General features: G+C 38.7%; 1 pseudogene; it reads left to right on the top strand.

The window, feature by feature from the left end:
* Window positions 1-37,015: 37,015 nt before the first annotated feature.
* On the top strand, window positions 37,016-37,848 carry LOC149173986 (5-methyltetrahydropteroyltriglutamate--homocysteine methyltransferase 2 pseudogene; annotated as a pseudogene).
* Window positions 37,849-72,089: the final 34,241 nt, after the last annotated feature.

The following is a 72,089-nucleotide window of genomic DNA, read 5'->3' as shown; positions in this document are numbered from 1 at the left end:
AGATGCGTGCAAGGGTGTGAGTCATCCATGGGTTTTGATTAGTGTCATTCCACTTGTTACAATTGGTTCCATTTGGAGATTTCTTAGATCCCTTATTCATCCTTGGGCAAATTCAGAGAGGCAAGTGGCACATGGGAAGTTTCTAGAAGATTCCATGAGCAACCACCTAGAAAACTGTCTCAGAAATTTGTCCATCCTCGCCCATTACACCCTATAGAAGGCCTAATCAATATGCATCACACCCTGGTGTTGGTCGCTCTAATTGTTTTCACAATTCGAGCTCCACATAAATTGTCAACCCGAGAAGGTCTTTTTATTTCAAAGATAATAGCGCACTGGATATGCTCAATTTCAAAAGCGGGATCGATGTTGTAGTGAAAGAAAGACACACACCTGTTGAATTCATTAATCTACTAATTCACACTCTACTTAATTAAAGCTGAAGTCAATAGCAGAAACGATTTCTCAGTTATAGCAAAGGAAAATCAATCTATAAGGAAAAAAATCATTCAACCATAGCAAGAACAGGACCCTATTCCCTGGTGAGGAACTTCAGCACCTGCTGCCTGGCACTTAATCACACTGTAAGAAAAGTAACTTCAAGAGATCAAGACCCTATTCCCAGGAACAGGAACCTTCAACACTTGTCCTCTTGTTTCTAATCACACTGCAGGCAAAGGAAAGCAATCAATGGGAGCAAGACCCTATCCCTTTATGCAGGGATCTTCAGCACATGCTCTCAACATCATTCACTCGTGCATTCAATACGTGTAGCGCTAAGAAACAGAGTATTGTAAACCATGTAACTAGTGTTTCAACAACAGAATTAAGGGAAGTGCAAACACATAAAGAGATAAACAAACTACAGGAACCAAAAGGGTGAATCTTGTGAGGAAGGCGGGCCCTTTCCTTCTCACAAGATTCCCCAGGAGAAAGAATTAAATTGGAACGCTCAAAAGAAGTTTTTATTCATCTGTCAAAGTAACTGATACATTACAGAAGGAGACTAGCTCCAGTTCTCCACAATACTGTCCTGTAACTTACAATTCAATCCCCCTCTAATGATGATGTCTCCTCTTTTTAAAGAGGAGACATCATTTACAATTTACATGAGAGCGAATATCTCGATTCTGTTTTCTTCTCCAAAACAGGACTATTCTGTTCTTTTAAAAAGAGATACTGTTACAACCGAGACAACAGAGGTGCTATCTTCAGGATAATCCAGGTAACCGTATCTTCGGGCTGCTGCTACTATTCCACAAAAAGTTCTTCCAGAATCGCAAATTACGCATAACGGGATTTGCGTGCTTGACGGCTGTTTCAGCAACTGAGTTAGCTGTTTCAGCAACGGGGTCAGCTGTTTCAGCAACGGAGTCAGCTGTTTCAGCAACGGCCGCTTGTTCCCAACAAGGCATATAACTTATCTGCGATCTTTGACTTGTGTTAGCAACAATGCACTTCAATTAATGATGAAATATAAGAGTATTGCGGAATTAAATGTAAGACAGATTAATCATATAATAAAGAAGAGGTTTCTATATACCTTGGGATAAAGTGGATGAAAAAGACATTGAAGTTCATAGTTTAAGAGTAGAGTGGTGTCAAAATATATAGCAAAAATGGTACATAGTGGAGTCCTAACATCCCCCCCAGCTAAAAATGTTGCATGTCCTCAGGCAACCCCTAGTCTGAATCAGAGTCTGAGTACTGGGACTGAGCATGCAAATTACTCAAGCAGTAGCTGGAGAAGGTGGCATCTGTAGGAGCTCGGAATCCGCTGTTGGTCTGCAAATGTTGCCATGCCAAGGATTCCTCTCTGTCAGTCAACTGGTAATGACATTGATATTCGTCTGAAGGCAGCCATAAAATTGGAAAACGGAAATGATACCCGATCCAGTTTACTCCACAATGTTGAATGCAATCAATGTACTTAGGGACCCTGGATAATGCAGCTTGAAGATTGAGAGGGTTAAAAGGATGATAATCCTGTCTTTCCTTACATGACTGCTGCCAAAAGATATCATTGGCCTTCAATGCAGCAGTACCCTTCATTCTAATGTGCTCTTGACACTTAAAAAGTATTGAAGCCTGTAATTGCTATATGTGCTCCTTCATTCCTGGCTTCTGCAAGAATTCATAATATTGTGCTATAAACGTGGCTGGGCCTACAGGCTCTGGTCTAATCCACAGGAGTTTATTCTCCTCATTATGACTGCTTGCAGTGAACGCAGTCTGCCAAGTGAGCTGGTTAGACAAAAATGAAGCAAATGCCCTGATTTGTATGTCGCCTGCAATTGGAATAAGATTAACTCTCCTATCTTCGGGAATGGCCTCATTATGAAGGTAGAGTTCGCACAGCAGATGCTGGTCACTTTCAGGGGCCTCCTTAAAGGTCTCAACAAATTTCTCTGAAGTCATTAATTCATATGGTCTGCCATTTGCTATTGCTTTTAATTGAAAATAAACTAATCGTTCAGAAAGAAAGAGAGAGTAATTTACAGAGGGTTTACGTGTAACCATCAATTTCCGCACTAATGAGAACATCAAGGCTATCCGTGCCTTAGACTGTCTGGCTTCCTTCTTATACTCCCTGTGCTCTTGCAGTATTTTGTCCCAGCTATCCCAGTTAGCATATATATGGTTCTGCCATTCCAACTTATGCTGTCGTAATATTATATCTTGTTCTTCAGCATATTGCTTCTTCCATCTGTTCATCTGTTCCAATGGATTCCATGGCAGAGTCTGTGTCTTTTTGACAGAAGTAGTGGGTTGGGACACTGTTTCCTCTGTCTGGATGGCTGCCTCAGAGGTAATGCGTTGGGGCATTGTTTCCTCTGTCGAAATGGTTGCATCCGCCTGCAAAGGATGGGATATCTGTGGTTTGATTTCTTCTTCTTCTTGCTTTATAGAGAGTCCTACTGGTTCTTGTGGAGCAGTAGGGCATTCCTCTTTTATTCCACCTGTCGTAGATGTTTCAGGGAGCTGAATCTTAACTAATTTGTAGCCTGCATCCTGGTAAATGCTGCCACACTCCTTGCACATATATTCCATACATGGCTCCTTATTTTGCATTGAGGCTACGTGTGCTAATGTATGGAGATTCAGTTCTCTTTCAAAAGCCTCTCGAGCCATGGTTAGTTCAGTTTTGTAAGCTTCTAATTCAGACTTCAGGAACTCATTTTCCTCCAGTAGAGATGTCATAGTATGTGAACCCTGTGTGCTGATTGGCTCTGTTGGAATATTTTGTTGATGCACAGTCGTAGCTGGTTCTTGTACCACAATGGGTGGTTCTTGTGTTTCATCCACTGGGCGGGAAATGGATTCTTGTGCTCCAGTGGCTGGTTCTTGTGTTTCAGTCACTGGTGATTTCCCACTATCGTCCTGCTTGGTGTATTTTTGTGCCTCAGTGACTGGTTCTTGTGTTTCAGTCACTGGGAAAGTGACTGGTTCTTGTGGAGCAGTCACTTCTTGGCCCATAAACAATGTCATATTATCCCGGGGCGCTGGTTCTTGTGTGGCAGTGCCTTCGGACGAGCCGGGTTGGGAAGTTTGGAATGGGGATAAAGATTTTAATAGAATAGTGGCAAAGTCAGGGAAAATGGAGGTGGATTTTGTCTCAACAGTTGTTTTCCTTTTTCTTTTTGGTAGGAAGGTAGCAAAATTGCTGCCCTTCCTTTTCTTTGAAAGGGAGGGCTTTTTTCTGGGGACAGGGTTTTCCGGAGGGGTAAGAATTTGAGATGTGGACCTTGTCCGTGGTCTGGAGCCTGCGACTGCTGAGGTTTTCTTCTTTTTCTTAACGGGTGAAGAAGGGGGTGTTAGAGAATCGTCACTAGGGACTGGAATAGTGGGGGCAGTTGGCTCTGCTAGATGAGGCGAGTTCGGGGTTGGGCCAACTGGAGAATGCGGAATTTCTTCCTGTTGTTCTTCATGAGGAATCTCTGGAATGTCATGAGGACTTTCAGATGGTTGAGGCATTTGGTCCTGCTGAGGAATTTCCGGAATATCCTGAGAATTTTCGGGTGGTTGGGATATTGGGGTTTGTTGAGGGATTTCGGGCGGCTGGGGAATTTCAGGTACTTGTTGAGGAATTTCGGGTGGCTGGGGAATTTCAGGTGGGGCGTGCAGAGGGGGATTTTGCTGAGCAAAACCCCTCTGTATCAGCAACTGGCATAAACGGTGATGGGTAAGGGATGACATTGGAGATTTGGCTCGTTTACAATAATAAGACATGTTTTTAATACAACCAAGCAGATAATAGGGGATATTAATCAGTCGTCCATTCCTCAAGTGATTCATCAAAACAAAATCATGATTGTACACTACCTGATAACGCCCCTCACATGTTAAGTAGTGTTTGATGAACTCTGCCACTGATGGCCATGGTTGAGGAAGTGAGTGCAGACTAACCCCGCGGCCTCTGGGTTCCACTTGCTCGTCCGGGTGCAGAAATTCTTGTTGTGCGTTAAGAACGACCTGCTTCCTGCTAAACCAGCGAGTGCCCTCAGCTGGCAACCCTGATACTTGCACTATGTCATCCTCTGTTACTGAAATGCGAACCCCTTGGACCACTGAAAAATTGTCTTCAAGGTTTTGTGCAAATTCTAAGACTTGTTCCTCGTTAAATTCCCCCAACCTTTCGAAATATACTGTCCATCCCGCTTGTTGGAAGATCTGATAGACTTCAGGAAACAATTGAAGAAGACTTATGGAGCCGGGCTCATGTCTAACGGCCGACCCTCCCATGGCTGTAGCTTTGAGTTTTCCGCAGAGGCACAGACACAGTAAACACAGACCCTGATCGCGCTAGTTGTTGCAACAGAGGCTGCATAGTCTAAATGACGGCAGAAATAGATATGACAACGGGCGGCTGCTTGGTTCATGCGAAATGATTATTCTATTTTCGGAATTCCCCCCCCTACGTATGGTGTAATAATGATTGGACGTGTAAAGATATGCAATCATTATGAAATGAAATCCTCTCTTTAATATGATTTAACCGAATTACATTAAAACCTTATACCTTACATTTTACCTTTGATTTAATAATTCGAAGTGTCGGTTGCTTCAAAATAGCTTTAATGTACATGGAAGAATTTGTAGATTTTTAGAACGGAGGTGTAATTGAATCTGGTACATGCTGAATAGTTTTCACCAAAAGGATCTGAAGTATAATCGTGGAGAACCAGAAAGCTCATATGACAGCAAAGAGAGATACTGCTTTGATGATAACAAGTTGCTGAGACTGGTGTTTGAGCAACTGAAAAATGAACGATACGTTGCTGAAACAGGTGTTTCAGCAACGGGAGAAATCGATAATACATTGCTGAAACAGGTGTTTCGGCAACGGGGGAAATCAATGATACGTTGCTGAAACAGGTGTTTCAGCAACGGGAAAAATCAATGATACGTTGCTGAAACAGGTGTTTCAGCAACGGGAAAATCAGATAAATGGGATAACTGACTTAGGTCCGTGAATGATAAGGGATTATTTCGGCAGTAAGGGGTGGGAAATACTGACTGAAGGAGGATATTTCAAGGGTGGTGGGAGTGGGAATAATAGAAGTAATGTGGGTATGGAGGGATATTGCTTTAGGAAAGAGGGTAAACTGATGGGAAGAAGCTTCTTGATTTAAAGCTTCAGATCTTCTCATGATGAATCTGTCCTCCTTATTGCTTTTTCCATAATCTGCAAAATTCAATTGTAATATGCCAATCCTTGACAGGGATTATTAGTGCTAAATCTAATCTAATACTAAGAATATAGTGCAGAAAATTAAGTACTGTGAGGAGCAGAAGACTCCCCTAGAAAAAGATAATGAATATCAGTCATGCAAGCAGTCTTGAAATCCTCTTTAGAAACAGGGCGCTTATATAGACGGAGCCTATGGCCATTGACTAGTAGAGGTGTTTTAGCATCATCAATTGTTACAAGCCTTACCGTTCCGTTTGGAAAGACATCATCTACTTCATATGGTCCAAGCCAACGTGTACGTAGCTTTCCCTGAAAATTTTCAAACCGAGAGTCATACAACAAGGCCCAATTACCTTTTTGGAACTGCTTGTGTTTGATAATTTTGTCATGCCACCTCATCCTTTGTTGCTGAATCATGTTTGTTTGATGAATGGCATCTAATCTCTTTTCATCCAACTCCAAAAGCTACTGCAATCTAGTTGTCTGCACATCATTCAAATCAAGATTAATAGCTAAAGCAGTCCTTAAAGTTTTAATTTCAAATTCCACAGGAAAAACAACATTTTTACCATAAACCAATTCATAGGGGGAAAAACCTGTAGTGTTTCTCCAAGTAGTCCTGTAAGCCCATAATGCCTCAGGGAGCCTTTGGGACCAATCCTTTCGGTTGTCCTTCACTGTTTTAGTTAGAATGGCCTCTAAAACTTTGTTTGTGCTTTCCACCTGCCCATTGGCCTGGGGGTGGTATGGTGTAGTCATTCTATGTTGAATATGATATTTGTGAAGGGTAGATTTAAAACCATGAGAATTGAATGGAGGATCAGTAACTAGCTCTCTGGGAATTCCAAATCTAGTGAAAATTTCTTCAAACAAGAAGGCTAGAACAGCCTCTTCATTGGCTCTAATAAGTGCTTTGGCCTCCACCCACTTAGTCATATAGTCTGTGCAGACTAATATATAGGTTCTTTGATTGGATGGAGTATTAATGGGTCCTATGAAGTCCAAGGGCCATCTTTCAAATGGTTCAGAAACTACCTGGGGATTTAATGGCATTTGGTCTCTATGATTGGGTTGACCCATTCTCTGGTAGTTGTCACAAGCCCTTACATACTTCTTTGCATCCTTAAATAATGAGGGCCAATAGTAACCCATCCTCAGAATTTTATGCGCTGTTCTTTTATCAGCAAAATGGCCTCCACAAGGGCCATCATGACAAGCTTTCAATATGTCATACACTTCATCTTCTCTAATGCATCTTCGGATCTCCTGATCAAGCCCAGTATAGAAGAGACACCCTCTTATCCAGCTGTACCTGGCACTTTGTTGAACAATTCTTCTCTTTTCTCTATATGACAGGTGTGCTGGTAGTTTTCCTGCAACCAAGTAATTAGCAATATCTGCATACCATGGAGAATGAGCAGAGACTGCAAACAAATATTCGTCAGGAAAACTATCATCTACTGGAATATCATTGTCAGTTTTTAACCGTGAAAGAAAATCAGCCACCACATTTTCTTTACCAGGCCGATCTACAATTGTAATATCAAATTCCTACAATAGTAATAGCCATCTGGTAACTCTAGCATTTGTGACAGATTTGTTCATTAAGTATTTAATAGCTGAATGATCAGTGTGCACAAAAGTAGGATAACCAGTAATATAGTGTCGGAATTTATTAATGGCGTAGATTACTGCAAGGAACTCTTTCTCGGTAACTATATAGTTAAGCTCAGCAGAGGTCATATTCTTACTGATAAAGTATATAGCATAAGGAAGATGATTTTCCTCTTGTCCCAAAACCGCTCCAATAGCAATGTCTGAAGCATCAGAAGATACGTGAAACGGAAGATTCCAGTTGGGCCCCCTCAAAATAGGAGCAGTAGACAACTGATGCTTCAGTTCTTCAAAAGCTTTCTGACAAGAATTAGTCCACTTGAATTCAGCATTTTTCATAAGCAATACAAATAATGGAGAAGCTATTTTAGAGAAATCTTTAATAAATCTCCTGTAATAACCAGCATGTCCTAGAAAACTTCTCACATCAGTTTGAGTTTTAGGAACAGAAAGATTCTGAATGACCAATATTTTAGATGGATCTACCTGAATACCTTGAGATGAAATGAAATGTCCAAGCACTATTCCCTCACTCATCATCATATGGCATTTTTCGGTACTTAGGGAGAGGTGAGCTTGAATACATCTTTTAAGTACTTTCTCAAGGTTTTGTAATGCCTCTTCAAAAGACACACCATAGGGGGTAAAATCATCCATAAATATTTCCATACAATCATTCAGCATATCGGAAAAAATTCCTATAACAGCTCTTTGAAAAGTTGCTGGTGCATTGCACAACCCAAATGGAAGAACTCTATAGGCGAAAGTTCCCCAGGGGCTGGTGAAAGTGGTCTTGTCTTGATCTTGGGGTGCAATTCTTATCTGATTATACCCACTGAATCCATCTAGAAAAGAAAAGAATTTCTTCCCTGCAAGACTGTCCAACACCTGATCAATGAAAGGTAAGGGAAAGTGATCCTTTTGAGTAGCTTTGTTTAAAGCTCTATAGTCGACACATACCCTCCATTTCCTGTTTTTCTTAGGAACAATTACTAATGGGGAAACCCATTCACTGTCAGATAAGGGGTATATAAATCCTGCGTTAAGCAGTTTTTGAAGTTCTTCTTTAACAATTTCTCGTAAATTAGGATTCATTCGTCTTTGGGGTTGACAAACAGGTCGGCATCCCTCTGTAATGTAGATTCTGTGAGTACATAATTCAGAAGAAATGCCTTTCATGTCCGTGTAATCCCAGGCAAATGCCTCCTTATATTCGTGTAATAACTTCATTAGCTGCTGTGTTTCAGCATCTGTTAGATCAGGATTTATGTTTAATGTCTTACCGGGTTCAATTTCAACTGTTATGCTTTTAGATGAGATCGTGGTCAAAGTTTGAGATGAATCTTCAGGTTCAATCTTTTCTTGTGCATCAGTTTCAAAAATTGCAGTTAACTGATTGTGTGTTTCAGCAATGACAGAATAAGGCTCATAAATAAAATTATTGATTATCTCATCTTCTGTATTGTCTTTAAGAGTTAAAGCTTGTCCTATAGTTAGAATCGGCTGAACAGCAGTATCATCATAATCCATCCATATAGAATCTTCATTGTTGACTACTGGCGTAGCGTGAGGATAAAGAGTTAATTGTTTTGTTTCATAACCATTAGAAATTGTCATTGAACCAGATCTGCAACTAATAAATGCATCAGCTGTGGCCAACCATGGCCTTCCTAGAATTAAGGGATGTCCCCCCAGCTTTGTTTTAGTTTGCAATACAACAAAATTAGCTGGATATTTCCAGGATTCAACTGAAATGAGTAGGTCTTCAACAATCCCTTCTGGCTTAATTGTGGAACGGTCAGCTAACTCTAAGATGGTGGGTGTATCTCTGATTGTGTTATTCAGCTGTAACAATTGTGAAGTTTCTAGAGTCATTATATTAATTGCTGCACCTAAGTCTACCAGAACTCGGGGAATCATTGCTTTACCAATCTGAACTGTGACAGTAGGATGGCCAGGATCACCATATTTTACAGGAGGGGCTTTTCCGGACATTAATGCAGACAAGTCTCCCATCACATGTACTGTAAGGGGATCCTTGGTTTTCCTACCAGGTTTCTTAACACAAATATCCCTTAATGTTTTGGCATAAATTGGTACATCTCTTAATGCTTGTAAAAGTGGAATTTTAATATACAAATTTTGCAATTCCCCCATAAAATTAAAAGCAAGTGTTTCAGCTGTTTTGGTTAAAACCAAACGCTCGGGGAATGGTGCTTCTGTTAATTCAACATTTTTGTTAGGAGGTGGTTGAGCTTCTTTTTGTTTCTCGGTTTCATTTTTATCTGAATCAGTTACGTCATCAATAATAGGCTCTACTATTCTTCCAGATCTCAGATGAATATCATTACATTGCATAGTAGGGAATATAGACTGATTCTGAATATCAATGACTTTCACAACTTTATTATTGGGGTTAGGATTTGGTTGCACAGGTAGTTGGGGTCTCATTTGGTTGTTTGGCGGAGCATTTGATGGCAGAGAGAGTGATTGTTGGAATTGAGGCATTTGATTTGGGTACGGGAGTGATTGACTATTCCAATTTGGGTTCCAAGGATTGAAAGGAGGTGGTTGTTGTGGAGGCCAAGGAGTCCACATCGAAGGATCAACAAAGGGAGGGTTTTGCATTTGCATGGGTGGGAAATTCATTTGATTGAAAAGTGGATATTGCATTTGGTTGAAGGGGGGGTAACTTGTTTGGCCAAAAGCAGAATAATTGTTCCAACGATTAAATGGCATACCAGAGTTCGTACCTTGCCCTTTAGGTTGCCATTGTCTTCTTTGAGTTAGCAGGTAAACTGCCTCAGCTTCTTCTTCCGTTGGCTGCAACGCTGCTTTTATTCCTGGTAGAGATGGACACTGTTCTGTCTCATGATCTTTCTCACAAAGGGTGCAAACTGGTACTTTATCTCTTGGGCATTCCCTTAGTGGATGCTTGTCTCTACATTTCGGGCAAAAGACAGCCAGAGTTGCTTCTGCTTCGGCCTGCTTCTTCTTAACCTGCAAAGTGTCAATCTGCGAAGCAAAAGAACTTAACATTTCGGTTTTAAATTCTTCAAGTAAATTACCTATTTCTGCTCTTGTTTCTCCTCCATTGGCCGATTTCTGCACCCTTGAATAGGTGGAGTCTCTTATTCTGTTTCTTGCAGCTCCCCTAGAGCACCTTTTAGCAAGTTCACAAATCTCATCATATGATTCTTTGGATATATCTCCCTTAGCAAGCATATTTAACATATTTAAACAATCATCCCTTAAACCTCTAAGTAATATTGTTTTACGAATTTCCTTACTTATATCCGGATGATCGGATCTCTGTATGTTGTATTGCAGCCTTTCTATGTAGTCCTCCAGACTTTCATCCGATTTTTGTGCCATATTGAATAGTTCATCCTTCTTCTCTCTCGTCTGGCAGTAGTCTTGATATTTAAGCAGAAACTTTTGTTTCATTTGTTCCCATGTTGTGATTACCTGACTTCCAAGGCTCATGAACCACCTTAAAGCATTCCCTTTTAAGGTGGCTGGAAACAGTTTCAATTTTTGAGCATTAGTAACATAATCATAACTTCTGCATAAAATATCAAATTCAAAAAGAAATTCGTCAGGATCCTCAGTGGATAAACCATGAAAGTTAGGTAGAGCAGACAATGGGATATTTTTCATTGTTCCTGCAGGAAGATCATTGATGGGAAATCCTAAGGTAGAAAGGGAATTTTCATCCCTTCTTTCTTCTTCAGGACCTGCACGTCCTCCTCCAAAGAGGAATGCATCATTGTTATCTTCCATCGTTGGCCTTCCTACTGCACTTTCTCGATCGTCAGAATCCTCTATTGGTTCTTCAATGTTTTCTACCGGTCGTCCAACGCTTTCTACTATTTCCTCAATGTGTTCTACTGATCTGCTAATACTTCCCTCTGACTCTTCAGCACTGGCTGCTGGTTCTTCTGTATTTTCAGGACCCACAACTTCCTCTGTTCTGTAATCTGACTGAGGAGAACGCTGGAATTTTGATTTCCGAGAACTTAATCTTTGTGATGATTCAGCCTTCGATACAATCTCGTCAATAAAAGTTTTTCGTCCTCCCCAGCCCATGCCACCTGTGCGGTTATTTTTCTTCTGGTTTCCTCGTCCTCTCATACAATCTGCACATTAAAAAGAAAAGATGAATGCTTTTGAAATCTATAATTACCTTCCCCGGCAACGGCGCCAAAATGTTGGTCGCTCTAATTGTTTTCACAATTCGAGCTCCACATAAATTGTCAACCCGAGAAGGTCTTTTTATTTCAAAGATAATAGCGCACTGGATATGCTCAATTTCAAAAGCGGGATCGATGTTGTAGTGAAAGAAAGACACACACCTGTTGAATTCATTAATCTACTAATTCACACTCTACTTAATTAAAGCTGAAGTCAATAGCAGAAACGATTTCTCAGTTATAGCAAAGGAAAATCAATCTATAAGGAAAGAAATCATTCAACCATAGCAGGAACAGGACCCTATTCCCTGGTGAGGAACTTCAGCACCTGCTGCCTGGCACTTAATCACACTGTAAGAAAAGTAACTTCAAGAGATCAAGACCCTATTCCCAGGAACAGGAACCTTCAGCACTTGTCCTCTTGTTTCTAATCACACTGCAGGCAAAGGAAAGCAATCAATGGGAGCAAGACCCTATCCCTTTATGCAGGGATCTTCAGCACATGCTCTCAACATCATTCACTCGTGCATTCAATACGTGTAGCGCTAAGAAACAGAGTATTGCAAACCATGTAACTAGTGTTTCAACAACAAAATTAAGGGAAGTGCAAACACATAAAGAGATAAACAAACTACAGGAACCAAAAGGGTGAATCTTGTGAGGAAGGCGGGCCCTTTCCTTCTCACAAGATTCCCCAGGAGAAAGAATTAAATTGGAATGCTCAAAAGAAGTTTTTATTCATCTGTCAAAGTAACTGATACATTACAGAAGGAGACTAGCTCCAGTTCTCCACAATACTGTCCTGTAACTTACAATTCAATCCCCCTCTAATGATGATGTCTTCTCTTTTTAAAGAGGAGACATCATTTACAATTTACATGAGAGCGAATATCTCGATTCTGTTTTCTTCTCCAAAATAGGACTATTCTGTTCTTTTAAAAAGAGATACTGTTACAACCGAGACAACAGAGGTGCTATCTTCAGGATAATCCAGGTAACCGTATCTTCGGGCTGCTGCTACTATTCCACAAAAAGTTCTTCCAGAATCGCAAATTACGCATAACGGGATTTGCGTGCTTGACGGCTGTTTCAGCAACTGAGTTAGCTGTTTCAGCAACGGGGTCAGCTGTTTCAGCAACGGAGTCAGCTGTTTCAGCAACGGCCGCTTGTTCCCAACAAGGCATATAACTTATCTGCGATCTTTGACTTGTGTTAGCAACAATGCACTTCAATTAATGATGAAATATAAGAGTATTGCGGAATTAAATGTAAGACAGATTAATCATATAATAAAGAAGAGGTTTCTATATACCTTGGGATAAAGTGGATGAAAAAGACATTGAAGTTCATAGTTTAAGAGTAGAGTGGTGTCAAAATATATAGCAAAAATGGTACATAGTGGAGTCCTAACACCTGGCAGTGTACCACTCAGTATGCACTGCACTTTTCCAGTGGAGCAGTGAGTATGGTTTAATTTAGGCCATTTCTAGATGGTTTCTCAGATGGAACTTTTGGGGAATGATGTATTCAGATGACTATGTTCCTTTAGGGCATGAAACAACTCTTTCAGGGGTTGATGAGCCCTAGTTTATCGACATATAAGTTTGGGGTTGATGTGCCCAAATATGTCTATAATAGGTAAGATGGTTAGAAAATGGCAAAAATTCTTTCAATACAGTCAAATTTTCATTATCTACTACTCCTACTTTAATTAGTCTCGACTATACTTTAGATTTTATCATATTTTCATTCGCCTCAGAACATACTTTAGCAACAGTCTTGATGCAAAAGAAGGATCAGAAAAATGAACAACCCATAGCATTTTTCAGTCAAACAATAAGGGATGTAGCACTAAAATACAACATTATTGAGAAGCAGGCTTTGGCTTTGGTAAAAGCACTTAAAGACTTCTGAGTATTTATTTTGCATTCTCATACTATAGCTTATGTCCCAACAGTAGTAGTAAAAGAAGTCCTTACATAGACTGGTCCAGAAGGTCGAAGAGGAAAATAGATAGCAGCAATGTTAGAATATGATCTAGAAATAAAGCCAACAAAGCTCATTAAGGGGCAGGGTTTGGCCAAACTCATGGCTAAATCTAATTTGCATGCATTAGATATCAATGTGATCACTGCTCTTTCTGAAGAAGAAGCAGAAGATTCACAGGTATAGGTGTCAAATATGTTCACTTCATCTCCATGTTATTCAGACATAGTTTATGTATTGCAGCATTTAAATCCATTGCCAGAAGTGCCCAAAGGTAAAAGTAGATCACTAAAACTGAAGGCTTCAAAATATTGTGTTCTTGACGGTGTTTTGTTTTGGAAAGATCTGGGTGGTGTATTGTTGAACTGTCTTATTGAAAATGAAGCTAAGGATGTGATGACTGATTTCCACAAAGGAGATTGTGGTGGCCACCTCTTTTTGAAAAATACAGCCAACAAAATCTAAGGGATGGGTTTTATTGGCCTACACTTTTTGCAGATGTGAACAAAACAGTAATGAGCTGCCATGAGTGCCACATTTTTGAAGGTAAAATAAAACTTTTGGCATTGCCTTTGCAACCAATTTTTTTCTCAGTTCCATTTCAGTAGTGGGGTTTTGATTTTGTTGGAGAAATACATCCTTCATCATTTGCACAACACAAGTGGATCTTGACAGCTACGGACTACTTTACGAAATGGATTGAAGCAATTCCAACCAGGAAAGCTACTGATTCTCTTGTCATTCAATTTATTGAAACTAATATCTTGTCTAGATTTGGTTTCCCTTGAAAAATAATCACTGAAAATGTTGTTGCTTTCAAGTCCAAGAAGATGGAGGAGTGCTGCGAAAAGTACCATATTACATTGGGGCATTCTACCGCTTATTACCCATAAGGGACTGGGCTGGCTGAATCATCTAACAAATCTCTGATCAACATCATTAAGAAAGTTTTGGAGGTCAATAAAAAGAACTGGCACAAAAATATCATTAATGCTTTATGGGCAGGCATAGTCAGTACTAAAAAAGCCATAGGCATGTATCCTTTTCAGCTGGTGTACGAGGTTGATACTGTTTTACCTTCATCCCTTGTTGTTCCCATCATGAAACTTCTATAGGAAGTGAGCAATGAACCAAATGTTGTGCAGTGAAGGATAATTCAAATGATCCATTTACAGCAAACTAGGGAAGACATATTTCAGAATACTTCCAAACTTTAGGAAAGGATTTAAAATATTTATGACTGGAAGACCAAAGAATACAACTTCAACATGGCTGATGTGGTTCTTCGTTGGGATGCATGGAACGAAGAGAAGGGAAAACATGAAAAATTTGAAAACCTATGGAATGGACCCTACAGAATCTCAACCTTCAAGAGGAAAAATGCTTATGTGTTGGTAGAGATGGATGACCAAAGTTATTCAAGAGGAGAAATCAATGGTAGGCTTCTCAAGCACTACTACATCTAAAAAACTTCTAGAAATTTTCATGATCATTGTATATACTAGTTTACATTTCATGTCAAATTTTGCAGTGACTATCTTAGGAGTTTGAAGCCCGAGGAGAAGGCCATAATACTTCTTGATCAATTTCTGGTTTAAAGTTTCTGTTTTCTTTTTTTATTGTTTGTAAAAGTCAGTGAATCAGTTTTCAAATTCAAGTTAGGTTTTTCATTTTGACTCCATGCCCAATGAATAAGGCTACTAGGTCTATGGTGTTCTTAACACCTCCTATGGAGATGCCATCCCCAGCTAGAGCCAATGTTAGTGTTAGTCAGTTTTTCCTTCCACCAGTGATCAAATGTTCTCTTTCAGAATGTCCATTAGGGTTTAAGGTCAAGTTTTTGTCATTCAAAGTTTGGTCACTGGTTAGTGTGTCTAGGATTATTTCCACTCCTTCAATATTTCCATGTCCGGTCACTGCCATCACTCAGTTGGATGTGCTATCATTGAACATATCATCATCATCACTTCAGTCATGTCACCATGGTCTTCATTCTACTTAGTACCTCCATTAGGTCATTAGGGTTTCACAATCACCAAACTCTCATTTCATGCATAAAAATATGGCAAAGGAGGAGTGGTAATAAGCAAGTTTCTTTAATAAATTTGATATCAAGTGTAATTTTATGTTTTCATATGTAATAACTACTTCAAAGTTCTAAGTTTCAAAGGCTACAGTTCATAGTTCCAAAAAGGTTCAATGTCTCAAAAAAGGCCATAAAGTGACCAAGTTTCAAATATCAGAGATCATAAAGTGTCAAGGGTCCCAATTTAAGTTTAAAAGGGTAAGAGGAATTGTTTTTTAAACTCATTTTCACTTTCAAAATTGCAAGCATATTTCTATTATTATCGTGTAGGAGGAAAACTTGGTGAAAATTGAGGGTTTTGTTGTATTCTAAGTGAAATGCGACCCTTTTGAGGAAATGTGACCTTTCTGTGGAGCAACATGACCCTTTTGAGAGAAATGTGACCCTTCTAAAATGGAGCATGACCCTTCTATGAAAACTTTCCCTTTTGACAGAAATGAGACACTTCTAAAGTGGAGCGCAAACCTTTTATGCAAAAGTGCGACTCTTTTAAGGAAGTGCGACCTTTTTGAGAAGGATAGACCCACAGGGATTTCTTCTTGATTTTAAGGGGATTTTCGAATTTTTCAAACCTCCAGAGATCATTCAAGGACTCTTAATGCTTCTACAAACAGTATGTGGGCATCTACACCATCCTTTCAAAGATTTTTCTCAATGTGAATTGATTATTTCTCAGGGTTTTCTCCAACAAATTCTTGGTGAATAAAACCTAGCTTCTACTAATTTACCACTGTCATCTATCATCCAAAAAACTCTAAATTTAAAATCTCTTATCATTCCACCACTCATTTTCTAGTGATTTCATCAAACCGTAGCCTCCCACTACTTTTTTAGCTTGAGAAAATTTCCACTTCAGTTTTATCAACATCATTTGGCTAGTGTTTTACCATTCAACAAATTTAATGGAGAGTGAAGATAAATTGCACAAGGGAGGACATCATTCAAGGTTTGAGCCATCCAACCTGAGAGAAATCAATGCTTCTCCATTTTTTGAGAAATGTTTGAGAAATGTTGGTTGTATGAAGTTTTGTGAGCAAGTTGCAGAGTTTGGTTCCCATGTCCCTTTGACAGGCATATTTGACCATAATTTAAACATAGATAAAGCTTTGTGTATACTTTTCTTTCAGAATCATCGCATCCATAATTGTTTGAATCGGCATTTCCAGCCATCCACCGTGGCTCATCATCAGGATAGATCAATAAGTGTAGAAGACAGATCTCGATGGAATTGATAAATAGAGGTATGAGATAGTGATAGAACGAGAATAATGGTAGCCAACCATGTCTTAGGGAAGGATAATTAATAATTAATGATAATTATTAATCATACTTAATAATTATTACATTAATAATTTTAATTTAATTGGAATTAATTGAATTTCATATTAAGGTTGAAATAAAAATAATTTTATTAATTTTATTTAATTCTAATTTTGAATTTTATTAAGAATATTATTAAATTTTTAAAAAATTATTAATAATATTAATATTAATCCAGAATTTTAAATTTTTTATTAAGATTAAGTTGTCATAGCAGGTATTGAGTTCAATGTATCAGTAGGTATTATTTCTTTGGCCACAATGTTATAGACATTTTTGTGCCTTACAGCTATAAGCATGAAATGTCCATAATCTAAGGGATCCAAAGTCCCTAAACATGTTGTTCCTACCCCTAGAGGAACAAGGCTAACAAACCACAGCAATTCACAGAAGTTCTCCACCAGAAACTGCTCAAAAACAAGTCAATTCAGGATCAATTCAGAGGCTCCACTAGCTGTCTGCACTGAAATGTAGAGAGTACACTGGCTAGGTGCACTGCAACGCAGGTAGAAGCACTACCAGGGTGCACTGAGCGGGAAGTGACAAATGGCAAGTTCATTCAACGAGGTGGAAAGACCCTGGAAGCTTCCAAAATCTTCTCCAATGACACTTGCCTCAAGGAATTCGACTAGTGATGAGTAAGAGGCTCTTAGTCTCCAAGTGGAAGCAAGAACTGACAGAGGGAGAGGACACTAGTCAGATCTCAAGCTGACTCATCCTCTCTCCAAACATCTATATATGGATCTCTCCTCCATGAGATCTAGAGGCTGGAATTTTGTTATTGCAAAGAATTGTTGTTGGTTTGAGATTGGAATCATTGGGTGCTTAATGCTTTGAAGGAAGGTGAAGATAGGAATTTCATTTGCTGGGAAGGAGATGCTAGATTGGAGCCCTCTGGGTTGTATCTCTTCCTGAACCTTGTTATTCATCAATAAAGCTATCTTGGTTTCTCCTATATATTGATGTATCTTTGATGTATGATTGCATTAGTATGTTTAGTTTATTTCTAATCCTGAACTAGTTATGAATATGAATCTATGTCTTTGTGTAGTGTTCTCTTCTTGTGATCTTTCAGAAACCTGTTGAAGTTGGGCAAGCGAGAAGGAAAGTAGCTGGGAACTCTCAAAGAGAAGAGAAACTGGATCGAGGGACAAATGGAAGACATCGGTTAGTCCATCCATCTCTCTTCATTCTTAATTCATAAAGGAAGAATACTAGAATAGTTGTTTCTGTTTGTTGCTAAGGCACTGTCACACCTTAGGTGGATAGGATCGTCCTGCATAGGCATTTTTCCCCACAACACACAGGTATTCCAAATCATGGTGACACCTGGTTCAAAGGCATGGAATTGTCCCTTGATGATTATAATATGTTCCTAAAACCTAATGTTAGAGAGACTTCTGAGCATTTTTCTCATTTTAGACATATGCTTAACAAGTATGCCCCTCTAATGAAGCTTATTATGAATTATTTTACATGTGAAGGAAGATTCCCTATATTATATAGGTATCATGTTAGGTTACTTATGCACTTCACCTCTACAAGAACACTTAATTTGTGAAACTTTCTATCTAAGAGTGTGGTGAAAATGACTAAAAATATTCACATCAAGGGACAAACTCATATCGCAAATTTGTTTCACCATATCCTGATCAATATTGTGGTTATGCATCAGCTCTCAGTCAAGCAAATCACTTGGGAAACCTTTTTGTATAAATTAAAGGTTTCTCCTGTCATTAGTCCCACTATTTCTCCTAGCAAAACTACATCATCAGGGTCTAGGTTCACAACATCAATGAAGCATGGTTCAACAAGCAAACAAAAAAAGGTTTCAGAGGAACTTAGACCTAAGTTAACTAAGACATATCAAAGAGGGAACATGCTTGTGTTTTCTCAACATATTGTGGAAGGGGCCAAGCCTTCTGCATCAGCACAACAAGGATCAAATTTGTAGGATGAGGAGGCTATCCATAATGACATATAGATAGTGAACTTGGAGTCCCAAGATGATCATCAAAAATTGAAACTAGTTATTAGAGAGAAGGATTCCCATATCATGGAGCTTTTGAAAAATGTGGCAAGAGCCAAATTCATCATTTCCTTCCTTGAGCAAGAAAATGAGCAGTTGAAGGTAAAGCAATTGCTTCTAGAAAAAGATTTTTTTGAAACTAATATACCAGATTCCAAAGGTAAAGAAGTGTTGTGACACGATGAGCAAGATGAACAAGAGAGGCAGGTTGGGAGGAAGAGGCCTAGGAAAAAGGGTCTTAAAGGAAAATTGCAAAAGGAAAAAGACCGAAACCTACTGAATGAGGATTTGAGTCTTCATGACAGAATAACTATGGAGATCAATGAAGACATGGAATATTGGCCTAACAAATTAAATGAACATCTGGAGAAGTTTCTTGACAGAGCTAAAAGGGACAATCAGATGTTGAGACACATGGCCCATCAATATCAAATAAGGAATCAGGTTGCACAAATCAGAATCAAGAAACTGAAAGCAAAACTGAAAAAGGTCCAAGATAAGTAAAGTGAGTCAAGAAAAAGGGGTAAAAGAGTGAAATTGGTGACTAAAAACCCAAGAATGTTTAGCCTATCTTTGATAACAATCAAAAAACAATTTTTGAAATTTTTTGATAAATTTGGAATTTTTTGAAATTTTGCAGGAAAGGGCACACAGAAGTGTCATGCTAAGGTGTGACCCTTTCCCCTGGACATCCAAATGGGGTTTTTTCTACATGGATGGATGCATTATGATGAGTACATGACAAATATAATCCTACTTTTGCATGAAGGATTCCCATTTTGATGAGAAACTCAAAAAACCTCACCTTTTTCATGTCTTTGCCACTAAATCTAGACTAGCGGGGCGCTTCTGAGTAAGCTTGGGAGAATGAGTTTTTCAAGGCCTTATCTTAGGTCATTTTCCAAAATTCAAAATGATCTGGAAACTAGATAGAAAAATCTAGTTTACTATTCTTCCATATTTCTAGTTTTACTAGGGAAAGGTACCTAAAAATGGCTTCAAATAGGAATGACCCTTGTGCAAAATTTCTTGTTTTGGTGCATGTTGGTGCGACCTTTTTGCTGACTGGCATGACCCTTCTGGTTCTAGTGAAACCCATCTGGTCGGGTAACCTCTTGAGTAGTTAATGATGGTAAATTCGAGATTTTATGATATGTTAATATTACTTTAGGTTTCTTAGTTGGTTTTTGCCTCACTTTATGAGGAAAATTGTAATTAATGAGGAGATATGCTCTCCTAAACTTTAGCCTAAATTATAGAAACTATCTCAACTATCCCAGTTCTAGGTGAGGGTTCATCAAAGCCAGTTATGATGAGCCTTGAATAGAATTTTTGACCTGATGAGATGTCGTATGTTTTATTTTCCTATATAAGATGGAAGGGAATCATTTTCCAGGGGTTGGACATTTGAGGAGAGAGCCATTGTAGCTTGTATTTGACATTTTTGGAAATCAAGAGACAAAGTTTGTAACTATCGTAGTGGGATTCCTGTGGTATGTGTTTTAGCAGTGCTTTTTCTTCTATGATCATAAATTTAAATGTATTGTATATTTCATTTCCATTTGCATGTTTCATGTTCTTGTTTCCTAAGATAATGAACATAATTCATTCATGTAATGCTCTGTTTTGGAGAAGCTTTCACTTTATTGTTCATTTTTCTTATGATATAAACGAATTCATGAGATTCATGCTCGTTTAGAAACCATACCTATCTCCAATATATGAAATGACAACCCTAAAGTGCTAAATTGTGTACCTACCTTGCCCCATTACATCTTTGCAAGTATAATTCTCAAAGCCTAGATCTAGCTCCCTCTGACCTAACTACCTCACTTTTCTCCCTTATTGAGCAACAAAACCATAAATATTTCAAAACCTACCTGAGCTTAGATATATAGCCTAAAATAATTTATCATCCAGTCATCTCTTGGTTGTGATTCCATAGAGAGAGCCCTCTCTGGTTTGGTACGACAAACTACCAAACTGCAAGCTTGATATGTGGTTACCTCTACCAATTTCCTCATCAGCCTGGGACATTGTGGGGGATTACAGTGGGAACATCAACAACATGTGAAGAAGTGTGGTTAAGAAGAGTATTTGATGGACTTAGGAAGAAACAAAAACGATCAACAATAATATATTGTGAAAACACCTCAGTGATTTCACTATCCAAGAATAGTGTGTTTCATCAAAAGAGAAAGCATATTGATACTAAATATTAATATATTAGAGATGTTTGAGTTTCATAGAAGAAACTTGGGTGTTGTAAGCCTATCTGAGACATAGACCAGTAGGCATATTTGAGTTGCCATGAGTTATGTATTCATTTAGCGGTCATAATTAAAGGGGAGTGTTAAAACAAGCTAATTACTCTCACATGAGGAGTTGGCCAAAATTAGAAACTGAGTTAACTCAGATTTGAGTCAAGTCGAGTTAATTCATAGTCAATTTGAGTGGGTGGTTGCATGTCAAGTTATTTTATGCGAGTCTCTAATAGAAAAGCTTTAAATACCATTCACTGCGTTTATTGTTATAATCAAGTTTGTGTGATCAATAGAAGAGCCATAGTTTGTGTGTTTTCTGTGAAATTTGTGTTTTTCCTACTCTGTCTTTCCAACAATTGTAACCCAAATTTCCAAACAATTCCTCGAGACTTTAATAAAATTTCCATATTTTTTTAGCGAATAAATTTATTTTTATTTTATTCTTTTATCTAATAAAATTATGTCATAATAACCTAGATATTTAGAAATAAATTATTATTATTTATTACCTAATTCCATCATAATTTTCAAAACATGTAATAAAGAAGTAAGAGTGAACAATTTCATTAAATTTGGAATTAATTTTTGTTAGAGTGTTTTTTAGGCATTCTAATTTGATATTAGCAAGAGTTATTTTAGACACTATTATGTTATTATTTAAGGTATTTATGAAAAGTTGACAAAATGACCTTTTTCACAAGAATTTTTCTATTGTTTTTAAACAAAACATTGGCATAATTTTTTAAAACTTGAGTTTGAGTTATTTACTCACTAGAATATGAGTACCTTAAGGGTTTTTTGCAGTGTTGAATCCATTTGGCATTTATGCATTCAAAAATATATTTGAAACAACAAAAAACCACTTTCTTTCTTGAAATTGTATTGTGAGAATGAGGCGAAAAAGATTATTTAATCTATCAATAAGAGTAAACCTTTAAGAAAATATATATTTTATCATTAAAAACTATGATTCAATATTATTTTGCTATTTATAATTATTAATAGAAAATTATTATATAGTCTCCCATACTCGTTTTATTAACTTTCTCATCAACTTATTACTCTTATTACTAATTTACAATAACTAAAATATTAATAATTCATAACTAAAATTAGAATATTAAATAGCTATAATTAGAATATCAATAAATTCCATTCCAACTTCTTTGAATTTTCTTTTACTGGGTATATTGTTCTCCAACAACTAGTTTTCATCAACGACTATTTTTTCAATGGCTGACCCTAGGCTATGATGTATCCCTGTTATTTATTATTAAAGATTGTTTGATTTTTTTCACCTTGTCCTGAGGATGAACCACATTAGTTGGTTCGAAATGTCAAGCAAATCCTAATGATGTGATTTATCTAATATACATTCATTCTAGAAAATTGCTATGGGGTAAAATTCATAGTGTATGGAGAATGAAAACTACCCTCAAAGGCCTTCCCAGGACCTTCGACGGACTGTAAGATTATCTGCAGATGCTACCAAGTTATACACATGTTCATCTATCAATATCAACTAACAAAGTATGGAAAGAGGATTACCTCAAGTCTCCCTCTAGATTTGTTTGGAGATCACAATGCAACCAAGAAGAACTCCCTCAAATCCAGCTCCAAATCAATTCCTGCACAAAGGAAAGGCAAACACAATCACAGCATACAACCTTGAAAAATAATATATGAATACACAACGAACATATATTTTCATACAACTAAACTACTCATATAAACAAGTATCGATTGAACAACTCAATGAACTATGTTACCGACACCATGGAGTAGGGAACACAACTGCAGTTCTATATTAATAATGAAAGAGTGATTACAACCATCTGTTGTATCAGTCTTCCTTTGCCTCTTTTGCTTCTCTCTCTCTCCCCTTTCTATCTCACTTCTTTAGATATGAGACAATTCTCAATAGCTTAGTGGGCTATCCTTTCAAATGCTCTGACCCCTTTCACAATAAACCTCACCTTGCTTATATAGCAATTGAGTTAGTGTTGCCAAGCTCCTCCTTGAGTTCACTAGGGAAAAAGCAATGAACTTGCCATGCTTTTCAGCTCTTTCCAATTTGCCTCCTTTTCTCAGATTAGAAATCCTCCAAATATCTCAATTTTGGATGTTTCCTTGCTTTTCTTTCATAATTTTAGGAATAAATATTCAGATATTTATGAGCCAATTCATTCCTTTGACCCATTAAACTTCATCAAGTTTCACTAACGTTGTCCCCTCACTAGCAACATGATTAGTGGGGTCACTAACGATCCCTTAGGCTTGGTAACAAGCTTTATAAAGCAGGTTTTCAGTGTGCCACCAGCATTAGTGTGGAATCAAGGCCTGTAATTGTGGTCTTTACTTCAGTCACTCTTCCCTTCCCCTCTGACTTGATGAGGAGGTCATTTTGTTGTATAACAGATGCCTCCTAAAGTATGAGATCAGAGTTAGGGATGATGGTTAAAATAATTTACTAAAACTGTAATTTTCTTGTCAAAATGAGAGAGGTAGAAGCTTAGGGTGGCAAGGGAAACCTGATACAACACATATATATAAAACTTCTAAAATCATGTCCTGAGTTAGGCATTCCCATGCTTAGTAGCTATGTTAGAGTGATTTTCTCCAAAGAGATATGACGATACTAGCCACTCATAAGCACAATGTGGGTCCAGTGTCATAATAGGATCATCCTGAAACAACTATCTCCAAAAAACAATATCCGCAGCTTGTGAGAGGAAACAAAGTTGAATGATGCAAGCCTCTACCCAAGGTCTTGATTTCTGCTTCATCAAATAGCATAGATCGATACATGTGAAAATATGCATTGATGCTGAACATGCATGAAATCATCTGATTACTAGTCAATAATGGAGACCATTAACAAATGCGAGGAAGGCCACCGATAATGGTGATGGTCTCCAAGATGGACAGTGCAATCTAACGAGTGTGAAAGATGTATTTATCGTCGAACACTCGTAGAATCGCTTAACCGAGAGTCAATAATGAGAACCCCTGATCAAACACAAGGTAACCTGCCACTAATGTCTGCAAGTACAAAGGCACTGAATGTGTTTCTGGGTTGTCTTCCTAGATAGAGTGTTGAAGTCAATAGGAAGAAACTTGTCAGAAGGTAGGCAATAATGTGTCCTACATTAATCGACACGAAATGGGACAAGAATGATTTTGTTTTTTGAGGAATCTTTAGAGAATTTGGGTCAAAACAATGGAGGGCATGATGGAAGGATATGCTTGATGGGTTGATGGAGGAAACAAAAGATTAACCCTTGAAAAATAGAAGGCACGACAATGGTTTTAACCATGCAGCACTAGACTCATGAACACTACAGAGTGTTAGGATACAGAGATGTAATTACATCAGGGTATTTAGGCTAAACTCATAGGATGGTAGGATTCATATTGAAAGACCGTCACAAGGAAGGTTCATCTGAGGGACTGCCATGTTTAAGGGAAGGACTACTACCAAACTATGCTTGCTAATATGAAATACAATTGTATTGTCCACTTTCCCCGTGTGATTAATTTAATGAGTCCAGACGGGTAAACTCATCGATATTTTCATTTTTAAAGAGTCTAAAAAGGATCGCAAAAAGAATGACTGTTTTCCCTATTTGATTAGTTTAATGAGTCTAGACAGGCAGACTCATTGATTTTTTCATGTTTTAAGAGTCTGAAAAGTATCATAAAAAGAGTGACTCTATATCTTGTCTGTGTAATTTAAAGATTCCATACTAGACAACTCAGTGGTCTTTTCATATTTAGAGAGTCTAAAAAGATCATAAAGAGAGACTCAATGGTGGTCCTTTTGTCATAGTTGTTAACCGAGTGTGACAAAAGGTTAATAGTATAACCGGATCAGTTACTTTTCCGTAAGTTAATCTATTGAATCAGATAAAGACAAACCTATGTTTAATAGATGTCAACCTCATTTTGTTACAAGTACGAGGAGGCAGACTAAACTCGTTTTTCATCGTGAATTTTTAATGAGTCAAATGAAGAAAACTTAGGGTATATTTTTCAAATTAGTGAGCGAGACAAAGAGGTAAAAGAATTGCTCATTCCTTCTTCATATATTTTAACAAGCTCGAAGGAGGGGAAAACTCAGGGATTTTTTGATTTAAGATCGAGAAATGGTCCCAAAAAAGAACGTGCTTTGGTTGTTGCTATATATTTTTAACGATCCTGGTGACAAAAACTAGGGATTTTCAGTTTAACGAGCGAGAAAAGTACCTAAAAGAATACTCGGGTCATATTTATCAAATTTAACGAACCTAAAGACAAAGATTGGGATTTTTTCAGTTTAAAGAGCGAGAAAAAAGCACCTAAAAAGAATTCTCGCTTGGTCTTTTTCAGTTTAATGAGCTGCAAAAAGATCAAAAAAGAGTTGCTCAAAGCATCATCGTATAGATTTAATGAGCGCAATGATGAAAACTCGGAGATATTTCTATTTTTTAAAGAGCAATAAAATATATCAAAAAGTGCTATATGTTCTTTGTAGTAGTTTAATGGGCCTAAAGAAGGAGACTCAAGGTTTTTCAGATTAACGAGCAAGAAAAATACCACAAAAAGAACACTCGATCTTCTTCATGGTAGTTTAATGAGCTTGAAGAAGGAGACTCAAGGATTTTTCGGATTAACGAGCAAGAAAAATAGCATAAAAAGAATGCTTGGTCTTCCTTGATCTCATGCTTAACAATAGAAGGGTCTATGCCATGCATTTCCTCATAAGACCAATGGAAAATATTGCGGAAATCCTTAAAAGGGTAGGTGAAGCTCACTATTTCCTCAGGACTGCGATTGGCTCCAATCTATATGTTTTCCATAATGCCTGTCATGACAGAAATATCGAGGAGCAATGTTTATGAAATATTGCCCCTGCTTCCTTCCAAGTCCAAAGGTTGGATAGTCGTATATGGTGAGAAAATGATTTCATGTGCGTCAGGTGATAGGATTTGAAGACGCATCATGTCCGAATCAGATATCGAAACATGATGGTGTGAGTCCTCCCAAGGTCGCTCTTCTAAAATCGTGATCTCTCTAATAGATTCGTCCATAGGTAGGAATCGATTGAGTGGATTGAAAGAAGGAGTGGTTATGGGAGGGGCAGTGGTACCGTTGGCAGAAACCAAAGTGACTGGAGATCCGGATGCAATTTGAATGGCTTCGCAGGCCAATTCAGCTGGTGACAGCGGCATTTGTTCTCCATAAGTGTTAATGTCTGAAGGAGCCGATAGGATCCATGGATTGGTCTGTTCATGAGGAATAGATGAAAGCACATTGACCATCTGTGAAACCTTCGGTGGCTGAAGAGGGAAACAACCCATGAGGGAAGAAGCATTCAAAAGACTGGTATCAAAACTAACATAAGAGTCAGGTACATCGCCCACTAAGGGTATAGAGCTACTAGGTAACAGAGAGTAATCTGGGGTGCAAAAGGATAGCTGGTCCACTGTGACTATCTTTCCATCCAAGGGAAAGATTATGATACGAAATACTGAAGACACAATGGGCTTCATGGCATAAGTCCAAGTGAGGGCCAAAAGTAGATTATAGTCGAGTCTATGATCCACGACTTCACTATCTACCGTTACTGTTTTCCTACTCAAGGTGATGGGATAGCTAGCTAGGTAACCTTTTGGGATGAAAGTGTGGATGTCAAAAGCTTGAAGGGAATTCGATGGTGGGGATAGGGTTGGAGAACCCGGGGCGAGCCAACATGAAGCCGACATGACGCAAGTAGAAGCACCTTTGTCGATGACAGTTCTGTGTATACATTTACCTTTCGAAGTTATATGCACGTGAAATGTAAGCTGGTGAGAAAGGAGAGGTTTACACTTAGCCATGTTGAAAATAGCAAGCATGGAATCCTCTGGGTCGATACCACCAATAGCCAAAAGCAAAGTTTTCCATTGTTTTGGGCATGTTTGTAATACTTTGAGCACCGACATAGTTGACGGTGCTTGCGCCAAAAATTCTACAATGTTGTAGTGTTGGGCGGCATGTGCGGATGTTTTGTGCGTTACGTGTCGAAGTGCCCCTTTTGGGGGTCAAATTACAAGGTACTCAACTCGCCTTTCGATACACAAATCATTGGGTGGAGGTAGGTTTTTACCTGAGGATGGTTCTATTGTAGGAGCAATAGGAGCTCCATAAGATTTGGCTCTTGTGGTGAGTTCTACCATTTCAAATGTGTAAATAGTAGAAGATCCTTCACCAGCCGAAGGATGTTGCAAACCATCGTTGCCCCCTTGTAGAGGTTGCGGTTGGTATGCAATAAGGTTTTGCTGCTGCTGAGCAGGCACAGGATATTCAGGACAGCGGTGGTCCTACCAGTATCCTTTTGAGCAATGTATTTTGTGCATTCCTAAAGGCACGGACATCGATAGGTCATGTGGTCTTCAACACATATTTTTCAAGGAAATATGGTGGGTTTATCCTTTCCCTCCTTAGGGGGCGCAACGGCCTTCTGTTTTGGGTTTTGCTACTTTATTTACTACTCTTCAGAAGGATCGGTCTTTTTCTTATTATTCTTCTTCTTACCACCAATATTTTTTGTAGACTTCACAAAGTTCATCGTAGTGGTAGGAAGAGCAGTCGATTTGGTAGTAGTGGAATCATTGGGGTTGCCACGGGCATTGGGATTATGTCATAAAGAGTGCCAGACTACGAATATATCAAATCTAAGTGTTGGGCACAACATATGGATTGGTCTTCTATGACCACACCACCTAAAGTGACATCTCTAGTGATTTGCGAGAGTAAGGACTAGCAAAACTAGTTTGTTACAAGAAAGTCTGGGAGGGGAGCTTTGACTAACCTCTGCCTACATCACCATTCATGTATATGATTGAAGATGTGGGTGGCGGTATCCTGATGAAATGAAGTGAGGAGCTCTATCCCAATCTCATAGTGAATGGTAGCTAGAAGTGCTTTAGGAATTCCATCGCTAAAGCGTCGAAGGTATTTACTAATGCGCGTGGTAACTCAATATACCATTTAGTTGTATTGCTAGTGAGGGTATGGGGAAAGAGATGTAAGTGGACACTATCATCGACCATAGATTTTGAAACACACCAGAGATGGTAGGTGGTGATATGGGTGCCCGGATCCTCCCCTTGTTTTCCATCGAACTTTGGGATGTCCATTGGTATTTTATGCGGGATTGGCGGCCACTGTAAGTTGTGATAGATGGGGTCATTTGTCAGCTTGTATAAGTCGGGTATATCCAACATTGCCAAGAAAGGAAAAGAGTTAGGTGCCCTCGAATTGGACCATGGTGATGACGAATGAATTGAGGAGCTTTGCGCTCCTCCCATTGTTTGGTTCCCCATAGTGTACATGGGTTGCATGGTGTAGCAGTTGCTTTGTGGTATGGTGTTGTAGAGTGGATTTCCATGAGGATTTTGATACTGGGGTATGAAATTGACCCCAGTGTAAGTGGTACCCCCTTGACTCATTTGAGTATGTGAGTAGGGTGCCCACATGAATTGGTTGGGAACCCCTTGTGGATTCCCTCCTGACACAGAACTAACCATTTGGCTTTGATTGACAGAGGGAATGCTCATGTCAATTAGCGATTGACCATGAATGCTCAAGAATGGAGGGGGGAACTATTATGTTTCCTACCTGCATGTGCATATTGGGAACCGCCCCAGGTATATGAATCTGGGGGTTTGAACTGTACATTGGCAACCGACCATATTGTTGGTAAATGGGAACTGCGCCCATAGTGCCACATTAAGTGTTATAGGGAGCACTGTATGTGGCACTTGTCAAAGGTATGCAGTGTGGCACCATAGGGGTGGAACCTGGCATCTGTTGGGTTCCACTCAAAGAGGGTGTCATGTGTGTTGTTGTACATGGGACAAACGAGATAGTAGGATTTGCCATTACCGGTGTTGTGGAGACTGTCGACTAGGGGAGTGGTAAAGGACCAACAGTGTCCCTAAAGTTCCACAACCCATGATTCATTGAATTGATAGATGGGAATGTTCCACCTACTGAAGTAGGAAGTATAGGTACCATGGGAGCCAAGATAGGTTCCAATGGATTCGTGAGCGGAGTGTTAAAGGGAGGAAGAAATCCTTTCGTGAAGAAATCATCCGACAAACTTGAATCATCAGTTGTCCACACATATCCCATGTGAGATATAGGAGACTGATCCCTCGAAGAGGAGGAATCCAGTTCAGTGGAACTCAGTGGATCTTCCACAATGAGTGGAGTAAGTCCTAACAATCGTTTGGAGTGACGACGAGGGCCAGATGTAGCCATGGTGACCATTAAGTTTTTTCAAATAAATTTTATTGGGATGTTCTTTAAAGTCTAAAAAATGATAGCACTTAGGTACCTAAAAATATAAAAAAAACACTAAATATATCAATCAGCAAATAGAGGGAAATTACCTCATCTAATAAGCACCAATCATCACAGATGAAACCCAATATCTTAATGAATAATAGAGAAGGATGGCCAAATGTACGGTTACAGTTACTCTAGAGCTTCGTCCGAACCTCCAATTGAGGGGCCAAGTACTCTCGTGAAAACGAGCACCCTCCCAAAAACTGAAGAAAGAGTAGATCCGTCGGTGTTAGGTATCAGGATAGCCCATCCTAGTCACCTTGTGTAAGTCCCTATAAGTTTGGCCACTAGAGATACCTCAGATCATAGACATCACTGGGGGGGACATAATCGTAGACAACATGCTTTGTGGGCAGGATACCTAAGTCCCCGACTCAGTTCTGAAATTCTTGAGGGGACCCCCAGTACACAAAATTCCCAAAGGATTTGTAAGAGAAGGTGGGCTACCTTCAACTACAGTCCGATGTTGTCTCATATTTCGCTCCATTGTTAGTGGAGTGGTCCTGGCAATATGAGTGTAGAAGGAATTTTTCACTCGTTAATGAAACTATTTTTGGTTTTCAACCTTGGGCAGTTCACTCACATGCTTATCCCAAGATCCTAGCCTAGCTAATGCTGGTTTGCTCAAAAGAGTAACTGATTGATTTTAATGTAAATTCTATGTATACTTGATTATTTTTCTTCAGTGGGGGTGTTTATGTATGAAATATTGTTAGGGTACCACCCTAACCCCCTTATTTATGTAATGGGATCGCGTCATAGTCAAGAGTCAATAAAGCCCATATTAATAATTGTAAGTGGTTAATCCGCAATTAATGACGGAACCACAGTTAGTTGCAAATGGGCCGTAGTATTAGATAGATGGTATTAATAAAACCCATGGTATTGGCCCGTGGTATTGCATGTATGAGTCCTATATATAGGATAGAGACTCCCTGCGAGGAGCATCGTGTCTTATTTTGTAATCGAGCTCTGCTCTATTGGAGGTTGCCCCCTCGAAGAGGCAAGTGAACATTACTCTCTGAATAATAAAATCATTGCTATTCTGTGTTCTGGGTATCTTTTCTTCACATATTCTGTATTTGGGTATCATTTTGCAGGTTAAGAGCATAACAAGTGGTATCAGAGCACTTTCCAGGGCCGGTGGGATCTCCATTTCTTAGCAAAGAAAATTTTGGCTAGAGACGTGTTCCAGCGTCTTTAAACCACGGGATCTGTCGTTGAGCGTGTAAACCTGCGGATTTTGGGAGGCATGCATGCAGGAAATGCAAGAGGTGGTCATGTCTGTTGGACTCCCTTGTAACCCCTGTGGGTACCCCTTCGAGTAGTAGCACATTAGACAGAACCATGCACGGACTGTCTTCCACGTACCCTCTGGGTATATCGGAAGCCCCCTAGGCTCCCTTGAAACCTACCCATAGATAAACTGTCGACCGTCTTGCAGCTACAGTACACCGAGAACAACACTCGGAGATATTACTCACCCGTACGATAGGGTAGTCAGATTGTACGGCTAAGGGTACGGTCGATCCTCCTTAGTTAGAGCCCTGAAACATTGGGCCGAGTACTACTGCCAGACCCTTATGTATATTGTGATCTGTAGCACCTGACACTCCTCAAGACTATAGTTCCCTTTTCTATCGGGGGATCACACATCATCTATTCCAGATCCACTTGTGCAAAGGGGTGCAGCAGCAGCAGACATCAGTCCCACAGTCTCGAGTTCGCAGATCAGCCATTCCGATCTATTAGATCCATCAAATCTGCAGAAGCAGTCTGTTCTGCTGCCCAGAGCTATCAGATCCGCCATTTAGATCTCAGATCGGACTCATTGTGAAGGGTTCCTATACATTGATAAGGAAGGAGTAAAACTCCATTAGGAGTTTTCAGAAAAAAAAAAAAAAAAAAAAAAAAAAAAAAAAATATATATATATATATATATAAATAAAAATAAAAAAAATTCTGAGATCTTTCGGGGTGCTTATTGGTGATCTAGCCCATCAGAATCAAGACGACGAGCTGAGCACGGTGGTACCATTCACTTCTTAGTGAAAAATTTTTTAGGCGGTCCCAATTTTCAAAAAAAAGTCAGGTTGGTGTATGGTAGAAACTAGAGCTCAAGCGATGGCCAATGAAAGGATGGACAAACTTGAAGAATCAGTGCAAAACCTCCACATTCAGCTTACCGGACTATGTAGCATGGTCGAGAAAATAGTCCCGAAGGGCAAGGAGCAAGCCCACGAGGAGGCGTATAATGGCAATGAACACAATGAGGGTGAGTCTAGCCACTCTCCTCACATCTGGCACACCCACCAACAACCCAGTCAGTGACCTCCCAAGTTGGATATGCATAAATTTAACGGTTCTCACCCGTCGGCATGGATAGCACAAATGGAGCAGTATTTCAACTGAATCACATCTTCAATGATGAGACTCAGCTTATGTTGGGGAGCATGTACTTGGACAATGAAAGGTGGCAATGGTGGGAATGGCATCAACGTTGCACTGGACCTTTTAGGACTTGGACCAATTTCACCAAAGCTCTTCAAGACCGCTTTGACCAGGAATCATCTTTTTTGGGTTGTCTTACTAAGATCCGACAGACTGGTACAGTGGATGAATATATTACAGCTTTTGAAGCCTTAGCCTTCCGCACTTGGGGTCTCTCAGATGTGTTCTACACAGAATGTTTTATCAGCGGTCTTAAAGAAGCTATCAAAGCCCAAGTCCTACTGCACCACCCTCCCACATGGACGGAGGCTTGCAAGGTAGCTCGTAACGTGGAATGTTCATTAGCATCCCAATACAGTCGCCCAAATTTCTCCGCTAAAGGTCACCCCCCATAGGCTCACAACATGACTCAAACACTTAAGGTCCAAAAGGTGTCACCTGCGGAAATGGTTGAAAGAAGAAAGCAAGGCCAATGTTACTACTGTGATGAAAAATACTCCCTAGGTCATAAATGCAAGGAGCCCAAATTTTTTCAAATTGATGCCACTGAATACAGCTCAACAGAGGAAGATCCACCACTAGAGGAACATGAGCCGCTAGAAGAAGACACCCAAAAGGACAATGTCTCTGACGAACTAGTTATTTTGTTGCATGCTTTGGCAGGAATTTCTTCCCCTCAAACTCTCAAAATCAGAGGTTTTATTAAACATCGCCTAGTAGTAGTCTTGATTGATAGTGGAAGTACACATAATTTCATCCATCAAAAAGTCACAGAAGCGTTGCATTGTTTTGTACGAGCAGTTTCTAACTTCCAAGTTCAAATTGCGGATGGAGGCACAATGAAAAGTGAAGGCCGCTGTGAAAATGTCAAACTTCAAATGGGGGATTATCAGTTGAAAATCCATATGTTTGCCATACACATGGGGGGTTGCGACATTGTCCTCAGTGCAGAGTGGCTCCGCACTCTTGGGCCAATCACAATGGATTTCTAGGAGTTATATATGAGTTTTAAGCAGAACAACTACACACATACCCTCCATGGACTCCAGGCGGGAGCCCCCTCTATCATCAACTTGCATAGGATGGAAAAATTGTTAAAAAAGGGCAATCATGGAGTTGTAGCTCAATTTAATGCCATCCAGGCAGTCGAAACCAAGCCTCTGCCAATTCATCCTGAGATGCAATAGATTTTAAATAACCATCTGCCGGTCTTTGACAAGCCTCATGAGCTTCCACCCTCGCGAGGGGAACATGATCATAGCATCACCTTGGTTCCAGGGGCCCAACCCGAAATTTGCGTCCATATAGATATCCGTTCACCCAAAAGAATGAAATAGAAAAAATCATCAAGGAACATTTGGAAGCAGGTGTCATTCGTCCCAACATTAGTCCTTATTCATCCCCAGTGGTCATGGTGCTCAAGAAAGATGGGGAGTGGCGGATGTGTCCCGATTTCAGGGCCCTCAATAAGTTGACAGTCAAAGATAAATTTCCCATCCCGGTGGTTGATGATTTGCTGGATGAACTCAATGGGGCTCAATTCTTCACTAAGCTGGATATTCGCTCAGGCTACCACCAAATTCGCATGAAGGAAGTCGACATTCCCAAGACTACTTTCAGAACTCATGAAGGCCATTATGAATTCCTGGTCATGCCATTTGGTCTTTGTAATGCCCCCTCTACATTTTAGAGCCTTATGAACCACATTCTCAAACCATATCTCAGGAAATTTGTCCTTGTTTTCTTCGATGACATCCTCATCTATAGTTGCACTTGGGCCGCACATCTTCAGCATGTAGATCTACTCTTGCAACTGCTCCGCAAGCATAAATTATTTGTCAAGATATCTAAGTGTTCGTTTGGTTTGGCAGAAGTAGAGTATTTGGGCCACATTATGGGGCGTGAAGGTGTCAAGGTGGACCCCAAAAAGATCCAGGCAATGCAGGAATGGCCTCAACCTAAGACCTTCAAGAGCTTGAGAGGATTTTTGGGTCTCACAGGCTATTATCGTAAATTTGTCCGCAACTATTGTCGCATAGCGAAGCCCCTCACCCAACTCCTAAAGAAAAATTCATTCTTCTAGAATGAGGAAGCACAACAGGCCTTTACAGCTCTAAAAAATGGCATGTGTTCCACTCCAGTCTTAGCACTACCTGACTTCACCAAATCTTTTGTCATTGAATGTGATGCTTCGGGTATAGGTATTGGGGCAGTCTTAATGCAGGAAGGGCGACTGTTGGCCTTCACAAGCCAACAACTCAGTGGGAGGAATCTGGGCCAATCTACCTACGAGAAGGAAATGATGGCCATCTTACATGCCATCGAGACCTGGTGACCTTACTTATTGGGGTGACGTTTCCAAATCCGCACAGATCATCACAGTCTTAAATATTTTTTGGAGCAACGCCTATCCTCCCCACAACAAAATAAATGGCTCGCCAAAATGCTAGGATATGATTATGAGATCATTTACAAGAAAGGGAAAGACAATAGTGTAGTAGATGCATTATCTCGCCAATTTGAGGAGGAAAGTACTCTGCTAGCAATTTCCCTCCCCATTCCAGAATGGATTGAAGAGGCTCGCAGGGAATGGTTTTCACACCCCGGGCTCTCCCAACTCATTTCTCAATTGCAGATAGATCCAAATTCCACCAAGCGCTACTCGTGGCAGGATGCTATTCTTCGCTACAAGGACAGAGTCGTAATATCACCAACATCCACCCTCAAAAGTCGCATTTTGGCAGAATTTCACTCATCTCCCATTGCAGGACATTCGGGCTTTTAGAAGACGTATGCTCGCACCAGAAGATCATCTTTTTGGACAGGCATGAAAAAGGAAATCCTTACTTTCGTGGCAGAATGCGATGTCTGTCAACGCCACAAAGGGGAAACCGTCAACACACTAGGCACATTACAGCCATTGCCCATTTCGGCATCAATTTGGACGGAGGTTTCTATGGATTTCATTACAGGTCTTCCAAAGTCAGGGAACAAGTCAGTCATCATGGTGGTTGTGGACCGACTGTCGAAGTATGCTCATTTCTGCGCCCTACCCCACCCGTTTACACCAACTTTAGTTGCTCAATCTTTCATGGATCAGATCTTCAAATTGCATGGCATGCCCACTTCTATTGTGTCCGACCGCGACCCGATCTTAACCAGTAATTTTTGGCAGGAACTCTTCAGAATACAAGGCACTCAACTAAAACTCAGTACTTCCTATCATCCGCAAATAGATGGTCAAACCGAAGCCGTCAACAAATGTCTAGAAACCTACCTTAGGTGTTTCACTTCAGAAAAGCAACACATTTGGATACAGTGTTTACCTCTGGCTGAATGGTGGTATAAAACCAACTATCATGCCACCACCAAAATGACTCCCTATGAAGCAGTATATGGTCAACTCCCGCCTTCACCTACTTTGTATCTCAAGGGATGCTCAAAAATACAAGCAGTGGATCAACTCCTACGACACCGCGCAACCATGCTCGCCCATCTTCGAGAGAATCTTCATCAAGCTCAGAACCGCATGAAGCAACAGGTAGACCAGCATCGCTCAGAGCGCCAATTTCAAGAAGGGGATCAGGTCTTTTTACGGCTACAACCTGTTGGGCCTCAAAATAGTCCTTATTTTCACTCCATTATTCACCAATATCTTCACATTTTACCTTCATGTCGCCTCCATTCCACCTCCACATCATTACATTTACCTCATTATTGGGTCATAACTATGCTTTTCCAAAGTTTATTAATTCTTAACATTTTTAAGTGGATTTATGGCTACACTTTAGAAAATAATATGCTTATACTTATACCTAACAATTAGAATGAGTTTGTTGACATGTGTAGGTACAAAGGAAGCTTCCAGGGAATCTTTATGTGGCCTTGAATGATCAAATTCGAATTTGATAAGATAAGCCTCATGGAAGGGATCATGATCTCATGGAGAAAATCATGGACCTCATGGAGGAGATCATGCAGGATAGGGTTATGTGTCTAGATGGTTGAGAAATGTATGGAACTAAAGAGAGATTAGTGGATCATCATTATGAGTTTGTTATCTCATCCCATTGTATAAATAGGAGTACCTCCTCCATTACAAAGGGAGGACTCTTGGAGCATGTATCCAACTTATGATGGAATAGAATAAAGCTTCATTTTACATATATTTCCATTATGTAGTTTTAGATATAAGTTGCCTTAATGTAGTATATGGAATAGCTTGTCACTTTGTTCTTAGGAGAATTGAGCTCAGTCTAGAAGGATCAAAGGAACATGTTATTTCATATTAGATATTATTTCATTTAATTGCTTGGATGTTTGAGGATTTGTTTGTGATTGATGAATGAGCTTTAAATTAAAATCTTATCAGCATATGAGGGAATAACCAAGGGTTTAAGTTAGGCTCTCCCTCTATTAGATTTGCATAATAATTGAAATTCATTCTTTTGCTTTTAAGTTTCAAGTTATTTCATTTCTTATGCTTATGAATGAATCTTAGTTTAGTTTGGATCAGTATACGAGGGGACAATCAAGGGACTAAGTTAGTCTCTCTCTCTATTTGAATATGAACAACAATTAAATTCATTCTCTTGTCTTTATTTCAAGTTTCTAGTTTTATGTAATTAATGATTTCTTTTCAATCTATAATACTATAGGGAAGGACAACCAGGACCTCCTCAATTAGGATCCTCTTCCCTTACATATTATATTGAATAGTAAATAATTTAGCTAGACATAGAGTTAGTTGCCTACTCCTGCATATATATTGCTGGCACCATCACAAGCTCACGAGTTTCCCTGGTTGATAATTTAATGAAAGCAATTTAAGCAAATAAATTTCCCAAAAGACAACGATAATTTATTTGCCCAAAAGATGGCTTGGAATGAGCATTCGGTCCTGTTTCAAATTATTAACCTCTGGAGAAATAGCCGAGGCATTCTCATCCAAGCTATCAGAGAGTCTCCCAACTCCAGCCATCATAAGCATTCGAGGATGAGGTGATATTGATGTGCTTGTGCACGGAGAACCTGAGAGGAATGACATGGTGGAGTACTTTGGAGAACAGCTTCAGGGCTTTGCATTTACAGTCAATGGTTGGATACAGTCTTATGGATCCCATTGTGTGAATCCACCAATTATCTATGGTGATGTCAGTCGCCCAAAGGCTATGACTGTCTTTTGGTCCAAGATGGCTCAGAGCATGACTGCTCGACCCATGAAGGGAATGCTCACTGGCCCAGTGACAATTTTGAACTGGTCCTTTGTTAGAAATGATCAACCAAGATCTGAAACTTGCATGCAAATTGCCTTGGCCATCAAGGATGAGGTGGAAGATTTGGAAGCGGGTGGAATTCAGGTTATTCAAATTGACGAGGCTGCTCTTAGAGAAGGATTGCCTCTGCGCAAGGCTAAACATGCTTATTACCTGGATTGGGCTGTACACGGATTCCACATCACTAACTGTGGTGTGCAAGATACAACTCAGATCCATACCCACATGTGCTACTCTAACTTCAATGATATTATTCATTCAATCATTGATATGGATGCCGATGTAATCACCATTGAGAATTCTCGTTCCGATGAGAAACTTCTCTCAGTTTTCCGAGAGGGTGTGAAATATGGTGCCAGAATTGGCCCTGGTGTCTATGACATTCACTCTCCTCGCATTCCAAGCGTAGAAGAAATTGCAGATCATATCAGCAAGATGCTTGTTGTGCTCGAAACAAACATTCTATGGGTTAACCCTGACTGTGGTCTGAAGACCAGGAAGTACACCGAGGTCATTCATGCCCTGACCAACGTCGTTGCAGCTGCCAAATTGCTGCGAGCTTAGTTGGCCAGTGCAAAGTGAGGCCATGCTAGCTATCTTCAAGTACTATGAGTGTTGGATTTTTTTTTTGTGGTTCTTTTCATAAATAACTTTTATGTTTCTTATTTTCATTCTCATTAGTAGTTGATGTGGCTGAGTGCTCTCAGGGCAAGCTTTTGAGCCACATTTCTCCATCCAGAATGTCCTCCTTTATGTTTCAATCTTTTTCATACATCTTCACTAATTGCTTGTGGTGTCACGACAAAGTCTTCAGTGGGCATTGATGTGGAGGAAAAGGGACGAAAAATGAACAATAATATACTAAAATTTGCTAGGCGCTATTTTTCTTTACCAGAGATTGCATGGTTAGAGGGGAACCAGCCTTGAAATTTTTGATTTATGGTCGCACTGGATGGATTGGGGGTCTTCTTGGTCAGATATGTGAGAAACAAGGTATTTCCTTTGAGTATGGAAATGGCAGATTGGAAAATCGGTCTCAGATTCAGATGGATATCCAGAATGTGAAATGCATGATGTACCCAATAATACAAGGCCTCGGCTAGCCCCATGTGCAAAATCGCAAGGAAAATCAGCCCTCCTACGTTCCACGCAGGCATGTCACGGAGAAATGATGAGCCGCAATAGCCATGAACGCCTGCAACAAGAGAAAATTGTCCCAGCCACATTCTCGGTCCATTTGATCGAACTCCGCATATTTTTTCTTTCTTTTCTTTTCCTTTTTTTTTGGTGTGGTTTAATTATTTTGTTTAATGTGGTTTTTATTTAATGTTTTGCATTTTTTTAAATATCTAAAAAAACAAAAAAATGGTTAGTTTTTTTTAAATATCTAAAAAAAATGGTTAGCTTTTTTTATTTATTTATTTTAATAATAATATGTATATATATGATACATATATTATTATTATTTTTTGGAAATTTTTATTTTTTAAATCTAAAATTAAAAAAAAACTAAATTTCATCTAAAAATTTAAAGATGTTTTTTTTTCATTCACAAAATTCTTTATTGTCTTTTTGCAAATTAGTTCTCCAGCAAGAGTATTTTTATTTGAACAAAATCAATAGATTTTCTGATCTTCCTAATCGCACGAAGCACAGGAAGAGAGCATGCTAATCGCTTGATTTGTTTTTATTTATGCAGGGGGGTTTTTTGAAAAGACAAAATTTAAAACTAGCTAAACACTAAAACATCAGAAAACTCAAACTTGAACTTCCTTTGTGAAGATCCTGCTGTCACCAGGTTTCACAAATTATTTTGTCTAAAGAAAAATATTAGTATTGAATTAAATTCCTAATGCCTGATCCCTTAGCACCATCCCCGGCAACGGCGCCAAAATGTTGGGTAATTTATTTGCTTAAATTGCTTTCATTAAATTATCAACCAGGGAAACTCGTAAGCTTGTGATGGTGCCAAAAATATATATGCAGGAGTAGGCAACTAACTCTATGTCTAGCTAAATTATTTACGATTCAATATAATATGTAAGGGAAGAGGCTCCTAATTGAGGAGGTCCTGGTTGTCCTTCCCTACAGTATTATAGATTGAAAAGAAATCATTAATTACATAAAACTGGAAACCTAAAATAAAGACAAGAGAATGAATTTAATTGTTGTTCAGATTCAAATAGAGAGAGAGGCTAACTTATTCCCTTTGTTGTCCCCTCATATACTGATCCAAACTAAACTAAGATTCATTCATAAGCATAATAAATGAAATAAATTGAAACTTAAAAGCAAAAGAATGAATTTCAATTATTATGCAAATCAAATAGAGGGAGAGCCTAACTTAAACCCTTGGTTGTTCCCTCATATGCTGATAAGATTTTAATTTAAAACTCATTCATCAATCAAAAACAAATCCTCAAACATCCAAGCAATTAAATGAAATAAGATCTAATATGAAATAACATGTTCCTTTGATCCTTCTAGAGTGAGCTCAATTCTCCTAAGAACAAAGTGAAAAGCTATTCCATATACTACATTAAGGAAACTTATATCTAAAACTACATAATGGAAATATATGTAAAATGAAGCTTTATTCTATTCCATCATAAGTTGGATACCTGCTCCAAGAGTCCTCCCTTTGGAATGGAGGAGGTACTCCTATTTATACAATGGGATGAGATAACAAACTCATAATGATGATCCACTAATCTCTCTTTAGTTCCATACATTTCTCAACCATCTAGACACATAACCATATCCTCCATGATCTCCTCCATGAGGGCCATGATTTTCTCCATGAGATCATGATCTCTTCCATGAGGCTTATCTTATCAAATTCGAATTTGATCATTCAAGGCCACATAAAGATGCCCTGGAAGCTTCCTTTGTACCTACATATGTCAACAAACTCATTCTAATTGTTAGGTATAAGTATAAGCATATTATTTTCTAGAGTTTAGCCATAAATCCACTTAAAAATGTTAAGAATTAATAAACTTTGGAAAAGCATAGTTATGACCCAATAATGAGGTAAATGTAATGATGTGGAGCTGGAATGGAGGCGACATGAAGGTAAAATGTGAAGATATTGGTGAATAATGGAGTGAAAATAAGGACTATTTTGAGGCCCAACACAACCATATAAGCAAACATCACTCAAAGACAAGGGGTGTCAGAAACTCTCTCCCAAATTCTACGGACCATATCAAGTACTTTAGCGCATTGGAGAAGTGGCCTACAAGTTGGCCTTGCCACCTACTACAAAAATCCATCCAGTTTTCCATGTCTCATGCCTTAAGAAAGTGATTGGGAACAATTGCAGAATTCAGACCAGTCTACCTGAATTGGACGAAGAAGGGTCCATCTGGCTTCAACCCGAATAGGTCCTAGACACACGAAACAAGCAACTGCGCGACCGCATGATTAAGGAAGTCCTCGTCAAATGGAAAGACACCTCTTTGGAAGATGCAACTTGGGCACCAACCACGATTCTTCAGTAGTTTCCGCAGCTTCAGCCTTGAGGACAAGGCTAGCCTTAAGGGGTAGGGCATGTTAGGGTCCCACCCTAACCCCCTTATTTATGTAATGGGATCACGTCATATTCAAGAGTCAATAAAGCCCATATTAATAATTGTAAGTGGTTAATCCGCAATTAATGATGGATCCACAGTTAGTTGCAAATGGGCTGTAGTATTAGATAGATGGTATTAATAAAACCCACGGTATTGGCCCATGGTATTGCATGTATGAGTCATATATATAGGATAGAGACTCCCTGCGAGGAGCATCGTGTCTTATTTTGTAATCGAGCTCTGCTCTATTGGAGGTTGCCCCCTCGAAGAGGCAAGTGAACATTACTCTCTGAATAATAAAATCATTGCTATTCTGTGTTCTGGGTATCTTTTCTTCGCATATTCTGTATTTCGGTATCATTTTGCAGGTTAAGAGCATATCAAATATGGTGGGACTCTTGACTCAATAAATCATGCAAAACAATGCTCTGAATTTTTTTTTTCAATTTGATGCAAACAAGCTTTATTCTACATATTCATATTTTTCACATATTCATAGTTTCATCTATTCATATATAGTCTTTCAACACACACATAACCAAAGGATTCTTTTCCAGTATTTCCTAACAACTACTGAAAACCAAAATGAAGCAACTCACAAATATTTAAATAGAAGGATGAATACAAATTATCAGTCTTTTTTTCAGAAAAAAAAAAACGTTTTTTAAGAGAGAAAAACCAAAACATTTTCCTAAAGATAAATTTCCAGGACACCAATTTTGCTGACATAATACAATTACACATCTTATTTCAGCCCATGAGAAGATTTTCCATCCCTTTTCGTTGACAGATTCTACTGGAAATCAAGGCAAAGGGAGACTAACGCTCTGTAACAGTGGTTACAGAGAGTTAGTAGGGTCACTAACGCTCCCTGTACATAGGCAAAGTGCTTTATAAAGCTCTGTGTAGCCTGGTAACTTGCATTAGTGTGGGAAATCTTTCATAACAAGGGTTTCCAAGATCAGTTTCTGAGATGAATGTATACTAGTATGATGCAGCAAGATATTTGGTGGATCAGAAAAGGATTGTAGAAGAGTAGGGAGCTCTTAGAAGGAAGAGAGAACCAAGAAGAGTTTGGGTAAACCGGGAACTAGATATATAGTCCCCAGTGGAGTCGCCAGTTCTGCTATCGAGTAAAATGCATGGTTTATGGAGAATGAAAACTACCCTCAAAGGCCTTACTAGGACCTTCGACAGACTGTAAGATTATCTACAGATGCTACCAAGTTATACACATGTTCATCTATCAATATCAATTAACGAAGTATGGAAAGAGGATTACCTCAGGCATCCTTCTAGATTTGCTTGGAGATCACAATGCAGCCAAGAAGAACTCCCTCAAAGCCAGATCCAAATCAATTCCTGCACAAAGGAAAGGCAAACACAATCACCACGTACAACCTTGAAAACTAATATATGAATACACAACAAACATATATTTGCATACAACTAAACTACTCATATAAACAAGTATCAATTGAGCAACTCAATGAACTATGTTACCGACACCATGGAGTAGGGAACATAACTGCAGTTCTGTATTAATAATGAAAGAGTGATTACAATCATCTGTTGTATCAATATTCCTTTGCCCCTTCCGCTTCTATGTCTCTCCTTTCTAGCTCACTTCTTCATATATGAGACAGTTCTCAACAGCTTAGTAGGATATCCTTTCAAATTCTTTGACTCGTTTCACAATAACCCTCACCTTTCTTATATAACAATTGAGTTAGGGTTTGCCAATCTCCTCATTGAGTTCACTAGGGCAAAAGCAATGAACTTTCCATGCTTTTCAGCTCTTTACAATTTGCCTCCTTTTCTCAGATTAGAAATCCTCCAAATATCTTGATTTTGGATGTTTCCTTGCTTTTCTTGCATAATTTTAGGAACAAATATCTAGATATTTATGAGCCAATTCATTCCTTTGACCCATTGAACTTCATCAAGTTTCACTAACGTTGTCCCCTCACTAGCAACATGAGTTAGTGGGGTCACTAACGCTCCCTTAGGCTTGGTAACAAGCTTTATAAAGTAGGTTTTCAGTGTGCAACCAACGTTAGTGTGGGATCAAGGCCTGTAATTGTGGTCTTTGCTTCAGTCATTCCGTCCTTCCCCTCTGAGTTGATGGGGAGGTTATTTTGTGGTATAACAAAAAAATATTTCTCAAACCTGAATATCAAACACATTAGGTAGAGTTTTTATTATTTTCTTTCATTCGTTGTGATTTAATTTATATATAGAGAGAACATTCCACTTCAATATATAACTTATCTTCTTTATTCTCTTTGTTAGAGGTGATTAAATTTATTAATTTAATATTTTCCTTTATAAGGACAAGGGAACTTTTATACTTTTCTTAGTTAAAAAATGTATACATTAGAATTTATTTTTTCCTTATTAGTCCCTATCTGTGGCATAAGAATATTAGTAATTGAATTCAGTCTTTGAAATCAATCTCTCCTTAAATTAGTTTTGGGATTTTGTCCCAAAATTGACCCAGGGGACCCCATCCCGACAAATCAAATCTTCTTGTACACTACTTATGACATCTGAAACTTCTAAAATCCTAAACAATTTGACTATCATCATCAACTGAATTCAAATCACTATACAAAATGAAAGACTCTAGATCGGTGTGTACATCAAGGATAGGGTCATTATTTAGTATTTCTTTGCTACTAATCATGAATTTAATCTTCCTCTCCTGGTACAGTTTTCTATGTTTCCCAAATACCGGTATAGTATCATATGAGAAATCAAGTTTGAAGGTTCCTTTCTTTTTTTCCCCAAGACCGCGGAAGCAACATGCGAAACTGTGGAGGTATATCAGTGACCACTACATCCATCAATACATTTTTGGCCAGGATTTGATCGAGGGACACTACTAGATATTTGATAAGGACAAGGCATTTGACTCTCCCCAAATCAAAGGAATAAAAATCATGGTAAGGTTTAGTAATATCTAATCCTAGTTTGTCCATAATAGCTTTTAGCATCAGGTTATGTGAGGCGCCAGAATCAAACATGGCATTATGGAGTATAAGGTCATGGAGTTCCAAACTAAGATAAAAGGGAGGAACTTCATTATCCTCGGGACTTCCCTCTACATTTGAACCAAATAAAATTTTAGGTTCATCATCGACAACATTGATAGTATCTAACATTTGATCTACTTTCAACATCTTAGCAATTTGGAATTTGTACTTTTCATTATGAACTAGTTCAGTTAGAGGAATTGAAACCTTCAATTTGGAAATGTAATTCTCTACGATAAATAGATTGGATTGTTTGTCTACCTCTTTTGTTGCAATTTCCTTCCTTTCAAGTCGTCCTTTAGCTTGAGATTCCTTTGTTTGACTTTCAGTTTGAACCTCCTTGTCCTTCCCCGCACTGCTGGTAGAAGCTTCATTATTTTTATCCCGACTCAGAATGACAATTTTTTTCTCTGTTTTGATTTGCAAGACCTACTTCTTTATCCAGTGCATCTTTCTGAACATTCTTCCTTTTCTAATGTAATTTGACGTGGACATTTTTTCTCCTCAAGTTGTATTGTTTCTCCAAATGATTGAGGGCATTCTGATATCCCCTATGATACTCTCTAGTCTACATTGCCCAGGAATCATCATTGGCCAGGACAAGCTGTTGATCACTTGGCGTTATTAATTCATGAGAAAATTGATCTTCCTCAGTCAGAAAGGTAAGTGATTCATCTTCTTCAAAGAAATGATTAGCTTCGGAAATTTCTTCTTCATCATCTTCTCGGCCTTGGGTGTAGTTTTTCTGAAATGGTGTTTTGATTTGTCCTTGAGGATCCTGATTTTTCTATTCTTTCTGCTTATTTTGGAATTGTGATTTTTGTTGTCCCTCGTAGTTTGGATTCCTTATCAAAGGCTCCACTTATCTATTAGCAATAGTCATTTTGTCCATCATCCTTTCCATTGTTTCAATCAGACGTAAAGTTTTACCTCGGAAGAAGAAGAAGAAGACTCTTCCTTAATAGTAAATTTCTTCTCAGGTTTCTCCGATTTGATTTTGGAATTTTTGATAAGTAAATTTGCTTCCACACTTACAGCATTGTGCTGCATCTCTTCGAAGGTTGTAGGATCTCTCTCCCTAAGCTGATATTCCATGTTTGGATCGAAGGCATCAGGATAGTGGAGGAGGGCTAAACCAAAGGGAGGTTTGATGTCATTAGGAATGGAACTATAAACCAGATTGAACTGTGTTGTAAGCTACTGCACTGACTCATTTGGGTTTCTTTTCATAGCATTATACTCAACCAAAATCTGTAATGTTTTTTTCTTCTCCTGCCATCGGGCCAAGAATAAATCTATCAACCGCTAGGAACTATTGATGGAATTGGTTGCAAAACTACAAAACCATTTCTTCACATCTTCAGAAAAATTGTGAGCTATGATTCTCATCTTTGCATCTTCCTCATCAACTTCTTCAAGGTCAATAAAATATATCAGTTTGTCAACATGTTGCTAAGACGTAATATTTGATGTTCCATCAAATAGAGGGATTCTTTGACCATAGTTCTGAGGTAGAGTAGCAAATTGACCAGGTAATAGTAAAGGAGAAAATCGTGCCATGACTACTAGAGGAGGAAGAAGATGTACTACAATGGGTTGTGTAGGTATTAAAATAGGCTTTGTTGATGGAGATGATGACACTACCGGATATAGTGGAAAACTAACAATGACAGATGATGTAGCTAATGTGTTCAGAGATGAAGTAGAAGATGAAGGAGTAGCTGGGTTTTCCAGCCGATATTGAATGTAAGATTTCTCAGTAGTGATTTGAAGTTGGTCTGCTAAGCTTTGAAGTTTATCAAAATTTAACCGCAACTCATGATCAATTTTGGAAAAGAGGGATTTAGCAGAGGGAATGTAGGAGTCAAACCTAATAGGATCAAAAACCACTTCCAAAAGGGAAGAATTGGATTTAGATCGAATCAAAGATTGCTCAAACTGAATGTCAAAACAAATATCTTCAATAGTCAATACTTGATCAAGTAGAGATGTAGATTTTACCAATTTTCTAGGTTCACTTTCATGAATAGGAGTCTTGGGTTTTTTAAGTAACTTCTCTAGATCATCAACAGTAGTAGGTTGATTTGGTTCAATATTTTACCTCACGTATATTTTAGGATCCAGCATTTTTACACCCTGAGCTTGATGAGATTTCTTAAATCAACATTCCTTTGGACACAAGAATCTATCACCCACATAACCAGTCTTGAAAGCACTAATAGAATAAACCCCGGGAGTGATATTGATCTGGATTTAAACAGGAATCAAACAAATTACAAAGATAACCATAAACATAAAGATGCATTAGAAATAATACTTCATTTCATTAATGTAAAATACTGAAATATGCTTACAAACATAGTTGGAAATAAACCAGCTAGGGTGATGGTAGCTTATCTCTGAGAAGAGATGTGGCGGCTACATGCCTCTGAACTATGTTACAATGAGGCTCGAAGGCCTATTTATTGTTGAGAAACAATGGAAAACCCTTAACATTCCAAAAACTAACCCTAGAAGATGAAACACCAAACTGTGGGCCCCGGTGGGGTAAATTGGTACATCAGCTTCTGGGGGTTGTAACTTTGGCATACAATCTCCGTTGGACGTGCACATTATCTCATTAGAAATATCTATTCAAGAACTACAACTTTGGGAAGAGAAACATCGGTCCATGGAACCATGTTGCTCCCAGTTTTCCCAACAAACATCATTTAGGGTGTCAAAAATGCTCTGGAAGTTCAGGACCCAAAAAATTGCTAAAATAGTAAACTGGGTTACATTTAAGGAAACTAAAAAGATGAAAGAAATAGTGGTGGGGGTCCAACAGGATTTGGCAGGTGTCCACCAACATCCACCTAGATCATTCCCCCCCCCTTAGCAAGCAATGGTCCCCATTGCGTTGAGTTCCTCCATGAGATGAGGAAACTTCTATTGAACTTGGTCCCTAGTGAGCCACTTGCCCTGGTGAAGGTGTTGGCCTGCTTTGACAGCTTGGATATTATGCTGGCGAGTGTGCTTGATCTGTGTGTCCATGATCTGATTAGCTGTAGCTTGTTCCATGCAATCTGGATTTAACTCTGTGGGTGTGATCTATTCTGCAATGTCGGATGTGTCTAGTAATGGTGGAAAGTATGGCTGAAGGCGGTCCACATTGAACACTGGGTGCAAGCCAAGGAATGGGAGAATGTTGAGCTCAAATGCATTGTCTCCCACAGCCTTGGTAATGGTGTAAGGACCATATTAGACTGGTCTGAGTTTTCGATAGGCTCCGGTAAGGCGGTCCTTTTGCAAATGCAACCAGACTTTGTCGCCCACATGAAACTTGTGTGGCACCCGATGTTGATAATGTTGCTGCTTGTACTTGGAATTTGATTTCTCTAGAATGTCATGGACCTGCTGGTGAATATGTTGGATCTGCTCAATGAAGCTATTTGCCTTATCTATTTCGAATTGGACATGAACCAAATTTGCATGAGTAGTTGTAAATGGAATGGCCACATCAATGGGACATAGTGGCTAGAATCCTAAGCCAACCGAAAAGGGGTTGTGGCCAGTCGAGCTATGGAGAGCCCAGTTGTAGTTGTGCTGAACATAGGGGAGGATCTCATCCCATGTGTGTGTATGCTTTGAGTTGTACATGTGTAAAATGTGTATGATCATCCTGTTGACAACCTCTGTCTAGCCATCAGTTTGAGGATGGAAGGCTGTGGACTTAGTGAGTTTAGTGTCGAGCATCGGCCAAAGACAGGACCAAAATGTACTAAGAAACCTACTGTCCCAATTTGAGATGATAGACCGTGGGATCCCAAAGTGTACCCACACTCGTTCAAAGAAGAGCTTAGCAGTGGCTTCTGTTATGATATTCTTCTTGCAGGCATCCATAATGACCATCTTTGAGAACCGATCGACAACCACAAAAACACAGTTGTTTCCATGCTTAGTGGAAGGAAGGCCTGACATGTAATCCATGGAGATGGATTCCCAAGGTCCACTAGGGGTAGGCAGTGGGGTCTAGAGGTCTTGCTTCTTGATGGTTAGTTTGGCAATGGCACAGGTAGTGCATGATCTGATGTACTTCCCGACATCCTGTCAAAGATTCAGCCAATAGAAATACTTTTGCAGTACTTCCACCATTTTCTTGACCCCAAAATGTCCAGCAGCCCAACTGTAGTGTGCTTCCCAAATCATCTTGGCACGCTTGCTTTAAGGAACACAAAGGTGACCCAGGTGGCATAACAAGGCATCTTGGAGGTGAAAATCTGGAACATGCTGAACCTCCAAGAGTGTCTGGTATGTGTGGCCGAATTCTGGGTCGCTTTTGTAGAGAAGTGGCCAATAAGAAGTCTCGTGCCCACAAGAGTTGAGAACACTGGTTAACGCCATGATCAGTGGTCGACTAAGGGAATTTGCAACATTATTGGTGCTACCCTTCTTATAATTGATATTCAAATGGAAGTGTTGCAAGTATGTGGACCACTTCTGATGGCGATCATTCTACAATCTCCCTTGGATCTGTATGAACTGCAGGGGTCGATGGTCTGTGTGGATGACCATTTCCTTCCCCAAAATGTAATGCTTCCATTGTCGGCATGCCTACACAATGGAATACATCTCTTTGTCATACGTGTGATACTTTTGGACTATGTCTGAAAGTGTCTCACTATGATATGCCACTGGATGCCCATTTTGAGTGAGGACTACCCCAATAGCATAGTCAGAGGCATTTGCCTCGACCTCAAATAGTTGTTGCATGTCTAGTAATGCGAGCACTAGTGTCATGCAGAGGTGATCTTTCAACTCTGTGAATGCATTTTGTTGAGATTCAGACCAAAAGAATTTTTCTTTTTCTCCTCCCTTGGTGACTTGACTCAAGGGCCAAGTGATATGAGAAAATCCCAACATAAACTTGCGGTAGAAGTTGGCAAGACCTAGAAAGTTGTGAAGCTCTGTCAAAGTGGTTGGAGATGGCCAATATTGAATGACTTGGATCTTGGATGGATCCAAATGTACCGCCTATTCATCAATAATGTATCCGAAATACTGAACCTGGGTCATGCCAAAAGTGCATTTCTCCAAATTGGCTCATAACTTGTGTTGCTGCAGTGTTTGGAGAACCTGTCGGATGTGGTGGAGGTGTTATTCCCAACTCTGGTTGAAGATCAGGATTTCATCCAAGTATACCACTACAGATGAGTTGGTGAATGGCCACAAGATGTCATCCATTAGCCTCATGAAGGTTGCAGGAGCATTCATCAATCCGAAAGGCATAACCAACCATTCGAAAAGGCCCTCCTTTGCTTTGAAGGTAGTCTTCCACATATTGGAGGGTTTGATTGGTACCTGGTGATATCCTGACTTCAAATCGATCTTGTTGAAATATTTTTCCCCATTCAGTTGGTCTAAGAGGTCATCAATCCATGGGATCAGGTACCTATTACAGACAGTGATCTTGTTCAACACCCGATAGTCAATACAGAGTCTCCAAGTCCCATCCTTCTTCTGTACCAACACGATCAGGCTCCCACAGGGTGATGAACGTGGACATATGTGACCTTTCTGTAGTAGCTCCTGAATCTATCTCCTAATTTCATCATTCTCCAGAACAGAGTGTCGATAGATTGGTCCATTACGTAGTGGCGCAGTTGGGGTCAGATCGATGGAGTGCTTGACCTAACAGTGTAGAGGAACCCCTGCGGGGGAGGTGAAGATATCCTCGTACTCCTCCACGACCTTGTCCATCTATAGTTGCCGTACGAAGGGGCCCTGTTTGGAGGTCATGGCCACCATCTTCTTTGTTCCTTAAGGGAATATCATCAAGAAAAAAAAAATTCCCAGTTTTGGAAACGAGCTTACTGGATTTTTTTGCAGTAATCAAAGAGATGGCGGTAGGAAATGCTACCTCTAGTATCCTGTATAACTTAATTCCCAAAGTAACAATAACAGCACAGGGCCTTGATTCATACACAATATGTTTCTTCCACAAGTAAGGTTGTCCTAATAATACATCACAAACTTCAAGGGGAGCAATGTCACACAATATCTCATTCATGAAGGGCTTGATGTTGTATGGAAGGCAACATTGCTGGCTCACGCGAAGATCCCGTCCTTGGTGAAGCCACCCAATGGTGTACGGTTGTGGATGTGTTGTGGTTGGTAAGCCTAGCCGCTTCATGACCTTTGCCGAAATGAAGCTCCTTTGGCTCCCACTGTCGACGATGAGCTATAGCGGGGAGCCCTTTACCCATATCTGGGAGTGGAAGAGACGCTCTTCCTCCTCTGGATCTTCGGGTTCATCCAACTGGATCTTCATGGTGGCAACGGTGGCATTGGGATCGCATCGATAATCTGCTTCCCTTTGTCATTCCCCTTATCGGGTTCTAACTCAGAGTCAGAACATACATCTGATTCTGAAACCTTTAGCTCAGCCAGCAGTGACTGTTTGGCCTGACACTCACTTGTGTTGTGAGTGCAGCTATTATGGAACTCACACCACTTTCTTGTGTCCTTTCTCAGCTTCACAGCATTGTTCTTTGCTTGTAGCTTTGGCAGGTTTTCTTGGGCTGCCCCGCCTTGGATTTGTCCTTTGTTCTCTGGTTTGGGGGCACCTTTCCCTTGCTTCGGATTCACATATCCAAAGTCTTGCTTCTTCTGTTTAAAGTATTGCTCGACCTTGATGGCATATCGGTATGCCATGCCAAGCGAGGGGATGTTCAAGAATTCTATTTTTTCTTGGATGTACTTGTGTAGGTAGTCGTAGTATTTGAGTATCAAATGCTGCTCTAAATCATTGATACCCAAATTTGTGTGAAGGGTACAGAAAATATTGGTAAACTTCGACACGTCTTGGTCCCTTCCCTACGGCAGTGTGGTCCATTTTATGTATTGATCCTCATAGCTTCCGATAGGGTAGTACTACCCCTTGATGGCCTCTTGGAATGAATCCCAAGTGGGTGTGGTTGAAAACAATGAGCCTGTTCTTTCATCCTTCTGCTCGCAGTAGGTTTCCCACCAGTCCTTGACGTGGGGGGCTCCTTTGAGAAGAGCGAAAATAATCTTTTCTTGATTGGAAAAATCATGAACAGAAAAATAACCCTCTAGCAAATTTAACCATTTATCGACGACATCTACGTTTGTCCGATCCTCGAATATGGGGATTTCAAAATTAAACAATGTAAACTTTGAAACGGGAACTGATACTGTTACCCGTTTTGTAGAGGTGGCAAAAAAATGACCCGATTTTCAAAAGTGTTGATGCAGAATACACATGTTTTTTTAAGAACATGCTTTTTGGAACTTTAATTTTTTTCATGTGCATTAAGTGGGTGAGGCTCGGTGAATGGTAGTGATTTTCATCCTGATTTTAAAAAGTGTGTATTCTGCATCACACCCTTTTTTTAAAAGACCTATTTTTTGACTTTAAATTTTCTAGTGTGTGAAATGTAAAAAATTATTTTCTAAATTTGATAGTTTTTGAAGTCGTCATTGTATTCATATTTTCTTGTTCTCTATCTTAAATTTTTTTTTTTTAGTGGGCTTTTTATTGTTTTGCGTTTTTAAATTATAAAGTCGATAGTTTGAATTTTAGATAATCTACATATTTAGACATCTTTTCAACCCCCTTAATTAATTTTTCAATCCACATGAAATAATTGTTTCTAAAAAACAACATTTTTTAACAATGGACATAAAAAATAACCATTTTTAACATAAATATAACAAAAAAACTAAACGTTTTGATAATTTTTTGCTAGAATTAACATGTCAAAATCACAATTTTTATACAAAAATATTAACTAAAAATGGTCAAATAATAGTTTTTTTTATGAATTTCATGTCAAAAAAATAATAATAACTTTTTTTTTCAAAAAATAATAATTAACTTAAAAATCAATGCGAAAATCACAGTTGTGCTCTCCCCCGCCCACCCCTCCACCGCCACCGCCCCCACCCACCCCTCCACCGCCACCGCCTCCTCCCCGCCCACCCATCCCCCTCCACCGCCACCGCCACTGCCCCCCGCCCACCCTGCCCACACCCTACCCGCCCCCCCTCCACCGCCACCGCCCACCCCTCCCCCGCCACCGCCCCCTCCCCGGTCCCCCCGCCAACCCCTCCACCCACACCGCCCCCTCCCCGCCCACCGCCACTGCCCCCTCCCCGCCCACCACGCCCACCCATCCCCCGCCACCGCCCCCTCCCCGGCCCCCCCGCCCACCCCGCCCACCCATCCCCCACCACCGTCCCCTCCCGGCCCCCCTACCCACCCCTCCACCGCCACCGCCCCCTCCCCGGCCACCCCTCCCCCTCCCCCTCCCCTGCCCCCTCCGCGGCAGCGGCACCCCCGGGCCGCCTCGTCCCGCCCGACCGACGGCAGGTCTATTCCGGGAATCGACCCGCGGCCGGTCGGGCGGGGCGGGGCGGCCCGGGGGTGGCGCTGCGCGGATCTAGAACACATCTACCCAAATCTTCAAGTAATTTCGAATCAAACAATGAATACTTTATTCTCCCACCTTCACATGCAATTGTTTTATTTCTAGACGCACGTTAGAAGGGACAATTTTGAAAATGGATCCACCTTTTTTAAGAGTTGATCTAGTCTATATACTCGTCGCACTTCATTTTATCCCATTCTCTTCTCTTAAACTTCTCTTTTCATTCCTTTTTTTCTAGTTTGTTTCCTCCTATTTGAATTCTCTCATGCATCCCCCTAGCAACTTCCCCTGAATCCTTCTTCTTATTCCAAGAATGGAGGTGAGACACCTCTTTAGTCTTCCTAGTGAGAATTTGCCTCCAAAATTTCTTAGGATCTAGCTTAGAGAGGTGTAAGAGATTCCCTTGTCTTTGACGAATGTATTGCCTCTTTTTCCTTTTACTTAGGGCTTTATATATTTTTATCTTGTCCATTTTAAGAGATTCATCAACAGCTTCCTTAATTGCTCTCCTCGCACTTTTACACTCTTTGTCATACCATGGATTGGTTTTGCTATTTCTTTTATTATTTGATATAGGAAAAATAATTTGTAAAATTTGATAACTAATTCTCTAAATCCCTTTCCAAGGCTAACACTTGAAAAATCAATTAGGTAACAAACATGCTATTAGATAGAACTATTTGTTTCTTTATTTCACCAAACCAAATTGAAAAAATAATTTTATAAATTAAAAATCAATAATACAATCAGATCTCTCATAGATGCATAACATTGGAGTAGCCATTTTCAATCATATAGACACATCTCGTTAATGTGTTTAACAAATCTCATAATCATATTTACATGTATTTCTAGATCCACATTTAATATAACAAGAATGTAATAAACTTCCTCATAATAATAGGCTTTCGAAGATAACCTTAAGAATCGCTTCCAATAACCTTTGTGTTGCAAAGTTCATCATTGCCAATAATCTAATAACCTAGGTTGCCAATGAGCTAATTACCTTCTTTCGAATATGTTGCCAATGAGGTAAGGACCTTCCTCATAATAATAGGCTCTGGAATATTATAAACTTCGTGTTGGAAGACTCAAATTTCATCATTGCCAATAATCTTAATAACCTAGGTTGCCAATGAGCTAATAACCTTCCCATAATAATCTGCTCTCGAATGTTATAAATAGGCTTTGGAATATTATAAACTTCGTGTTGGAAGACTCAAATTTCATAAGCTTTGGAATATTATAAACTTCGTTTGGAAGACTCGAATTTCATCATGGTCAATAATCTTAATAACCTAGGTTGCGGGAGCTAATAACCTTCCCATAATAATAGGCTCTCGAATGTTATAAAGAAGATCGAAGGTAATTTCCCTACTTCCACATTTTTAAATTTTTTCTATTCTAAGAATTAATAAACCTTCTCCATAACATTATGAGGTCGCGGAATGCGATAAAGAAAATCTAATGTATTATTCCATGCTGTGGTTAATCATTGATGTAATTTGAAATTTCTTGAGGTTATGGCTAATTATGGAGTTATTTGAATTTCAAATTTGGTGAAATTTTTGTTAATATGTAAAGTTAATTAATCAATAACGCCAAACTTTTACTTAAAGCATTTCTAATTTCTTTTACATTATAATTTTATTTGTATTAGTAATTTTTTATTTTGTGAAAAATGGTGTCGTTTCTTATTAAAAAAATTATGCCAAAGAGATAATACACAACCTTGAAAATTTTGATTCAATAATATAAACGGATAATACACAACCTTGAATAGTTAAAAGGTTTCAACCCCGAGGCCTTTGAGAGAGGTGCCAAGGTTCTGCGTGAAATCAACAACGCACAAAATGCCAAAAAGGTGCGAGTTTCATTTCTTCTGGAATTTATTTATGGTTTCAAGTGTCAATGGATGCTTATTTAGTCAAAAGGGCGAAGTTGGTCGGGAAATATTGTTTCGGTATGGTGAAAGTTGATGCCTTTATGTGCATGGCATCATTTATTGTACCTCTTTTGGATTTTGTACCTCTTTTGGATTTTATGTAGAAACGTTCAAACAATCGTTGAAGACATGTTTGTGTCCAACATGTTTTGACATGCATATGACCTTATGGAAAACCAAAAAATGAATAAATTGATAGTTTGGCTTGAAAATATCCCCATTTCCTGTAAGCAAGTGACTAAAAATTTAACCTATAGCTTGATGGACTTGTGAATATTCTCTCCTGCCGAAATTGGAGAAACTATTAAACTTGCGCTAATGTAAACCACGAATCCAATGGCTATCGTTGCAATTCGTTGATAAGCAATATGAAAACTGTCTGTTGTCAAAGCGGGATCCTGAGACTCAACCATATCGAAAGTGAGGAGGAAAATCAGGACGCCATAATCATATTTGCGCTTTATGTTGAGCAGAAAACACAGATGTGGGTGTGTTGTGTGCGGTAGTGCAGAGCTCCGCACAGAATTCATGTGGGAAACTCTCGGCGTTCAAGTAAATTAATGAGCTCAATTTCCATTTATTAATTTAAATCTTCCCCTTAAATATTACCTTTTAAAAACTTCTCGAATATCTCTTTAATACCATGCACAACCTTGAATAGTTAAAAGGTTTCTAAAGGGTTCAGATTCGACAAGGTTGCTGAGCTATTATGCGTTCGCTTCTTTGATGTTGGAGGAGGTTTGAATTGCAACGTTTTGTTTACAGATACTTGTAGACGGTGGTCTTTGTGCGTAAATTAAGAGCCGAGTCTCGTGGGTTTTATGGGCAGCCAATTAATTTTTCGATGAAAGGCCCAAGGGTAGAAGAGATAGGGTTTGAGCATCTTATTCCTTACCATTTTCAAGCATCTCCATTGTTTTGTTTTGTTTTGTTCTTTGAGGTGATTGAACGTTGATTTTCATCGTTGTCTTTGCTGTGAATGGACATGTGAAATTCGTAACAGTAGTATGCATTTTATTTCAACGTATAGATGTCTAGTGAGAGCATCATTCCAGAGAGTATGTGGTGCACATAAATCTCTTTTGAGGGACACCTTTTTCGTTATTGGGAAAATATTTCGACTGTCTAGAAGTTATCTACATGGTAGCGTAATTTTTATTTTTAGGTTTTAAACAAGATGATTGATAAATTTGTCGAAGAGTTTTTCTCCATTCTTCTTTTCGTGGTCCCTCTCGGGTCCTATGTTCATCGTGTTACGAATAATAGCTCAGCAACCTTGTCGAATCTGAACCCATAATATCGGATAATACAGTAATCAGATTTTTGTTTTCCAGAATTTGTGAACTAGAGCTGGTACGGGTCGATTCCCGGAATCGACCCGCCGCCGGTCGGGCGGGGCGGAGCGGCGCTGAGGTGGCGCAGCGCCACCCTCGCGCCGCTCCACCCCGCTCGACCGGCGGCGGGTCGATTCCGGGAATCAACCCGACCCGTAAACAACTTTCATGATGATGGTCATTCAGCCAAGTCGACGAAAGTTTAGGACGTCTTGACGGGAAGGGTAGGCGATGATCTAAATTAAATTATTTGATGGTTTATGTTAAAATCTAATTTAAATGACTAAAGACGATTTCGTTCAATTTAAAAGATTTTCTTACTTAACACTGCATAAGCTTCATTGTCGTTCATTCCCAACACTGATTCTATGCTCGTCTTCTTCCGATGGAATTATATGCTCGTCGCCTTCATCCTTCTCTGGATCGAACCCTGTTCGTCGTCATCCTTACTGCCTGTTGTGCCTCTCTATTCCCCTGCTACTTATGCTTGGACCTGCAATACCAGTATTGCCAAAATACTAGTAGATGTGAGGTTACAAATATATGGTATCCTTTAGGTGTAGGAAACCGTGGATGCGGTCATCCTCACTTTCAGATCGACTGTGTGGAGAACCTAACTCCCGTAATCACAATCCAGGGCCAGATTTACACAGTACTGGAGTGCTATCGTGTCTTCTGCTCTATTGTGAAGGGCGAGAAGTGCAGATTCATAGATCATCCCACTGACATGCTGATAACGCGTCAACGACGTATGGACACAGCCGTGATATTCGCTAGAGAGAACAAGACCCTCTACGTGTACAATTGTAATAATGAGCCTCAATGGAAACGGAGGAAGTCCCATGTCCCGATGATAACAGAGATTTCTATTTCTATTTCTATGGTGCTGTCTTTTTCACACGCTCACCACAAACGACTTCATAATGAGTTATAATCGATTATTGAAAGTTCTTTAGAAACCTTTTAACTATTCAAGGTTGTGTATTATCCGTTTATATTATTGAATCAAAATTTTCAAGGTTGTGTATTATCTCTTTGGCATAATTTTTTTAATAAGAAACGACACCATTTTTCACAAAATAAAAAATTACTAATACAAATAAAATTATAATGTAAAAGAAATTAGAAATGCTTTAAGTAAAAGTTTGGCGTTATTGATTAATTAACTTTACATATTAACAAAAATTTCACCAAATTTGAAATTTAAATAACTCCATAATTAGCCATAACCTCAAGAAATTTCAAATTACATTAATGATTAACCACAGCATGGAATAATACATTAGATTTTCTTTATTGCATTCCGCGACCTCATAATGTTATGGAGAAGGTTTATTAATTCTTAGCATAGAAAAAATTTAAAAATGTGGAAGTAGGGAAATTACCTTCGATCTTCTTTATAAAATTCGAGAGCCTATTATTATGGGAAGGTTATTAGCTCCCGCAACCTAGGTTATTAAGATTATTGACCATGATGAAATTCGAGTCTTCCAAACGAAGTTTATAATATTCCAAAGCCTATGAAATTTGAGTCTTCCAACACGAAGTTTATAATATTCCAAAGCCTATTTATAACATTCGAGAGCAGATTATTATGGGAAGGTTATTAGCTCATTGGCAACCTAGGTTATTAAGATTATTGGCAATGATGAAATTTGAGTCTTCCAACACGAAGTTTATAATATTCCAGAGCCTATTATTATGAGGAAGGTCCTTAGCTCATTGGCAACATATTCGAAAGAAGGTAATTAGCTCATTGGCAACCTAGGTTATTAGATTATTGGCAATGATGAACTTTGCAACACAAAGGTTATTGGAAGCGATTCTTAAGGTTATCTTCGAAAGCCTATTATTATGAGGAAGTTTATTAGCTTCTTGTTATATTAAATGTGGATCTAGAAATACATGTAAATATGATTATGAGATTTGTTAAACACATTAAGTTTAAGTAAAAGTTTGGCGTTATTATATTAAATGTGGATCTAGAAATACATGTAAATATGATTATGAGATTTGTTAAACACATTAACGAGATGTGTCTATATGATTGACAATGGCTACTCCAATGTTATGCATCTATGAGAGATCTGATTGATTCGATCTGAGATCTGATTGTATTATTGATTTTTAATTTATAAAATTATTTTTTCAATTTGGTTTGGTGAAATAAAGAAACAAATAGTTCTATCTAATAGCATGTTTGTTACCTAATTGATTTTTCAAGTGTTAGTCTTGGAAAGGGATTTAGAGAATTAGTTATCAAATTTTGCAAATTATTTTTCCTATATCAAATAATAAAAGAAATAGCAAAACCAATCCATGGTATGACAAAGAGTGTAAAAGTGCGAGGAGAGCAATTAAGGAAGTTGTTGATGAATCTCTTAAAATGGACAAGATAAAAATATATAAAGCCCTAACTAAAAGGAAAAAGAGGCAATACACTCGTCAAAGACAAGGGAATCTCTTACACCTCTCTAAGCTAGCTCCTAAGAAATTTTGGAGGCAAATTCTCACTAGGAAGACTAAAGAGGTGTCTCACCTCCATTCTTGGAATAAGAAGAAGGATTCAGGGGAAGTTGCTAGGGGGATGCATGAGAGAATTCAAATAGGAGGATTCTCATAGATATGATTGCGTTTAGTTAAAAAACAACCGTGCATATTCATTGAACCCTTATGCTTTGGAACAATACAAATATTAGGATTGGATAAGTTCTTTAGTGATGCATACGCCCTTTGGTTGGAAGTCCTCACATGTATAGTGTATTTCAAGACCATATTACACTTCATGGACTCTTAAAGACTATTGTAATATATTGTATTTTATTATATGATACTTTGAAGGATGCCTCTTAGGTCAGCAATGGTCCAAGTAGCATGTTTTTGTAAAATTAATTGTATATATTAAATTTGTTATTTATTATGTGAATGTTTGAGCAACGATATCTATATTTGGTCGAGCTCTATTATTTTGTCTGTACTCCAATTATATATAGTTAGCATTATAGTTTTGATGAAAATTTTAAGGTGACGTTAGGTTGCCTTCGCATCCCCGACTACAGGTTTCGAGGGTGGACGTCAGCTTGTATGTGCAATACAACGGACATAGAGACAGTACGCGACAGAGAGACTCGGCAAAGTGAAAAGACACAGACATTCTCCATTGACGGGCAGCTTGGGTTTTACCAATTCCACGCATCAAATGACGATCCGCATTACCAATTCCACGCAGCGGCATCCCCTAGCCGCCCCGCCACGCCGGACCGGCGGCGGGTCGATTCCAGTATCAACACTTTCGTTCTGAAGCTATATTTTGCAGGAAAATTTCGTAGAAAATTTCATAGTCACTGCCATTTTTAAAACAGCCGCAAAATTGACACCTAAAAAAATAAATCATTATTCCAGTATCAACACTTTCGTTCTGAAGCTATATTTTGCAGGAAAATTTCGTAGAAAATTTCGTAGTCACTGCCATTTTTAAAACAGCCGCAAAATTGACACCTAAAAAAATAAATCATTATTCCAGTATCAACACTTTCGTTCTGAAGCTATATTTTGCAGGAAAATTTCGTAGAAAATTTCGTAGTCACTGCCATTTTTAAAACAGCCGCAAAATTGACACCTAAAAAAATAAATCATTATTCCAGTATCAACACTTTCGTTCTGAAGCTATATTTTGCAGGAAAATTTCGTAGAAAATTTCGTAGTCACTGCCATTTTTAAAACAGCCGCAAAATTGACACCTAAAAAAATAAATCATTATTCCAGTATCAACACTTTCGTTCTGAAGCTATATTTTGCAGGAAAATTTCGTAGAAAATTTCGTAGTCACTGCCATTTTTAAAACAGCCGCAAAATTGACACCTAAAAAAATAAATCATTATTCCAGTATCAACACTTTCGTTCTGAAGCTATATTTTGCAGGAAAATTTCGTAGAAAATTTCGTAGTCACTGCCATTTTTAAAACAGCCGCAAAATTGACACCTAAAAAAAAAAAACATCGTTCCAGTATACACACTTTTCGTTTTGAGCACTATTTTTGTGGTTTTTTTGGGGTTTTTGGGCCAGAGTTCCCGTTTTGAGTTTATAGTTCCCGTTTCAAAGTTTACATTGTTATTAAATTGTACCTTAAATGGTGTGGTGTTTCCAGAGTAGCTGTTGGAAGCCTATGCATCGCCCCTGGGTAGCCGCTGAAGGATCTGGGCGAAGTTGTGCCTCATCGTGTTCCTTTGCTGCTCGAGGGCTTCTTCGAGCAAGATTTTGATAGGATCTCTTGCCCCCTCATCTTTCTATTCATCTGCCATGGGAGGCCATCGGGGTTTGTGAGGCTGGTCTTGCAAAGGTTCAACCAGTTCAAGCCGTAACTCCTTATATCCCAACCTTGTTGGGGACATGCCAAGAAAAACAAAGAAAAAGCAGACCACTCTGATACCATTGATCTGGATTTAAAAAGGAATGCAACAAATTACAGAGATAACCATAAACGCAAAGATGCAACGGAAATAATACTTCATTTCATTAATGTAAAACACTGAAATATGCTTACAAACAGAGTTGGAAATAAACCAGCTAGGGTGATGGTAACTTATCTCTAAGAAGAGATGTGGCAGCTAGATGCCTCTGAACTATGTTACAATGAGTCTCAAAGGCCTATTTATTGTTGAGAAACAATGGAAAACCCTTAATATTCCAAAACCTAACTCTAGAAGATGAAACACCAAACTGTGGGCCCTATTTGGGTAAATTGGTACATCAATTTCTCGGGGTCGTAACTTTGGCATATGATCTTTGTTTGACGCGCACAATATCTCATTAGAGAGATCTATATGAGAACTACGGTTTTGGAAAGAGCAACATCAATCCATGGACCCCTGTTGCTCCCATTTTTCCCAAAAAACATTGTTTAGGGCCTCATAACGACTCCAGAAGTTCAGGACCCGAAAAACTACTAAAAATAGTAAACTGGGCTACAATTAAGGAAACTGAAAAGCTGAAAGAAACAGTGGTGGGGGTCCAAGTGGATTTGGCAGGTGGACACCAATATCTACCTGGATCAGATATAAAAGTTGTTTCCTCGACAACGGTGCCAAAATGTTATCCCCTACAATGTCCTAGGCTGATGAGGAAACCAACAAAGGTAACCACAAACCAAGCCTACAATTTGGTACCTAGCCTTACCAAATCAAAGAGGGCTCTCTCTATGGAATTATAGCCAAGAGATGACTGGATGATAAAGGATTTTAGGCTAGATAGCTAATCTCATGTGGGTTTTGAAAGATTTAGGGTTTTGTTGCTGGATAAGGGAGAAAATCCAGGTAGCTAGGTCAAAGGGAGCTAGGTCTAGGCTTTGTGGATTACATTTGCAGAGACATAATGGGACAAGGTAGGTACACATTTTAGCACTTTAGGGTTTTCATTGTGTATATGGGAGATAGGTAGGGTTTCTAAATGCGCATGAATCTCATGAATTCACTTATATCAGAAGAAACATGAACAATAATGTGAAAGCTTCTCCAAAATAGAGCATTACATGAATGAATTATGTTTATTATCTTAGGAAACAAGCACATGAAACATGGAAATGGAAATGAAAGATACAATATATTTAAACTTATGATCACAGAAGAAAAAACACTGATAAAACACATACCACAGGAATCCCACTACAATAGTTGCAAACTCTATCTTTTGATTTCCAAAAATGTCAAATACAGGCTACAATGGCTCTCTCCTCAAATATCCAACCCCTGGAAAATGATTCCCTTCCATATTATATAGGAAAATACAACACGTTTCATCTCATCAGGTAAAAAATTCTATTCAAGGCTCATCATAACTAGCTTTGATCAATCCTCACCTAAAACTTGGATAGTTGAGATAGTTTCCACAATTTAGGCTAAAGTATAGGAGAGCATATCTCCTCATTAATTACAATTTTCCTCATAAAGTGAGGCAAAAACCAACTAAGAAACCTAAAGTAACATTAACAGATCATAAAATCTCGAATTTTCCATCATTCAATACTCAAGAGGTTACCAGACTAGATGGGTCACACCAAAACTAGAAGGGCCACGCCGGTCAGCAAAAGGGTTGCACCGGCATGCACCAAAACAATAAATTTTGCAGAAGGGTCACACTTGTTTGAAGACATTTTTAGGTATCTTCCCCAAGCAAAAATGGAAATATGGAAGAACAGTAAACTAGATGTTTCTGTCTAGTTTCTAGATCATCTTGAGATTTGGAAAATGACCCATGTGAAGGCCTCTAAATGCGCATTCTCCCAACCTTACTCAGAAGCATCGCGCCAGTCTAGATTTAATGGTAGAGACATGAAAAGGGTGACATTTTTTTAGTTTCTTATCAAAATGGGAATCCTTCATGCAAAACTAGGATTATATTTGGAATTTAATTATCATAATTCATCCATCCATGTACAAAAACCCTCATTTGGATGTCTACGAAATAAGGGTCGCGCCTTAGTGTGATGCTTCTGTGTGCCTTTTCCTGCAAAATTTCAAAAAATTCCAAAATTCTCCAAAACTTTCAAAAAAAATTCATTCGTTGTTATGGAAGATAGGATAAACATTATTGGATGTTTTAGTCATCCATTTCACTCTTTTACCCTTTCTTCTTGACTCCCTTCGCTTGTCCTGGACCTCTTTCAGTTTCTTGATTCTGATTTGTGCAACTTGATTCCTTGTTTGATAGTGATGGGCCATGTGCCTCAACATCTGATTGTCCCTATTAGCTCTATCAAGAAGCTTCTCCAGATGGTCATTTACTTTGCTGAGCCAATATTCCATGTCTTCATTGATCTCCATAGCTATTCTATTTTCAAGACTCAAATCCTCGTTCAGTAGGTTTTGGTCTTTTTCCTTTTTCAATTTTCCTTTGATACCCTTTGTCATAGGCCTCTTCCTCCCAACCTTCCTCTCTTGTTCATCTTGCTCATCATGACCCAACACTTCTTTACCTTTTGACTCTTGCATACTAGTTTTAAACAAATCTTTTCTAGAAGTAACTTCTTTGCCTTCAGCTACTCATTTTCTTGCTCAAGGAAGGAAATGATGAATTTGGCTCTTTCCACATTGTCCAAAAGCTCCATGATCTTAGAATCCTTCTCTCTCATAACTAGTTTCATGTTTTGATGATCATCTTGGCACTCCAAGTCCACTATCTATATTTCATGATGGATAGCCTCCTCATCCTGCAAATGTGATCCTTGTTGTGCTAATGTAGAAGGCTTGGCCCCTTCCACAATTTGTGGAGCAAACAAAATCATGTTACCTCTTTGATATGTCTTGGTTACCTTAGTTCTAAGTGCCTCTCAAACCTTTTCATGCTTTCTTGTTGAACCATGCTTCATTGACCTTGTGAACCTAGACCTCATGATGTTGTTTTGCCAGGAGAAAGAGTGGGACTAATGATAGGAACAATCTTTAATTTATACAAAAAGGTTCCCCAAGTGATTTTTTTGACTAAGATTTGATTCATAACCACAATCTTGATCAACCTATGGTGAAACAAATTTGTGATATGAGGTTGTCCCCTCTTGAAAAAAATTTCAATCATTTTCACCACACCCTTAGATAGAAAGTTGCACAAATTAAGTGTTCTTGTAGAGGTGAAGTGCACAAGTAACCTAACATGATATGTTGTAGATCTAACCCAAGAATATTATAGATCAGATACGAAAATATAAGATAATGCAAATAAACCCAAAAATAATATGAAATGATTCTTTATAGATCAAACTCTTAAGGTAGGGCAACACCATACATTCACTCCTTAAGGAAGGAGAACACTCCACAAGCCATATGCCTGTTCATACAATAATCCTTCACTATCTTCCTTGACATGGAGTCTCTAGCCTCTATATAGGCCTCATACATACAATACCATGGGTCATTACCATGGTTCCCTCATACCATCAAACTAATACCATGGACCCATTACATTATTACTAACTACTTGTGGTCCCTTACATGATATGGGTTAACCACCTTATTTATTACTATGGCCCATCCCATTATTACAATATTACCTTGGGTACCTCCCTTGGTACCCCATATTATCCCCCCTAGGTATATAACACTCCACCCCCCTTAGCATGTTTCGTCCCCAAAACATGGGAAGAACACAAATAATAAGATCTACTCAAAAGAGTAGTCCACTAGTACCATGTACGTGCATCTAGCCATCCAAGAGAAAAGTGAACCCTCGATCTCGCTGGTGCCTCGCTCGCTTGAGATGGAATTTGACCATGGCAGCTCTTCTGTGTTGATGTGTAGTAGGTGGATCTTAGGTCCTCACTATCCATCATACGGGGGTTGTTGTCCTTGTGGCTAATTGGTTGCCATCTTGTTGGTTGTTTTCTTGCGGGGTGATGTAGGTGATGATATGTTGAAGTTTTAACCCGCAGTGTCTTTTTCTTTAATTCACCCTGCTGTGGTGCCTGTTGTGGTGTCTTCTTTTCCAATATGACTTCAACCACTGAGCCCTCCTCTGATGTATCAGCACCTGTAACCTTTTCTGCTTCCGCCTTTGTTTGTGTTTGATTGTCTATCATCACTGGCTCATTATCTAATATATCAGACCCTGGAACATCTTCTGCTTCAACCTCCTTGCACTCTACCTGTTTATTAATGGAAATATCCTGTAATGTAATTTTCTTCTTTTTATACCAGAGCTTCAGGAATTTCTTCTGTACATTAATATTGATAGTACCCACTGATTCCATCCAAGGGTATCCCAAAACCACATCCATGTTATCCATATATGAAGCATAAAAATCACCATGCAACACATACTTATCCATAGAAATCTTCAAATCCTTATACAATTGAACATCCTCATCATCCACCTGTGTGTTTTCAATGTGTTTTTCTGGAACTTGCAATTTTTTTACCAAATTAACATTGATAAAATTATGCTTGCAACTAGGATTTATAGAAACAATGATCTTCTCTTTCTGAATCAATCCATGAACCTGGAATAAAGATATACCAGTAGGAAATAGCCCCACATGTTTCTTCTTATCTTGTTTTCTGGCATGAGACCATTTGTCTAAAAGTAATTTTTCAAATTCTTCATCGGATAGGTTGGAACACTTCTTTTGGTTAAGTAATCCACACCATGTGGCTGCCTTGTCTTCAAAATTACACACTACAAAAGTTCTCCAATGATTTTTCCATAATAACTTGTGTTTTTGTATGTATTCTTCAATAGTAGGACCATCATCTTTCCCTGTAAAATATAACATCTCCATGAAGAGGGTTTGAGAAAAATTCACTTACTTGGCGAAAATTTGAAATTGTCACAGTTTCATCAATATTGCTCAGAATCCCTATTATGACCTATTTTTAGAAATGGAACAATCATTCTGCACCTACCCATGTGATAGAAATCTTGATCCCGACACTAAAATTTCAAATCTGCGCTGCAACTCTCCCACCGTCACCAAAATTTCTGCAAAAAAAAGCTGATTTTAAATCAGCGATATCTCCCTCATCCGGACTCCGATTCGACTGATTTTTTTTCTGAAATTGGGTAATTTTTCTCAAAAAATTCAGATCTACAATTAGATTTTGTAGATCTTGCACCAGGACATCTAGATCTACACCGCAAACTCGCTGCCCCGAAAAATTGTCTACAACACCACTGATTTTTAGATCAGCGATATCTCCTTCATCCGGACTCCGATTCAACTGATTTTTTTTGGAATTGGGTATTTTTTCACAAAGAATCCAGATCTGCAATTATATTTTGTAGATCTTGTACTAGGACGTTCATATCTACGCCGAAAATTCGCTGCCCTGAAAATTTGTCTGCAACCCCACTGATTTTTAGGTCAGCGATATCTCCTTCATCCGGACTCCGATTCAACCGATTTTTTTTGAAATCGGATATTTTTTCACAAAGAATACAGATATGCAATTATATTTTGAAGATATTGCACCAAAACATATAGATATGATCTGCAAACGCACCGCCCCCGAAATCCTGCAAAAAATTCTCCATTTTTGTGCCCAAGAAAGTGCTCTGATACCACTTGTTGTAGATCCACTAGGTAATGACCCATGGTATTGTATGTATGAGGCCTATATAGAGGCTAGAGACTCCATGTCAAGGAAGATAGTGAAGGATTATTGTATGAACAGGCATATGGCTTGTGGAGTGTTCTCCTTCCTTAAGGAGTGAATGTATGGTGTTTCCCTACCTTAAGGGTTTAATCTATAAAGAATCATTTCATATTATTTTTGGGTTTATTTGCATTATCTTATATTTTTGTATCTGATCTATAATATTCTTGGGTTAGATCTACAACAAGTGGTATCAAAGCACTTTCTTGGGCAGAAGTGGAGAATTTTTTTTTAATTTTTTGCAGGATTTCGAGGGCGGCGAGTTTGCAGATCAGATCTGTATGTTTTGGTGAAAGATCTGCAAAATCTAATTGTAGATCTGTATTCTTTGTGAAAAAATAGCTGATTTAAAAAAAAAATTGCCCTACCTTAAGGGTTTTGAGATCAATAAAGAAACATTTCTATCTATTTCTATCTTGTTCTTTCTTGGGTTATTTTCTATTCTCATATATTTTTGGATCAGATCGATAATAAGTGGTATGATATATACAATACCATGGTATGAGGGAACCATGGTAATGACCCATGGTATTGTATGTATGAGGCCTATATAGAGGCTAGAGACTCCATGTCAAGGAAGATAGTGAAGGATTATTGTATGAATAGGCATATGACTTGTGGAGTGTTCTCCTTCCTTAAGGAGTGAATGTATGGTGTTGCCCTACCATAACGGTTTGATATCAATCAAGAATCATTTTATATTATTTCTGGGTTTATTTGCATTGTCTTATATTTTCATATCAGATCTATAACAAGTGGTTTCAGAGCTATAACAAGTGGTATCGGAGCTATAACATGATACATGTATAATCTAGAGATTCTACCTTCACATGTAAAATACTTCATAATAAGCTTCATTAGAGGGGCATATTTGTTAAGAAAATGTCTAAAAGGAAAAAAATGCTCAGAAGTCTCTCTGACATTAGGTTTTAGGAACATCTTATAATCATCAAGGGTCAGTTTCATGCCTTTGAACCAGGTGTCACCATGATTTGCAATACCTGTGGCTGAAGAAATAATACTTGTTGAGACATTGAACTCAATACCTGCTATGACTGCTTTATCTATGTTGAAATTTTGGGCAAATATGCTTGTCAAAGGGACATGGGAACCAAACTCTGCAACCTAATCACAAAACTTCATACAACCAAAATTTCTCAAACATTTATGTGAAAATGGAGAAGAATTGATTTCTCTTATGTTTGATGGCTCAAACCTTGAATGATGTCCTCCCTTTTGCACTTTCTTTTCACTCTCTTGTTCACTCTCCATTAAATTTGTTGAATGGTAAAACACTAGCCAGATGATGTTGATAAAACTGAAGTGGAAGTTTTCTCAAGGTGAAAATGTAGTGGGAGGCTAGGGTTTGATGAAATCAATGGAAAATGAGTGGTGGAATGATAGGAGATTTTAAATTTAGGATTTTCTGGATGATAGATAACAGTGGTAAATCAGTAGAAGCTAGGTTTTATTCACCAAGAATTTGCTGGAGAAAACCTTGAGAAATAATCAATTCACATTGAGAAAAATATTTGAAAGGATGGTGTAGATGCCCACTTACTATTTTCAGAAGCTTTAAGAGTCCTTGAATGATCTTTGGAGGTTTGAAGAAGTCAAAAATCCCCTTAAAAACAAGAAGAAATCCTTGTGGGTCGATCTTGCTTAGAAAGGTCGCACTTCTTTAAAAGAGTCACACTTTTGCACAGAAGGGTCACGCTCCACTTCAGAAGGGTCACATTTTGATCAAAAGGGTCACGTTGCTCCATAGAAAGGTCACATTTACTCAAAAGGGTCGCATTTCACTTAGAATACAGCAAAACCTTTAATTTTCACCAAATTTTCCTCCTGCATGATAATAACTAAGATATGCTTGGAATTTTGAAAGTGCAAATGAGTTAAAAAAACAACTCCTCTTACCATTTTAAACTTAAATTGGGACCCTTGACACTTTATGATCTCTGATATTTGAAACTTGGTCACTTTATGGCCTTTTTTGAGACATTGAACCTTTTTGGAACTCTGAACTGCAACCTTTGAAACTTATAACTTTGAAGTAGTTATTACATATGAAAACATAAAATTACACTTGACATGAAATTTATTAAAGAAGATTGCTTATTACCACTCCTCCTTTGTCGTATTTTTATGCATGAAATGAGAGTTTGGTGATTGTGAAACCGTAATGACCTAATGGAAGTATAAAGGTAAATGAAGACCATGGTGACATGACTGAAGTGATAATGATTAAATGTTTAATGATAACACATCCAATTGAGTGATGGTAGTGACTGGACATGGAAATCTTGAAGGAGTGGAAATAATCGTAGACACACTAATGAGTGACCAAAGATTTTGAATGGAAGACCTGGTGAAATGACCAAAACTTGAGCTTAAACCCTAATGGACATTCTGAAAGAGAACATTTGATCACTGATGGAAGGGAAAGCTGACTGACACTAATAGCTACTACATATTCTACTTCTGCTAATGAAAATCTCACAATAGGTTGCTTCTTAGATGCCCATGCTATCACACCTCAACCAAGATGGAACAAATAATCGGAAGTTCTCTTCCTATCATCCAAACTGCCTCCAAAATCATTGTTTGTGTACCAAATCAAATCCTTCTTTTCTATGCTTGTGTACATTATGCCACAATATCTAGTTCCTATTATGTATCTTAGAATACGTTTTCCTACACTCCAATGTGTGTCTTTTGGAGTATCCATAAATATGGAAATCAGACTTACTCCTTGCATAATATCTGGTCTTGTAGATGTGAGATACATGAGACTACCAACCAATATTTTGAATAGAGTTGGATTGACATCTGATCCCTCATAGTCCTTTCTTAACTTTGTACTTCTTACAATTGGCGTAGGGATAATTTTTCAATTATCCATCTTAGACCTTTTCAGCATATATTTGGCATATTTATTTTGACAAATAAAAATTCCTTTTTCAAATTGCTCAACTTCTATGCCAAGAAAACATTTCATAAGACCAAGATCTATCATCTCAAATTATTTCTTCATGGCTTTTTGAAATTCATCCAATTCAAAATTACCTGTATAAATCGTGGCATCAACATATAAGAAAACAATCAAAAAATTTCCATGTTCATTTACCTTTGTGTATAAGGTAGGCTCAATGTTGCTTCTGCGAAATCTATTCTTGATCATGTAGCTATCAATTCTACTATACCAAGCTCTAGGCACTTCAGTCCATAGAGAATCTTCTTAAACCTATGAACTTTATCTTCTTTTGATCTGAAAACGAGATCTTAGACTAATATTGAGGTATTACAAACTCATGTGCATGGATTTTCCTATATTACTTATTGCAACGGATCGAAAAGATTGCGAATAATATAGACAATGAAGCCGTTAGAAAAACGTAATAGATATACACACATAACACATCAAAAATAATCAAGGAGTTCACCTAAAACTCCTAGGCTACGTCTCCTACTGTAGCCTTCAGTGCTGACCTCTCTATTATCTCTTCAAGAGTAAAGTTTTACAAAAGTGAGCTCAATTTGAGTCTCAACACAACAGATGCAAATCAATAGGGGTTTACTTGAATCCCTTAAGTCTCTCTGTCTCTGTATTGTCTCTGTCTCAGCACTGCTTGTCCCTGTCTCTGTCATTCAATGGATTTTAAGCCAATCGGTGCATGTCTGTTCATCTTCCCCTTTGGGCTCTCTCACTCCCAGCCTATGTCTACTCAAATCCCCTCTGAGTGTTAAACACATTGTTAAATGTCTTTGGGGATGGTGGCAACCTGTTTTGTGATGGAAGGGACCATCAACAACTTTGAAATCACCAAAATAGTCATTCTTTGTTTACATAGAGAAATACACAAAAACACGGGAAAATCCGCCAAACTGCCCTTTATTGGACCTGAAATATCATTAATTCTGCCCTATAATCCTTTCAAATCAATCTTCGGGCGCTATCGCAAGTTTACTGTTGATCTATGTGATCATTGATCCAATGGTTTCTATTGATTTCGGGTGGCTTATGCACCCGAAGATTACCAGCCTGAAAAGGCGGTTTTCTCTCTCTGACGTCGAGCCACGTGGCGGCCAACATATTGGCTTGGGAAGAGCCCATCCAATACCACTTACCGCCTAAGGCGCGCCCCAAATCTTGCACTTTACGGAACTCAAAATGTATTTCATTGCATGTATAAGCCCTTTCGGGTCCAACTTCATCACACCGGGCACATTTCCTTTGTATTTTGTTTATTTAACAAAAATGCGAAATACATAGAAAACCCCTTTTTCGGAACTCAAAATATATAAATTTTCATCCATAGCCTTGTCAGATCTGACTATCGCAAGTCACATGTGTAACGGTCCTGCTGCTTTGTATTGCTTTGGTGCGATATTGTGATATCGCAATCACATATCGCATAGTCCCCAGGCCTTTTGCAAGCACTCCCTTGTATTTTGCCGACGCGATATAGCGAGTTAACCCGGGTCATCAATCTGTGCGCTTGATCGATGGTCCTCGTTGACTCTCACTGATCATTGTTGCAACTTTCATATGGTAGCCTCCGATAGCCTCTGCTCACCATCTCTGATTGTGATATGCCGATCGGATCTCGACCGTTGATCGGCCAGATTTGACAGCTCTTGTGCATCATTGTTCAAGCCTCTAATAGCTCTGTTTTTCACTGTTTCTTCATGTTTTTCAGGCCCAATAGTGTAATCTGCCATTTTTAAAAGTTCATCCCTTGTGATAGTTTTTTATTTTTGAAGACATAGAGGGTTTTTAGGATCCATTTTGGATCACTCCTTCCCACTGAAAAAGCTTTTGGACCACCAAAAGTTGGTTTTTAAGCATCGATCAAGTGAGGATACAACTTCCTCACTTGTCCAATCTCTATCCATCTTGCACTGCTTGGTTTTGAACCTTTGAGTCCAATTCTCAGGTACTCAACATCCCCTCTACGTGTAGTTCTCACCTTCCTGTCCAAAACTCTGTCTTCCTAAAACTCATTGAGATATTCAGGAAATAGATCATCAATAGAAGGCAACTGACTTTTCTCTTTGGGATCTTCAATGAATGAAGGTTCATATAGTCTCAAGTTCTCTACATTAATGACTGAATAGATATACATATAGGCTGGAAAATCAGGGCGAAAAGTGTTTTCACAAATTTTCTCAAGTATCTTAAAAGGCCCATACCTTATTGGTTTCAGCTTCTTACCTTCACCTTGCATTTTTTCTTTGCTAATGTACAGCTAGAATTGATCACCAACTTGGAAGCTATGCTTAATTCGATGCTTGTCATGCCTTGCCTTGTACTTGGCTTGGCTTCTTTCCATTTGTTCCTACAATGCCTGGTGAATTTCTTAGATATGTTCAATGAACTTGGTTGCTTAGTCCACATCACTGTGTCCATCAACTGCTATGTCTTTACTAAAGACAAAATCCAAGGTAGACTTTGGTGTAAAACAAAAACAAGTCCCAAAAGGAGATCTCTGAGTAGAAGAGTGCTTGGCCTGGTTGTAATAATGTTGCACATAACACAAATGTTCATCCAAAAGCTTGGGATGCTTGCTGCAATAGCCTCTAAGAAACTAGATCACTGTCCTATTGACCACCTCTGTTTGACCATTTGTTTGTGGATGAAATGTTGTGATCTTCTTCAATCTGGTCTCCATCAACTCCCATAGACTTGACCAAAACTTCCCAACAAATCAGGAATCTCGATCAGATACAATATAAGTGGGTAACCCAAAATTAACCCATACATGCTGAAAGAAAAAATTCCTTGTTTGTTCAGCTGTAATCTACTTGTTACAAGGAATTAAAATACACATTTTGCTGAACCTATCCACAATAACATATAAATAATCATGACCTTTTCTAGATTTTGTCAATCCCCCAACACAGTCAATGGAAACACTTTCACAAGGATGAGAAGGAACTAGAAGTGGAGTGTACAAGCCTAATTTTCTATTACTAGGCTTTCTTGTAGCACACATGGTACACCCTTTAATATATCTAGAAAATGTTTCATGCATCCTTGGCCAATAACAAAACCTTTGCAACCATGCAACTGTTTTACTTACACGAATGCATAACTTTCCCAAATGATATAAGAGTTGGTCCTTAACATGATAATCCAATTCTTCTACTTGTTTGCCCTGACTTAAAGTTGCATATACATATTTAAAATCTACATCTTGAGCATATTGTTCAATGTAGCTTTCATGCAATACTGAGTTATGCTTAATTATAGTAGATGCATTTATGATTGGTCTAGATAATGTATCTGCAACCTTATTGTGTATGCCCTTCTTATATCTAATGACAAGATGAAACTGTTGTAG

The sequence above is a fragment of the Pinus tabuliformis genome, chromosome 4_1 (genome assembly GCF_031772625.1).
Source record: "Pinus tabuliformis cultivar Carrire ecotype Pingquan chromosome 4_1, CPIR1, whole genome shotgun sequence".
In the NCBI taxonomy this organism is placed as follows: Eukaryota; Viridiplantae; Streptophyta; class Pinopsida; order Pinales; family Pinaceae; genus Pinus; species Pinus tabuliformis.
Note: the sequence above shows the minus strand (reverse complement) of the source record. Positions and strands in the feature narration are given on the sequence as shown.